This window comes from Uranotaenia lowii, chromosome 3 (genome assembly GCF_029784155.1).
Source record: "Uranotaenia lowii strain MFRU-FL chromosome 3, ASM2978415v1, whole genome shotgun sequence".
Taxonomy (NCBI): Eukaryota; Metazoa; Arthropoda; class Insecta; order Diptera; family Culicidae; genus Uranotaenia; species Uranotaenia lowii.
Genome location: NC_073693.1, coordinates 347,916,278 through 347,988,366, shown reverse-complemented (window position 1 = coordinate 347,988,366; position 72,089 = coordinate 347,916,278). Strand labels below are relative to the sequence as shown.

Below are 72,089 nucleotides of genomic sequence, written 5' to 3'. Positions count from 1 at the left end.
CCGGGGACTGTTGTTCTTCTCTGTTTTGATCTGCCTGCTTTAAAAGCGGCTATTGGATTTTCGAAACCTTCATTTCAGTAGGTACATACATCTAGTATTTCTTCTCAAATCCTGATAATCCTATTTCAATTCTTTCAATGTATTCCATGTGTGTTCAATGAAAGTTGGTCGAAACAGGTTGAAATAGGTCGAAACCAAAGGGCTGAAAGAGAAGCAAATTTCCGAACTGACATTTCAGTACCGCACTGACGTTTTGGTACCAAAATGCCATTGAAATCAAAGGGAACTTGACGTTCTGGTTCCAAAAAGTCAGTACGGTCCGTTTGTATGTGATTTGACAGTTGCTTCAGTCCTTTGGTCGAAACAAATAGGAATGGATTTTGACAGTTGGTAATCTGTCTCTTTACGCGTGTGTTTATTTTCTTACAAGTCAGAAGAAATTTTTATTAAACTTAGGCCAGAACAGTTAGAAATGGATCCATATTCTCAACTGCATTCCGGTCAGTTGTTGAGATGTACTTTCCGGTAAGTTCTTTAGAATAATTTCTCGTTTAACAATAACGTAATTACAGCTACAGCTGCGGTAAATCGATTCAATTTTTGCATTTTTTGTTGGCAGGAACAATTTCGGAGACTTTGGTTACATATCAAGCCAAGTGAACCAACTTCCTCCAATACCGAAGACTTCCAGAAATCTGGCAGTCCCTGTGGGAACGGGAAAAATAGCATCAGAAAAGCTGGAAAAACCTTTTGAGGCAGAAGGTTTCAGAGATGCTGATTTTACGGAACGGGAGCCCGAAAATCTTTGGAGCTATCGGAATCTGCTGTAAGAAGTGCAGTTTTTAATAATAATTCATTATTGTATTCAAAATTTAAATTTAAATTACTTTTTTTTAAAGCATTTTTAATTTCCAGAAATATGATAAAAAAAGAAATCTCTATCTGATTTATTTGAATCTCTGCATAGTCGAACGGACGAATTTATTTCAACAACAGAATAGTGAAATGCCGCCTGAAAAGTTATTTTTAGTGTCCTGGAAAATGTGAGGTGAAAAATTTAAATAAATTAGAGAAAACCAGAAAAAGGGGATTTTTTTTTCATTTACTGGAAAATTGTACTACCACAATGTTAACACTAGTAATACTAGCTAACATCAGAAGTACCACTAGAGTTGAAGGCAACAGTTTATTACAAACGAGCAGCTGGTGAAGCCACCAAAGCAGTTGTACTGAAAACCGTTACCACTGCCACGGCTGGTGCTAAACCGATGTTGATGTTGGATCAGACCATGGATACGACGTTGGCAGTCATTGAAGTTCCCGTCAATTCGGTTCCGAAAAAAGGAGAGGATGAGCACGCTCCAACAGAAAAGGAACCGGTAGTATATTAAGTATTGATGATATGATTAACTCTTTGCCAATATAGGAGAAAATCCTCAGATGAATAAGTCAAAATATCTATTCAAAAGGTAAAATTCCTAAAATATTGCTGATTTTTTTAAAAAATTATTTCAATAGTGAGTCTATTGAAATAATTTTTAAAAAAAATTTAAGTAAAACATGCTGAGTATCTTGGTAGCCAGATAACGCCTGATGGTGGTACCAGGAAAGACATCGAAACCCGGATCAGAAAGGCCCGATTTGCGTTTTCGAGTCTCCGAAACAACTGGCGGTCACGCCAGATCTCTCTACGAACAAAAATCCGAATCTTCAACTCAAACATCAAATCCGTATTGCTGTACGGGTGTGAAACTTGGTGCACATATGCGGTAACGACGCGAAAACTGCAAGTATTTGTAAACCGCTGCCTGCGGAATATCATCCGCGCTTGGTGGCCTGGCAACTGGATCTCGAATGAGGAACTACATCGCCGGTGTCATCAAAAGGCGCTAGAAATCGAGATTCGGGAACGTAAGTGGAAATGGATTGGGCACACGCTGCAAAAAGATGAAAACGAGATTTGCAGAGAGGCGCTAGATTGGAACCCAGAAGGTCATCGAAGAAGAGGCAGACCCAGAAACTCGTGGCGGCAAAGCCTAGCCGCTGAAATCCGAACTGTCGACGAGAATCTTGACTGGGACCAAGTGAAGACGCTGGCCTACGTGGTCTTTGCTGGATCGGTTTCGACTAGTTTCGATCGATTTCAACTTGCTCCGTTGAACAACGACCAGACCTGTTTCGACCAAAACATTCGAACAAAGACCACTTGACAGAAACTAGTCGAAACCAATCGCTACTTACGATTGAACGAAGCTTCCATTCATCTGAACGACACTCGAAGTCGACTGCCTGCCCGTCCGCACGCATCCCTTTTAAAATTCCAATAGTCCGATTCAAATTCTTCAAGTAAACGTTTAGAAATTCCCATTGTCCTGTTTGAATCCACACAAACGACTGCCTGATTCCTGTGCGCACGATTTTTTTTTGAGAATTCTAACTGTCCGATCCCGATCGAGCCGATCCATCAAAATTCCAATTCATCAGGTGCACTTAGAGCAAGTCCAATGGTGTTGGGAAAAAGTGGTAGGAATTTTGACGTCTGTAGCACAGATGGGAATTTTTCTATCGTGAAATATAGACCAAAAAGGTTGGCCGTCCACCGGTGTGATAGAATACGAAGGTATAAAATTGAAAGCAACCAGCGATGCCAAGAGAATTTGCTTTTCAGTAATTTTACTGACTTTTTGTATTTTGAATTCACCGTTTGAAATTTGAAATCAAATTTATTTTACTTGATCATTAACTTGAAATAGTAGTGCCAATATGAAAATCTTATAATTTAGATGTATGAATAAGTATTGTTTAAGTTATAATGCATCCCAATATTAAACTGTATTCTGCAGAATTAGGAGTTTTGTATTGGAGGGCATTTGATTACACGAGTTGATAAAGTTTTTGAACTCTTTCTAAAACTTTCATTTTCAAAGTGATTATTAAGTAAGTGACAAATAAAAAGTATAGATATTTCAGACACAAGCTGAATTTTACTCCCGATACGACGCCTTACGTTTGATATGATTGACACTTGTCGAATCAACAGCGAGGGTTCCGTTTTCTAAAGATGATGGATCCATTAAAGACGGCGTTCCGAACTTGTTACCGGACATTCCGACGGAATATTTTTTTCAAATAAAAAAGCGAAACAATTTCCTACTCCCGAAAACCGCTCAAACAAAACATACAAGTAGAATTCATTTATTCACCCAGCTATCTGGCATCTCTGCGCCTCAAAATGTATTCGATTGGCAAGGACATGAAAAAAAATGGCTGTAAGTTTTAAAGAGTTGATTAACTTCATTGCAATTCGTATCAATTTAAGTGATAAAAGATTAAAAAAAAAAGAAAATATCACTTTATGTTTAAATCCTGAAATTGCTCAATTTCCTTTATTTTCCTCTCAACTGAGGTTTTGAGCATAAGATAGATGGCAGCACCTAAGCGTTTCATGCACGAATACTGTATTGCAACGCCGACTCTATCACTCGGTTCGGTGTTGCAAAATATCGTGTTTTTCTATCACCCTCAGCCAAAAAGTGTTATACGATACAAATTTTGCAGCGCGAAACTGTTCGAATATCAGATTTTCCCAACACCGGTGTACGGCAAATGTGTTGTGATGTGTTGTAAACCTTCGAAATTTCCAACTCCATCTCAACCAGTGAACTTGCTCTTATATGAATTCCTATTGGCCAATTTTATGCAACCAAACGGCTGCCTGTCTAAAAAAGCAGCCAGGATCGATCTATGCAGAATCAGTATGAAAATAAACAACCATCTTCTATGAAGCTCAGGTAGAGTAGTAAGCAAGGACACTCAACTGGTAGGATGGGATGGGATTAGAAAATTGTTGAGTTCGATTCCCATTTTTTATGGCTATCTCTTTTTGCATACAAATCCAATAACATTTTTACTTTATCTATCCTATCTGGATAAGTTATAATTTTGTTGAGGTAGATAGATGGCGAAATATGTGGATTGCAACTGTAGTGCTCGGACCAACCATTGACCTGTTGGTGTGGATCGGGTTTTCACGCCACTTGCACTAACTTGCAAAGGTCGGGTTCGAAGCTGGTCAATCATAACGTTAATTTTCAATTTAAATGTGATGTTGTATTTCGGATAAGAAAAAGGTTCCAAATATCGGTTCGATCGGAAGCGATGTAGATGCGTTAGCAAACACATCGTTATTGAATGAAAAGATTCAGAACGACATTCCTAACCAAATTAATCCTAAGATGGATATTGTTGTAACACAGATAAGAAACGACATGCAAAAAATGTTGGAACAAAAAGTCGATGATTTATTTTTTTTTCCTTTTTTATTTATGTTATTGATGACCAAATAAAATCTTGGTTTGAAAAAAGCGATAATTTGGGGCCAGGAAACAGAAAAAGAGTTTTCTACCAGGAATACTAATTCCGAATCGGGTCTCAATCCAAAAAAGAAAACATTTGTATTGAATGATAAAAATGATGAACCTTTGCAAATTGATGCTGATAATAATGAGTTGGATGATGAAGTTTTCAGTAAAAATTCAACTTTATCGTACGCGGCAGTAGTTAAAAGAAAATTATCCTATAGGAATAAATCAAGAACAAGTAATCGTAAAGCTCGTCCGATTATTGTGATAAAACCTACGCAATCTTCTCAGCAGTGTGAGGATACACGTGAGTTTTTTAAACAAAAGTTGAACCCCAAAATTCACAAAGTTAAAAATTTCAGAAATGGGAAAGATGGCTCTATTATTGTAGAGTGTACAACAAATGAAAATATTGAATCAGTTAAAGATGGAACAGACAAGGATCTTGGAAATGAATACAGCGCTTTTAATTCCCCCTCCAGCAAGACCAAGGGTTAAAATTATGAGAATGAGTGAAAAATATTCGCCCGAAAAGTTCATTGAGATACTTAAGGATCAAAATGATCTAACAATTGACTTTGTGACACCGGCGATGTAGTTCCTCATTCGAGATCCAGTTGCCAGGTCATCAAGCGCGGATGATATTCCGCAGGCAGCGGTTTACAAATACTTGCAGTTTTCGCGTCGTCACCGCATATGTGCACCAAGTTTCACACCCGTACAGCAATACGGATTTGACGTTTGAATTGAAGATTCGGATCTTTGTTCGTAGAGAGATCTGACATGAGCGCCAGCTGTTTCGGAGACTCGCAAACGCCAATCGGGCTTTTCTGATCCGGGTTTCGATGTCTTTCTTGGTACCACCATCAGGCGTTATCTGGCTACCAAAATACTGAAAGCACTCCATTGTCTCAACCTGTTGTCCAGCTACCACGAAATTAGAACGATTTTCTGTGTTGACCTCCATCAACATGGTCTTTCCGACATTGATTTTTAGACCAGGTGCCTTGGAGCTTTCGGTGAGGTCGTCGAGTTTGCTCTGCAAGTCCGGTTGTGTTTGGGCGAGCAAAACAATATCGTCAACCAGATCAAGGTCGTTCAGTTGCTCCATTGTTAAAGGATTCCACGGCAATCCTCGGTTCAGTGCACAGTCAATCGATCCAGTCAGGATCTCATCCATTACGATTACGATACGCTACATCCAAAAAGTAGCGGTGACAAGATACATCCTTGTCTCACTCCAGCAGTTACCGGGATTGGTTCGGACAGGAAACCGTCGTGCAAGACCTTGCACGAAAATGCCTCGTACTGGGCTTCGATGAGATGGCCTAGTTTCTCTGGGACCCCTCGTCGTCTAAGAGCAGCCCAGATGTTTTCGTGGTTCAGTCGGTCAAATGTTTTTTCGAAATCAACGAACACCAGCAGAAGAGAGTCCTGGAATCCGTTGATTTGTTCCAGTATGATTCGTAGCGTTGTGATGTGGTCCACACATGATCGTCCGGATCGGAATCCAGTTTGTTGCCGTCGGAGTGTAGCGTCGATTTTCTCCTGGATCCTGTTCAGGATCACTTTGCAGAGTACTTTGAGGGTTGTACAGATCAACGTTATGCCTCGCCAGTTACCGCACTCTGTCAGGTCTCCTTTCTTCCAGTCGGCCGGGAATGTTGCAGTATCCCAGATGTCAGCGAAAAGACGGTGCAACATTTGTGCTGACAGGGCAGGGTCGGCTTTCAGCATTTCAGCAGGGATGCAATCGATCCCAGGTGCTTTGTTGGATTTCATGTTTTTGATTGCCGCTTCTATTTCAGCCAGCGAGGGCGCTTCCGAGTTGACGCCATTTATGCGACTTACTGTTCGCGCTTCAAGCTGCGGGTTCTGTTGGCCATTGCTATTCGTGACTCGGAAGAGTTCTTCGAAGTGCTCAGTCCATCGTTTGAGCTGATCTGTTCGATCGGACAATAACTGACCTGCTCGGTCTTTTAGCGGCATTCTTGCCTTGCACCACTGAGGCGGCGAGAAATGTCATAAAGTAATCGGATATTTCCATTGGCGGCGGCTCTTTCTCCCTCTTCGGCTAGGGAGTTTGTCCAGGCTCTCTTGTCTCGTCTACAAGCTCGTTTAACTGCCTTTTCCAGCTCCGCATATCGTAAGCGGGCGGCTGCTTTGGCTGACCCGGTACATGCCTGCTCAATTCCGACTTTCGCCTTTCTCCGATCATCGATCATCCTCCAGGTTTCATCCGACATCCATTCACTTCGTCTTCCACAAACTTTACCGAGAGTACCATGGCTCGTCGTGATAAAGGCATTCTTGATTCCACACCACTGTTCTTCGACCGTTCCGTCTGTCGGCAGCTCCGAGGCTCGGGATTCTAGCTGTTCAACGTATACTCTTTTCACTTCTGGATTCTCCAACCGGCGGACGTCGTATCGACACCCGACTTTCTCCTCGCGCCGTAGGGGGCACGCGCAACTCTCAGTCGTATCTCCCCAAGGACGAGGTGATGGTCAGATGCAATGTCTGCGCATCGTTTGTTGCGGACATCAAGAAGGCTCCTTCTCCACTTTCGGCTGATTTAGATGTGGTCAATTTGATTGTCTGTTCGGCCATCTCGGGATACCCAGGTGACCTTATGTGCTGGTCGATGCAGGAAGAGCGATCCACCGATCACCATGTTGTTGTTGCCACCAAATTCTCTCTGTTTTCGCTCATCTCATCGCTTTGCGTTGAAGTTGCCCAAATAGATTTGAATGTCACCCTTCGGAATTCTCTCTACCACGCTGTTCAGTTGACTGTAAAACTGCTCTTTCTCCCGCAAGTCGGCAACGTCAGTTGGCGCATAACACTGGACCATTGTAAGGTTTCTAACCCGTGTTCTGAATCAGGCTATGTTAATTCTTTCTGTTGTCGATACCGTTGGAGGAAAACACTGTTTTCTGATAGCAGATGCTTCAAACTGCAATTAATTTCGTTTTTATTAAATAGGTAGGAATGAATGAATATCGAAAAGGGAGCTTACAATTCAAGTGTATATAGGTGATTATACGGATTTCCAAACACTGACTTCAAAATACTTTGCTGATTTTCCAGTTCCTGTCTACATTGTAAATATGAAACTACTGTTGTATATAAAGATAAGTCTGTGTTCTTACCGAGAAGATGAGGATACAATATAAGGGTTTCCTACTGATGATAACTCTCACTGAGGAACTGTGTAACATAGGCGTAGAATAATTGGTAAATAATTAATCGGATGGATCACTTCTATCAACGGAGGGCGAGCACGTTTTATTTAGCCTTATCTCCAATTGACGTTTATCACTTGTTATCATTCTGCTCTTCTCCGTGAGTGATAAGATCACAGATGTCGCCGGGACTCACTTCTCAGCAGACGTTGGCACAGTGGGCTCGTCAACATCCCCCCCTCCGTGTAGTCTCGGAGAAATCCGGTCTTTTTCGGCAGTTGATGTCTGAATGTCGAGCAAAGCTAAAACGGTTGCTGGGCGTCGAACGATTCCGTTGTTTGTACGCACTAACGCCTGCCGTACTTGGCCATCGGTACCCTTGAAGACCTCCAAAATACGTCCACGTTCCTATCCATTGCGATTGCTTTTGTTGACCAAGATTACCAAATCTCCGGCTTCCAGTGGTTTAACTGTTTCAAACCATTTTGTTCTGCGCGCTATCGTTGGCAAGTATTCTTTGATCCATCTGGTCCAGAATAGATCGGTTAATGTCCGTGTCAAGCGCCAACTGTCGCGTAGCACACGTGGATTAGATTCGATGATGCTGGAAGGCTGGGTGATGCCTTTTTCCCCATATAATAGAAAGTGGTTGGGTGTCAGGGCTTCCGCATCAGTGTGGTCTAGTGGAACATAAGTCAAGGGACGAGAATTAACGATTGCCTCTGCCTCCAGTGCAACTGTTTCTAAGACTTCGTCATTCGGGTGTTGCGGATGATTACCTATCGCTTCCATTGCTGTCTTTATAGACCGGACCATCCGCTCCCACACACCTCCCATGTGAGGAGAGAGCGGTGGATTAAAATGCCATTGGGTGTCGGTGTTCGTGAAGGTTGCTGCGCATTCTTCGTTGATGTTTTGGATTGTTTCCCGCAGGACGTTACAGGCACCCCGAAAGTTAGTTCCGTTGTCGGAATGGAAGGAAGCAGGTGAGCCACGGCGTGCTATGAACCTTCGTATCGCTAGTATGCAAGAACTTGTGGAGTGGCTATAGACAATTTCAACGTACACGGCTCGGATCGTTAAACACGTGAAGAGACACACCCATCGTTTTACTAGGCTTCGTCCCTGCTTGACCATAAGCGGTCCAAAATAGTCAACTCCTGTGTGGGAGACCGATTTGATGTGGGGAGTCAAGCGTACTGCTGGTAAAGGAGCCATTCTAGGCGGTTGTGGGCGGGCCTTGCGGATCCTACAAAGCATACAATTTTTTGCAACTCTTCTAACTACTACACGCAGGTTTGGGATGCGAAACCTTTGATGGATTTCATTACAAACCGTTTCATTATTTTGATGCAAGAGTTGATGATGGTATTTTAGAATCAACAGCTCAGTGAGGGGATGGTTTTTTGGTAAAATGATTGGGTACTTTGTTTCGAATGAAGTGTTCGGAGCTGCTCCTAATCGACTGTCCATCCTAATAATTCCCGCACTATCCATGAAGGGGGATAGGTGATAAAGCGAACTAGATTTAGGAACTGTTTCGCATTCTGTTCGATTCAAGTTACTTGCCAACAGATAGTACTCGTCCGGATAGACTTCGATTTGAGTTTGTCTCCAAAGAAATGTCTCGGCTTCTGAAAGCTCGACTGAACTTAGTGGGCCGGAAACAAATTCTTTCCTAAACTTTTTAACCGCTCGAAGGAAATACGTTGTAGCTCGTAATAATTTGGTCCAGCGAGGGAATCGTGTTACGTCGATGAGGGTCGGCTGATATTCATGATGATGCAGGAATGCGGACCTGAGTTCTTCTTCAGGTAAGGATCCAATTTTTCGAGCTGCAGGCCAAAATTCTTCTGACTTTTTAAGGAAATCAGGTCCAGTAAACCAACGACTAGACGAATCCAGACTAGGTCCATTTCCCCATTTAGTAGCATCGTCAGCCACGTTCAGTTTAGAGGGCACATAGTGCCATTCAGAAATCGATGTTTTTGATAAAATTTCTCCGATACGGTAAGTGACAAACTGATGGTAACGTCGACTGTCTGACCGCAGCCATGAGAGAACCGTAAGAGAGTCCGTCCACAGATATTTTCGTTCAATAGAGAGTTCTAATATTTCCGACAGTGTCTCTACCAAACGAGCCCCCATCAAAGCAGCTTGCAATTCAGACCTGGGCATCGATATTGGCTTCAAGGGTGCTACCTTGATCTTCGCAGAAAGCAAGGCACAGTGTGCATTTTCACGGTACACCATGCGTAAATAGGCTACGCAGGCAAAGGCAGATTCGCTTGCGTCAACGAACACATGTAGTTGAAGACCGCTGAGATTAGAACTAGGAATTCCAGGGAAAAAATAACGAGGAACAGTAACTTGATTTAACTGAGCTAACAGTCGACTCCAGCGGTGCCAATCAGCTCGCAAATCTTCGGGTAGGATATCATCCCAACCCGAGCCGTATTTCCACACCTCTTGCATTAACACTTTACCGTGCACTACGTAGTGTGCTATTAAGCCGAGTGGATCAAAAATGATAATAACCGTACGGAGCACTTCTCGTTTGGTTGGTGTGCGTTCACTGTTCAGGATCCGCTCGATAGCTGGCTGCATATTTGCGCTAAAAGTGAACAGATCTGGACGGGGCTTCCACATCATTCCCAAAACTCTTTCAGCTTTTTCCGGATACTCCAAACCTGGTTCCAAATTGAGATGCTTATCACTATCCAGGCAAGTGACTCCTATTCTCTTCAGCACTTCTGAAGAGTTCGAAAGAAAGTTTCGTATTTCAAAGCCTCCCAGTGAATGTACGTGTCTGACTTCCAGGATCTGTTGTACCGCTTCGTAGCTTGTGTCCACACTCGCCAGGTAGTCGTCGACATAGTGCCCGTTCACAATAGCATCAACAGCCTGAGGGAATTGTGCAGCATGTTCTTGGGCGTTTCTGTTTTTGATGTATTGGGCGATACACGGAGAGCAAGAGGCTCCAAATGTGGCAACATCCATTACGTAGATCTGGGGCGTTTCTTCGGGTGAGCTGCGAAATAGGAACCGCTGCGCCTATCGGTTCCCATCTAATGAGGGCCGCGTAGGCCTGCGGGCTTAACAGGAAACCAACTCCTCGTTCCCGAGTAGCATGTTCTCCTCCTATGCCAGAGTAAAGCAGTACTTGCCCGGACTGTGTCTTGTGTTCTCCAGTGTTAGGCCAACGGACTTCGCTCAGTCCCAGAATTTCAAGCTTGAGGCGGCTAGCTTCTCTAGCAAGTTGAGCCAGCTTGCCTTGTTGGGCAAGGGTTAAAACATTCCAAGTTCCAATTCGTGTCCGTGTTTTCATGCTAAAAGTCGTCGCCAAAGTTCCAGGTCGGTAATTTCTTTCGGATTCCGTAACAATTTTATGAATCGGGAGCAGTAGGTTGTTAGCCTAAAGTCCCTATCCCGCGATGGGGCTGCCATCTTGGACTTAGCTGGCGGGAGCCGCATTTCATAAATTCAGCCGTTCGCTGCAAGACAGACGCTGTTTGAGCCGCCCCTGACCTGGGGAACAGACGCGTGCGGCCACCTTCTCAGTCTGCATGCGATCAAAGCATCCACCGGGGTTGGGTACCCGATCTCCGCTTAGGTTACTAGCATCCCAGTCGGCACCGCGGGGAGGTAGAGATAGGAGTCATTAATTAATTAATTACGAACACACACATATAGGATCTCAGTGAAACTTCATGTTTCTTTGAAGAGATCTAATTTACTTAACTCTAAGGCGTACATCTTTCAAGGATATTATGGCTAGCATCTTACAAATGCTAAAACCACCAGTCCATAGAAAGAGTACTATGTGTGCCGTGATCGGGATTCGATCTCATGGACTCTGGCTTAGAAGACTGGAACGCTATCCTCTAGGCCACGGCCGGCGGCTAAATTAATTAATTAATTAATTAATTGATTAATTAATAGGTAGAGATAGATTGTCATTAATTTTTTGTACTAAATGTGCATTGCAAGCATAAAACAGAAATCAGTCCGTCTTATTTGCATACTGATTCTGGAACAACAATACCTAAATTATCTTAAAGTTAAACTCGACCAGCTCAAACCTGTGTAGGGGAATGAGGTGGGACCATCATCATCATCATCATCATCATCATCATAACAACGGTTTATATGATTTAGTTATGGTTGCAAAGACATTTTGATATAATATGAAATATTTTAACATCCTACGAGTACCTACTAAATTATAACTCGTCCAGATAGGAAAAAATTGAATATCAAAATATCTCATTTAGATATAATTTAGTTTTTCTCTTCTGATCGGGAGTGGTATTCACAATGCTGGCCACAATTTTGTGTGGTCACTCTGGTTCCCCGCCTATAAATTACACCATCATTGAGGTCGGTTATATTTTCCGCTTAACTAGTTTATTTGCCGTTCAAGAGGAAATTTGTTTTACAGAATCGATAGATAAAAGTGCTCTGAATTTCGAAGCGGCCAAACTTATTCTAGCATGTATTCTGTTCTGATCCCGCTCGCACTGGAACAAGCCTTCCGCTAACCAGGCTCACGACAATCAAGTTGTAAAATCATCATAAGTTCGCTGGCACCTCTCACTTGCATAGCCAAATTCCATTTTTGTGTATGAGAACAACACTGCGCTCGCTAGAAATTGGAAAAATCCCGTGTGTGCAGAGGAAAAAGCATTTCTAAAAATAAACACCGAACTGAACTTCAGACCGGATGTTGTTCGTAATTTAAATCCATCTATCGCTAGCAGCCGATAAAAGTGAAACGCAAAACACCGACTGAACCGAACGTCAACGTGAGTTACCAAAACGCATAAATATCATCGCGCAACATAGAAGATCGTCGCCCCGCAACCCACCACTCTAGCTTCACCAATTGTCTTAGCCTCTTAGACTCTTAGGTGAAGAGAAGATGACCAACAACCAAAGAAAAAAAACGAAACGTTTATCAATTCCAAAATAGGCCTTCCCGTCACACACAAAACCCGTTCCGATCCTTCGCTTCATTATAAAAAAATGTAACCGCAGAAAAAAAAAATAATCCAAATGAGTCATCTCATGTGCCGAAATTGACATGATGCGAATGATGTTGACCGATATTTAATTGATCTGTAGGTATTTTTTTCCATTGAGGCCAGATGCACCTATGACGAAATTTCTTTCACCACATTGAGGTTTAGCTGCGGATCAAGGAGCGAGTAGACATGGCTTCGGGGTAGAGTGCTTAGACGGCACTACGAAGATCGAGGTTCTAGGCTTGTAGCGAGCTTCAAATCTTTTTACTAAGAGAGAATTCGATAGCTTGAATTCCTTGAACTTGAGTGCGAGTTTTCAAACTGTTGTGGGGTGTGTTGTACTTGTTGTTTACACATAGTGAAGTGTGTTTGCATAGAAAACTGATTTGAGAAGGACAACAACTTTCGTGGAAGTTGTTAAATTGAAACATAACACACACACAGATGTAGAAATTTACATATTCAGAATACATTCTACTTCAATACCATAATTGTAGCTAGCCCAATAAAGTAGTTTCGAGACGTGTTAAAAATAGCACCGGCGACTAATGGTATTAAGAAAAAGAAGCCAAAATGGGCAAATACGTAGTACACGGGAGATGTACCAAAGTACATGTTTTCGTGAAGTCTAATTTCCCAATTTATCATCAAAAAGAGGTTCAGTTACAGCCTCACTCATAAGCATACGTGACTTAGTGTCAACATGCTTGGTTGTTACCATTAGAGGGTTGAAGTTCAGATCTCGTTTATCTAATTAACCCTTCCGATGAAAAAAAATGCGTGTTTAAACTTTACACTCTTATGGTGACAATCAAGCATGTGGGGTACGTCTGCTTATTGCACTGCATAACATTTTTAAGATTTCTTGTTTTGAAAAAACACTCAAGAATCTATAAGACCAAGTTTTTCTACGCGCTGATGTCGGAGTGAAAATAAAACACGTCCGTTGCCAACGAATCATGGAATCAATCTCCTCCCTGTTTCTCTCGACTTTCGCCTATTTACGAAAACCACCGGGTACAAAGTAGGACAACTAGCTCTATACTAATTTCTGTAAGTTTGATATATTTATTCACTTTAGTGATTTTTGAATTTTTTTTATTTTCGCCATTCCTGTCATTCTTATCATTTTTGTAATTTTGGTAATTTTTGTAATTTTTGTGATTTTTGTCATTTTTGTCTTTTTTGTCATTTTTGTCATTTTTGTCATTTTTGTCATTTTTGTCATTTTTGTCATTTTTGTCATTTTTGTCATTTTTTGTCATTTTTGTCATTTTTGTCATTTTTGTCATTTTTGTCATTTTTGTCATTTTTGTCATTTTTGTCATTTTTGTCATTTTTGTCATTTTTGTCATTTTTGTCATTTTTGTCATTTTTGTCATTTTTGTCATTTTTGTCATTTTTGTCATTTTTGTCATTTTTGTCATTTTTCTCATTTTTGTCATTTTTGTCAATTTTGTCAATTTTGCAAATTTTGTCAATTTGGCAAATTTTGTCAATTTTGTCAATTTTGACAATTTTGACAATTTTGTCAATTTTGTCAATTTTGTCAATTTTGTCAATTTTGTCAATTTTGTCAATTTTGTCAATTTTGTCAATTTTGTCAATTTTGTCAATTTTGTCAATTATGTCAATTTTGTCAATTTTGAAAATTTTGTCAATTATGTCAATTATGTCAATTTTGTCAATTTTGTCAATTTTGTCAATCCTGTCAATTTTGTCAATTATGTCAATTTTGTCAATTTTGTCAATTTTGTCAATTTTGTCAATTTTGTCAATTTTGTCAATTTTGTCAATTTTGTAAATTTTGTCAATTTTGTCAATTTTGTCAATTTTGTCAATTTTGTCAATTTTGTCAATTTCGTCAATTTTGTCAATTTTGTCAATTTTGTCAATTTTGTCAATTTTGTCAATTTTGTCAATTTTGTCAATTTTGAAAATTTTGTCAATTATGTCAATTATGTCAATTTTGTCAATTTTGTCAATTTTGTCAATTTTGTCAATTTTGTCAATCCTGTCAATTTTGTCAATTATGTCAATTTTGTCAATTTTGTCAATTTTGTCAATTTTGTCAATTTTGTCAATTTTGTAAATTTTGTCAATTTTGTCAATTTTGTCAATTTTGTCAATTTTGTCAATTTTGTCAATTTCATCAATTTTGTCAATTTTGTCAATTTTGTCAATTTTGTCAATTTTGTCAATTTTGTCAATTTTGTCAATTTTGTCAATTTTGTCAATTTTGTCAATTTTGTCAATTTTGTCAATTTTGTCAATTTTGTAAATTTTGTAAATTTTGTAAATTTTGTAAATTTTGTAAATTTTGTAAATTTTGTAAATTTTGTAAATTTTGTAAATTTTGTCAATTTTGTCAATTTTGTTAATTTTGTCAATTTTGTCAATTTTGTCAATTTTGTCAATTTTGTCAATTTTGTCAATTGTGTCAATTGGGGATTTTTTTTATTATCTGACAATTTGCGCCGGGGGTCTTCAGATTTTCCCCAAAATTGAAAATTTGGTTCATTTTTGCGACTTAAAAACACATGTATTTTTTTAGATTTCTAACATTTTTATTTTTTGAGTTAGCTTCGGTTAGATTTTTTTGTCAATAAAAAATAACCATTTTTCAAAGCCACATAACTCTGTTATTTTTCAACGGAAATTATAAAATAGCACATCAAAATGTATTGAAATTTTATCAGCTTTCCAAATAAAATAGTTGAAAAAAGATAAATAAAAACCTTCAACATGAAAAGTTGTAAATAAACTTTAAATGGCGTCTAAAAGTACCGTCTGCACCACCGAATATTTTGCAAAAAATACCATTGAATAGCTCAATTTATGATGCAACTTTCATCTGAAGACACCAAAGTGGGCCATCAACTTCTTGAAGAGCTATGAAAGAAATAATGACGATAAATCTCTTTTTTTGCGACGAAAACAAACAATGGTCGAACAACTGCACTCACATATGGAGGGAGCGCGCACTTCTAACAACATGGAAACAAAAGAACTTACCAAAGCAGGTAAAAAACACTACATTTTCGTGCTTTGTAGAGTGTTTGCAGCATAACTGACTTTAAATTTTAACTAAAATTCTTAGTATCGTATTGTTAATGTGATATAACAAATAATGGAAATGTTGGTTTTTCAACCTGGTCATATGCTATATAATTTATTATCTTTTCGATCAAAGATCATTGTGAAGCATAATCAATGCCAATAGTAGAAGGTTCAGTCCCTGTGTTCGGGATCACAAAAATGTGATTAAAAAATGAAATATAGACGTGCTTTACATAGTTTTTATATCGGGAGCTAAGCACTGGTCACCAAAATCCTTTCCCATTGATCAAAAACAAAGAGTGTGGCACAAATGTGGAAATAATCGAAGAGCTCAGTGTGGCCAGCCCAGGCTGTAAAAAGCATCATTCCCATTGTAGGTAATATGTCATTGAAAATATGATACTTTTACCGTATTCGTTTTCTCCATTCGCCCAGTTTTGAGGTTTATCATACTAGAACGAACATAATTCGTCGTCAGTGTTTTGCTACCTCGATCGCTCACAAACGAATCTTCAGTGTTCCACCGTCCATTTTAAATCAAATATGGGAAATTACGGAAGTTCTGGCCGTCCAGGCGTTCTTGGAGGACCTGTAGTATACTGGCAGCTCTTTAATGTTTTTCAACGCTCGTGGTTTCGCGGATTTCCCTTTCGTCATCAATGGAAGTTTGAAACTACCGTCCATATTGTTACATGGAATGAAAGTAATCCTCTCCTTACTTACTTTCCGACCAGGTGCTGATCTGGCATCCTGCTCAACTAATGTTTGCGTTGGTGTGCTCTTAAAAAACAATCCACTTTCCTCAGCATTCCAGATTTGAGCTGGAGATAGATTTTTATCTTGGACTTCTTTTGTCAATTTGGAGATATATTCGTCTATAATTGCTATATTACTGGAAAATTTTTCTCCGCTTAGTTCAAGAAGGCGGATACCTGCTCTAGGCTGGATTTTCAAAAGTACAAAAGTTATATCGACGTTGCTTTACAAAGAGAATGCTTTATATCGAGGTATTACTGTAATATGAAGTCAGTTTAGCTGCAACACTCTACCGCCCCTACTTTCATAACAGTCCCATGTGCAAAAACAAGCAAGCGAAAAAATCAGCTTTTCCTGTTTTGGAATACATTCTTAAATTGTGATCACCACTTTCAGCATAAACGAAAGACGTTTCTAGGTTGTCATAATAAAACGTAAGACCTAAAATTTTAAAAACTGGGTTATTGGTAAGGTCGAGAGCACTATTTTTATTCATTATGGGACTGTTAATCGACCATATTTGAAAACCTTTTTCAAAAATTCTCGCATAACGTTCCCATACAGAATATTTTTTTCTCACCAAGCTACTTTCTAAGACTTAAATTTGATCATTTTTGAACTTCTAAATGCAATTTTCAAAAAAGAAACATACTTTTGGAAAAATATCGTAAATTCCACATTGTAAGTTTAATCCTTTTACGATTTTTGATTGCACCTGATAGTTTTTCGCTCAGGAAAACATTCCTAAGGAAGTCAGACTTGCCTTCGAAAACTCGTGGGCATCATTCGACATCAAGTGAGTAAATTTTTTTTTAAATGATTCAAAGCAATAAATCAAAGACTATTTCGCCGGAAGGAGCATTGAAAAGTAACCAAATCCGTGATATTTCACATATGGAACTGTTATTCGGGTATATTTCATATAGGGCAGCTACAAATTTATATTTTTTTCGAAATTTGTGGAACAAAACCTCTTTTTTAGTGTTTTATTTTGAATCCCTATGTTTACCTAAAATGACGAAAATTCATATGGGACTGTTATGCGAGTAGGGGCAGTCTACAAAGCACAAAAAATAGTGTTTTTTACCTGCTTTGATAAGTTCTTTTATTTCCATGTTGTTTGAAGTGTGCGCTATCTCCATTTGTGAGTACAGTTGTTCGACCATTGTTTGTTTTCGTCGCAAAAAAAGAGATTTATCGTCATTATTTCTTTCATAGCTCTTCAAGAAGTTGATGGCCCACTTTGGTGTCTTCAGATGAAAGTTGCATCATAAATTGAGCTATTCAATGGTATTTTTTGCAAAATATTCGGTGGTGCAGACGGTACTTTTAGACGCCATTTAAAGTTTATTTACAACTTTTCATGTTGAAGGTTTTTATTTATCTTTTTTCAACTATTTTATTTGGAAAGCTGATAAAATTTCAATACATTTTGATGTGCTATTTTATAATTTCCGTTGAAAAATAACAGAGTTATGTGACTTTGAAAAATGGTTATTTTTTATTGGCAAAAAAATCTAACCGAAGCTAACTCAAAAAATTAAAATGTTAGAAATCTGAAAAAATACATGTGTTTTTAAGTCGCAAAAATGAACCAAATTTTCAATTTTGGGGAAAATCTGAAGAACCCCGGCGCAAACCCGTCAGATAATAAAAAAAAATCCCCAATTTTGTCAATTTTGTCAATTTTGTCAATTTGGTCAATTTTGTCAATTTTGTCAATTTTGTCAATTTTGTCAATTTTGTCAATTTTGTTAATTTTGTTAATTTTGTTAATTTTGTAAATTTTGTCAATTTTGTCAATTTTGTCAATTTTGTCAATTTTGTCAATTTTGTCAATTTTGTCAATTTTGTCAATTTTGTCAATTTTGTCAATTTTGTCAATTTTGTCAATTTTGTCAATTTTGTCAATTTTGTCAATTTTGTCAATTTTGTCAATTTTGTCAATTTTGTCAATTTTGTCAATTTTGTCAATTTTGTCAATTTTGTCAATTTTGTCAATTTTGTCAATTTTGTCAATTTTGTCAATTTTGTCAATTTTGTCAATTTTGTCAATTTTGTCAATTTTGTCAATTTTGTCAATTTTGTCAATTTTGTCAATTTTGTCAATTTTGTCAATTTTGTCAATTTTGTCAATTTTGTCAATTTTGTCAATTTTGTCAATTTTGTCAATTTTGTCAATTTTGTCAATTTTGTCAATTTTGTCAATTTTGTCAATTTTGTCAATTTTGTCAATTTTGTCAATTTTGTCAATTTTGTCAATTTTGTCAATTTTGTCAATTTTGTCAATTGTGTCAATTTCGTCAATTTTGTCAATTTTGTCAATTTTGTCAATTTTGTCAATTTTGTCAATTTTGTCAATTTTGTCAATTTTGTCAATTTTGTCAATTTTGTCAATTTTGTCAATTTTGTCAATTTTGTCAATTTTGTCAATTTTGTCAATTTTGTCAATTTTGTCAATTTTGTCAATTTTGTCAATTTTGTCAATTTTGTCAATTTTGTCAATTTTGTCAATTTTGTCAATTTTGTCAATTTTGTCAATTTTGTCAATTTTGTCAATTTTGTCAATTTTGTCAATTTTGTCAATTTTGTCAATTTTGTCAATTTTGTCAATTTTGTCAATTTTGTCAATTTTGTCAATTTTGTCAATTTTGTCAATTTTGTCAATTTTGTCAATTTTGTCAATTTTGTCAATTTTGTCAATTTTGTCAATTTTGTCAATTTTGTCAATTTTGTCAATTTTGTCAATTTTGTCAATTTTGTCAATTTTGTCAATTTTGTCAATTTTGTCAATTTTGTCAATTTTGTCAATTTTGTCAATTTTGTCAATTTTGTCAATTTTGTCAATTTTGTCAATTTTGTCAATTTTGTCAATTTTGTCAATTTTGTCAATTTTGTCAATTTTGTCAATTTTGTCAATTTTGTCAATTTTGTCAATTTTGTCAATTTTGTCAATTTTGTCAATTTTGTCAATTTTGTCAATTTTGTCAATTTTGTCAATTTTGTCAATTTTGTCAATTTTGTCAATTTTGTCAATTTTGTCAATTTTGTCAATTTTGTCAATTTTGTCAATTGTGTCAATTTCGTCAATTTTGTCAATTTTGTCAATTTTGTCAATTTTGTCAATTTTGTCAATTTTGTCAATTTTGTCAATTTTGTCAATTTTGTCAATTTTGTCAATTTTGTCAATTTTGTCAATTTTGTCAATTTTGTCAATTTTGTCAATTTTGTCAATTTTGTCAATTTTGTCAATTTTGTCAATTTTGTCAATTTTGTCAATTTTGTCAATTTTGTCAATTTTGTCAATTTTGTCAATTTTGTCAATTTTGTCAATTTTGTCAATTTTGTCAATTTTGTCAATTTTGTCAATTTTGTCAATTTTGTCAATTTTGTCAATTTTGTCAATTTTGTCAATTTTGTCAATTTTGTCAATTTTGTCAATTTTGTCAATTTTGTCAATTTTGTCAATTTTGTCAATTTTGTCAATTTTGTCAATTTTGTCAATTTTGTCAATTTTGTCAATTTTGTCAATTTTGTCAATTTTGTCAATTTTGTCAATTTTGTCAATTTTGTCAATTTTGTCAATTTTGTCAATTTTGTCAATTTTGTCAATTTTGTCAATTTTGTCAATTTTGTCAATTTTGTCAATTTTGTCAATTTTGTCAATTTTGTCAATTTTGTCAATTTTGTCAATTTTGTCAATTTTGTCAATTTTGTCAATTTTGTCAATTTTGTCAATTTTGTCAATTTTGTCAATTTTGTCAATTTTGTCAATTTTGTCAATTTTGTCAATTTTGTCAATTTTGTCAATTTTGTCAATTTTGTCAATTTTGTCAATTTTGTCAATTTTGTCAATTTTGTCAATTTTGTCAATTTTGTCAATTTTGTCAATTTTGTCAATTTTGTCAATTTTGTCAATTTTGTCAATTTTGTCAATTTTGTCAATTTTGTCAATTTTGTCAATTTTGTCAATTTTGTCAATTTTGTCAATTTTGTCAATTTTGTCAATTTTGTCAATTTTGTCAATTTTGTCAATTTTGTCAATTTTGTCAATTTTGTCAATTTTGTCAATTTTGTCAATTTTGTCAATTTTGTCAACTTTGTCAATTTTGTCAATTTTGTCAATTTTGTCAATTTTGTCAATTTTGTCAATTTTGTCAATTTTGTTAATATATTTAATATTGTCAAGTTTCTCGATTATTATTTTCAATTTTGTTAATTTTGTTGATTCGGTCAAGATGTTCAATTTGGACAATTTTGTCAGTTTCATAAATTTTTTAAATATATTCTATAAATTTTGTCAATATATTTTTCAATTTTTTTTAATTTGTAAGTTTTGTAATTTTTGTCATTCTTTTTTTATTTTGTAATTTTTGTGATTTTTGTGACTTTTGTCTTGTCGTTTTTGGAATTTCTTTTATTTTTGTCATTTTATAATTTTTGTAATTTTTGTAATTTATATAACTTTTGTCATTTTGTTTTTGGTGTCATTTTAAAATTTTTGTCATTTTTTTCATTTTTATCATTTTTTTCATTTTTATCTTTTTTGGAATTTTTGACGTTTTTATCATATTTGTTTTTTTTTTTCATTTTTTTTAGTTTTTGTTAGCAGATAGGCACTTCTATCGTGTCATTGACGCCATGTAAAATTTGACGTCCTGTTTTTGATCATCTTGATTAGTGATTGCTGGATTTTCCTAGCAAGCGATCATTTCATGATATTTACTGTGATTTTTTTTCAAATAACTTTGTTTTTTTCCTTTAGATTATAGAGGAAAAAAAATCATTTTTTAGAGATAAACTTCATTTTAATTGCGCAGTCCAGTTTCGCAAAAATGACGAGACCAAAGGTACAAAAATTTACACTAATACACACAAATACACATACATCGTCAGAACTTGTCGAGCTGATTAGATGGGTTCCTATGAAGGTAAGACCCATGATTCCCCAAATCGACCAATAACTATACCTTTCTGAAAAAAAGCTAAAAACCGTTGGACAAGTGTTGGCCAGGAAACGGCAGACCGACTGATTGGCAGTTTTAAGCCAGAATAAAAGAGTTTTCAAAAGGTATGAAGAGATTGTGAATAAATTTGAATATTCGTAGTGAATAATAACGTTTTCACAGTTAGACGGAGAATCGCTTGATGATTTTGCAATCGAGCTCTAGAAAATGTTGGAGCACAGTGATGTGTCCTCGGGAACAGTGTAAAGTTAGTGAAATCGGCTATTTAATGTTGTTTTTAATAACCATATACACACATATGTCAATAATGTATTAACCAATTTCTCTTCTTTCAAAACCTATCATTCCAGGGGAGAAATCGAGGAGCTGTTCGAAAACGTAACACGCGAAGAACTGGCCAAATCCCTTCGTGAAGGTGACCACGCCCGTGCCCAGCACATGCGCGCCCTGATGCTGGTGCTCCCGTATCACACCAACAACCTGGCCCAGGAGAACCTCCAGAGCATCTACACGCTTCCACCGGTGACCCGAGTCGTTCCGGGTGGTGAAGCCACGACTACCACCGAACTTCCACCGGTGACAACAATGCGACCCGCTCCATTGTTCCGACCGAATCCAACGAGTTCCGTTCCGATAACCACCATAAGGTTTACGACCCCGAAGGCCACAACGTTTCATCCAGCACTGCCGAATGCGATAAGGGAGGAAACCAAGCCTTCGTCAGGTTTGTTAGAAGAATCCACGGAAGCGACGGAAGATCCGGTTCCGTTTACTGATCCGGTGCCGACGACGACGATGGCCTCGACTTCTTCGGGCAGTTCTCCAGGAGTCAATGAGGCGGTCAATGAGATACTGTCTTCGCTGGGTTTCGTTGGGGACATTCCTACCTTTAAGCCGCTCCCGGTTGAGACGACCACCTTGACCACGACGACTACGGAGCGAAAGCCGAGCGAGGATCCAGGTCAGGGTGATCCGAAGGTTAGCGAGGAATTGAGGTCGTTGCTGAGGTCTTTCGGTTTGTTGGGTGAGAACGAAGATTCCTTGGGAATTTCTCCTCTTCCTCCCTTGGAGTTGCCGGAGAATTTGGATCAGACTCAGCAGTCTCAGTTAGTTGTTGATGAAAAAGAACCGGACGTTCCGACGATGGCCAAACCGGATATCAAGCCGGATGATTTTGTGGCCTTTAAACCTCTTCCGAGTGATACGGTTCCGAAATTGAGTGGGGATTTGAGTGAGCTGCTGAAGTCGTTTGGCTTGTTGGACGTAACGGGTAGAGATAAGAAATCGATGAAGAATTCGGAGTCAAGTGTTCAAAGCGTCGAAGACATGGACGGAATGCCGATGATCGACAAAGATTTGGTCATTCCTCAAATGATGCCCATCCTGGATACTTTAGGTATTCCGATGATGAAGAAAGAACGCAATGGAAGAAAGTTTAGTGATTCCAAGAAAGATTCCAACGGCATCGACGAGAAGCCCAAGAGCTCTGGCAATCCGAAGAAAAAAGAGGACAACGAGGACTACCGAAAGCTGGAACAGCTTTGGGAAACCATCAGGGAGTTGGAGAAACTGAACACAAATCTAACCGAAGATAAATTGGAAGCTCTAGATCTACGAAACTTCAACCTCAGTGAGTCACTGCTATCTCAAGGACCTAACCCGCTTGAAAATTTGGAAGTTACTCGAATCAACGAGATTAAAAAGCGACAGGAACCCAGTGGAGACGCCAAAAAAGAGGACTCACCCATAAGAATCTCGCTGGACATAAACGAGACTCCAACAAACTCCTCCGACACGAAAAATGATCAACCTCGATCGGTGGACATCGTAGACGTGGCTTCAGACGCCGATCCCACAACAACAACTCCGTCTTCAAGTACAACAGAAACCTCCAGTAGCAGTAGCAGCAGTAGTGGCAGCAGTACCGATGACGATTCGGCGGCCCGCTTCACGGCTCTGGAGGAATCTTTCGGTGGAGGATCGGTTGATCCGGTCGCCCAGGAACCGTTGCCGCAGCCTCGGAGAAATGGGTTCTACTTCCTGGCCGATTGGAACTCGTTCCTGGAGGTCGGTGAAGATCCGAACAAAGTGGTTATCAACTTCCGGCCGCAGGCCGGCGATCCAAGCCGGTTTTTGCCCGTGAATGTGCCGTAAGCCGTTTGAAACATTGGAGACACACTTTGAAAAGTCGTTGGAGTGTAGAAACATTTGAAGAGGTAAATATTCGTGAAAATTTTTTCATGTTAAAATAACCCTAAATCATGTTATGTTTTTTTCAGTGTAATCGGGGAAAGGTGGAAGGTTCATTGAAAAAATCGAGTTGGTGTGTGAGGAATATTTTAAATGACAAGTGACAACTATAAAGTAGGCGGTCCTAGTTTGAAGAAGATCCTTTAGCAGTAATCCAAACTCTGTTGAGAGGAATCATTTGTTTTAAATTATATCTTTAAAAGATTCTAAATTTTCAATCATGTAAAACAAACTCTACATAACTTTTTTCGTCGTCCAGACCTATCACGAATTCAAAAAATGGTAAAAATAAATCCAAATTTTATTCTTTACCAGGTTTAACAAGGTTAAAAAAAGGAATCTGATGATCTTAAGGTGGGTTTAGGGAAACTCTATCACTGTAAACTTTTTAATTGAACACATATCCTAGTAAAATGTAAGAATCAAGCATTTTGTCCTGTTAGAAATCAAGTTAGTTTGTGTGCCGTTTCCATCTGTTAGAAATCAGAACAAGTTTAGTTAAAAAAAAACAAGAAAAAAAAAACGCAAAAAAACGAATCATTAATTGCTCAAATGTTAGAAATAAAACAACCGTGGATAGGAACAACACACCAATTGATGGTGCTAGAAACTTGTTGCGTAATCCTGTTGAACAATTCACAGCAACTACAACAAAAGAAAAAACCTTTCTGTACATAGACACGTAACTTATCTGTAGGAGAGACACATATTTATTTGTACATTTTGTGCTAGGCGAATTAGGGTGATGCAATATCAACAATGTGGAGTCAGTAAATAAAAAGTGAAACGAATAAATAGAGATGAATGTTTTAATACAGGAAAAAAGATGAGAAAGCCGATTGAAAACTATAACTTCTTGAGAATGCCATTTGGTCTCAAAAATGCTCCCTCTATATTCCAAGTAATTTCTTTAATCCTTCTTTTGGCATAAAAACATCAAGTCATGGTTAATATAAATAATCGACTTCATAAGTGTATATTATTTACAACAAAAACTGACATTCCAGTACAAACGTTTTAAGTGGCACAAAAATAATCAAGTTTGGTTGATTTCGGTAAAGGTAACAGCTGAATCCACCAAATTGACCTCAGTCTCTTTCAAAAGTGAATTATTGGGCCAAAAATTAGCATAAATTGAAGTAGTAGGATGCAGCCACCCAAAATATAGAAACTAAGAACAAAAAACGATATCTTTTTTTCAAACTTGTTCCTGATTAATCATAATATTTCCATAATTTTCTTCATAGAAATCGATGGTTTTTGAGATACACGCGTTCGTAACTGCCCCATTGCTAAAAATTGGAGCTTTATGTTCTTGATTTGTCCAAATCAGATATTAGGGCTAATTATGGGATAATTATGAACATGGGGTAGTTCCGAACAAGTGCCATACGCATTGGGGGATGAATGAACAAAAAATATCCTAAAGTGGTACTGGGGCAACATGCAACACTTTTCAACTTCAATGGCTTCTAAAAAACTTACGCCCACAGATAATCATACCCCATATGCATCAAAAGTTTCAAGGTTACTGGGACATCAAACTGACGTAGTCAGGAAAATCATTGGTTTCTTCAGTTATTTTTATTTTTTTAAAACATGCGATTCTCACTATACATATTTAGAAAAAGGGGTAGCTTGAAACAAAATTTGATTTTAATGAAAAATCTAATGAAAACGTATATAATTGCATGATTTTTGATAAATTGTGTTTACCATAAATGTTATTACGCATAAAAATATCAATGGCAGTAATTTCTGGTTCTGTTGAAACTAATTTTTACATTTTTTTTTCTGAACATAAGGATATTGCAAACATTCAGGGGTAAAAAATACTACAAAAAAATGCACTAGCTGAAATCATAAAAACAAATGTTTGGATGAATGAAATTTCAATGTTGACAAATGCGTGATGTAAAACAATCATATTCGAGCATCCCGGGTAACGTGGAGTATAAAGGACGTGTTCGGATAATTAAAACGAATCCTCAGAGCAGCCTTTCTTGTATAGCAGCTTGAAGCTAAAAGATATTTTTTATTGTTAGTTAAGCGATTATGAATAACCAATTTCTTCAAACTTACATTAAGTTTTCTTTTATCGGACAGTAACGTCGGTGTACCGGGATCAAGAAATTAAATCGCTGCTTTTTTGCTATCAGCTCGAAACCCTGATTTACAAATCATTGTAAGTTATGCTAGTTTTAACATGTTAAGGTATTTACTTACAATTCAAATGGTTTTATCTTGTTTCACGAACTAACTGTATCAATCGGAACTGTTTTTGTAGGTTAGATTCTGTTGCTGTTACCTATGTGAGTTCAAATACAACTTTAGTAATAAGTATTTTAGCAAATGTCTTTCACTTACGGTTTTTAAATGTACAACGTCCTCCAGTAAATGTTAATCCGTACTACTCAGCACTAACCGTACTATTTTAGCTTAATAAGATAATTTTACAAATCACTCCTGCACTATGCACGCAATGACGAGCCAAATTTTAGTTTGTTTCTTTGATTTTTGTTTATCCTACTCCCCATCACCAATCACCGGTCTCCGTCTCACTTTCCGACAGGGCTGCCGAGTCGCGCAGTTACACGCTCAACAGGACGTGTAGCATGCACAGCTGAGGAAGCAACCAATCTGTTTGCAGACTTCTTCAAAAGTGTACTCCGAACCGCCTCTCCTTCATCACATCCTGAAAGATTTCACTTCGTGCCAACGTACGACGTGACCGTTCCGAACTTTCGTTTCTCAACCGTAGATGTATTCACAGTACTTAATAGTTTAGACACTACCAAAGGTCCTGGAGTTGATGGACTAACACCATTTTTCGTGAAAGGTTGTTCGGAAGCGCTGGCTGCACCAATTACACTGATTTTCAACCGTTCGCTAGCTGAGGGTACGTTCCCGTCAGCATGGAAGACTGCTAAGATGGTACCAATTCACAAGGCAGGAAGTATCCAACTTGTTGAGAACTATCGTGGAATTTCGATACTTTCTGTTTTCGGAAAAGTATTTGAAACGCTCGTCCATCGGTTTTTGAGCAACGCTGGAAAACCATTGTTCAGCGAATTTCAACATGTCTTCGTTGAGCGACGTTCAACAACGACAAATCTAATGGACTATACTAACACGCTGATTCTTGCAGTTGAATCTCGTCGACAGATATGTAGATTTTTCAAAAACGTTCGATCTAATTCCACATAGCACACATTCAACAGAATGGTTGAATTCGTACCTGTCAGACCGCAAAGCAGCCTCAGCGCTATTCAACGTCACCTCAGGGGTTCCTTAAGGGAGCGTGCTCGGTCTGCTAATTTTCAACCTGTACATCAACGACCTCGCATACCGATTAAAGTCTGGGAAATTATTCTCCGCGGACGATCTCAAAATTTTCCGAATAATAGCTTCCATCGCAGATTGTACTGCCTTGCAAAATGATATCGATCAGCTCCTGACGTGGTGTGATGAAAACGGAATGGCCGTTAACATCAAGAAATGGAAAGTAGGTAGTTTCATTAGTAGGTGTCTGACTACTATCAAATTCAGCTACGCGATTGATTCGACTGTCTTTGAGCGGGTTAGTTCTATTCGTGACTTAGGTGTGGTAGTTGATAGCAAACTAAGATTTGCCAAACATGTTTCGCTAACTGCAGCCAAAGCATTTTCTGTCCTGGGCTTCATTCGCTGCAACGCAGCATTTATCTGACGTTTATGCTCTCAAATCGTTATACTGCTCATTGGTGCGTAGTGTACTTGAGTACGCAGCGCCAGTTTGGGCACCGTATCACGTCACACATGCCCTCAAACTAGAACGAGTCCAAAAATACTTTACCCGATTCGCCCTTCGTCAGCTTCCTTGGACTAATCCTGCTGAGCTGTCGCCGTATCCTTCACGATGCTTGTTAATTGGCTTAGAAATGCTTTCGGTTAGACGCTTTAAATTACAGCGAATATTTATATTTGACCTTCTTACAAATTGTATCGATTTCTCAGCTTTGCTATCAAATATCAATATTAACACCCCTTCCCGTAATCTCCGAAACCATGTTGGGCTTGTGTTACCATTTGACAGGACAAGCTATGGATACAACAATCCACTCAGTATTTGTATTCGAGCTTTTAATGTTGTTTTTGAATTGTATGACTTTAATATAAGTAAGGATGTCTTCGTGAATAGAATTAAAAATTTAGGTTAAAACTCAATTTCGAAGACGAAGAACAAAATAAAAAAAAAGTTTGTAGGTGATATCATTAAGCCAATCCGCCATTAAGCCAAATTGTATCAGTGCTGTGGTATACAAATTTTGCATCTAACCCCGCTGTTGCATGATGCCCCGTTTGACGGTAGTTTGACATCCGATTAAATAATATCTGATCATAGGAAATCCAGCCGAAATGTTGTTATCAACTTGATATTAGTAATTCTAAAAATATTTTTTTTATTTCAGTGTTTTTGATTGCTTATTTAAAAGCTGTGTAAGCTTAGAATGAGAATAAAAAATCTCAACAATCTGCTTTGCATAGCCAGAGAAGTTTTTGATTTATATAACCTTTGCAAAAACCATTTCATGAAATTATTAAAAGCTCTGGCAAGCAAAGTCTGCCATTTTAAATACTTTTGAATGGATTCAAATTTTTTATTTTGGTTAATGGTTATAACTTTTTCCATTCAATTCTTATAGGATGTCCACGAATAAATAGCCTCACACAAAATTGATTCGCAAAATTCGAGTTTTCATCCGATTGCCATCAAGTTTTCAGAGATTGGCCATAAGATTCTGCATATTTATTTAAATATTTACTCCATAGTTTTCAACCGTTTTTTGCATGTAAACCCATACTTTCTTCAGTTCCTCGAGTGTCTTCACTACCTTATGTCGTTTAAGAAGGTGCTGCTTCATAATCACCCAGTACTTCTCGATGGAGCGGATCTCCGGAGTGTTGGTAGGGTTGAACATTTTCGGCACGAAATTAACCTTATTGTTCGCATACCCCTTCAGCACGTCCTTGGAGTAATGGCATGAGGCAAATCCGGCCAGAAGGCACGGGTTTTGGCAGACGTGTTCTGTTTCTCGTCGCGATAAGAGGCCTTTTGTACCTTGAACGTTCGAAGCCCAGCCTTAGTTTTGGGCTTCTGGACAAAACTTCAGCTTAAGTGCAGCTTCTCAGCCACATCCCGAAAGGAGGCGTTCGGGTTTTGATTGAAAACCCCAAGTACGCGGTTGTGATTTTTTATGTTATACGGAATACTTTTTCCTTCACTTGTGGGTTTCCGATCGTTGGTTCATCGTTCCTCGAACCGCTTAATCACTCGCGATACCATGGAATTTGCGATTCCCAACGTTTTAGCGATGGATCGATGCGAGAGATCCTTGTTCTCGTGATGAATGCGCAAGATTTTATCAGGCACGAGCCGTTCTTTCGACTCCATTTCCGCGAGTTTTGATCACAGGACTTTAAAACTTGCAAAATGTTAACAATGCACTACGAACTAAATCCACCCAAATTTTCATTGAATTTTATCCATCGGGTGAAAAGTTAGAGCAATTTCTTAGTGTGGTAATTTCATCGTGTACACTCTTTAGCTGCTTGTCATGTTAGCAAAAAATCAAGCTTAAGAATAGTCAAAATCAAAAACCAAAGACCAGCTTCATTTCGAGAATATTTGAATTTTCTGGATGCTTTACTGTGCCAAAATTTCTTCTTCCATGCGAAATTGAAACGTGTTGCGCTAACTCAGGAATCAACCAAATCATCTCAAATTTTACACTGGTGCTTGGTGGCCCAGAAAGCTTCGAAAAGGATTAGGGATTCACTAATTACTCAAGCATTTCAGGACCACTTTCTCTCTCCCCCTTGTAAGAAATGGTGAGATTTCTTTCAAAACTCCCTTCCTCCCTGTACATTATAATCTTGAAGATTAATAATCCTAATTTCAGGTTTAGTGAACCGTAACTACAACTTCTTTTCCACGCGGATTCCTGATTAAAAAAAATCATCGGTCAAAATTTGGTCAATATCAACTTGACGTATTTTTTCAATTTTGCATTTAAAAAACCTGAACACCCCTCATTTTGAAGGTGTGTGTGTGTAGAATGTTGCTCCTATTTTGATTTTGGAATTCACTCTTCAGTTGTCAAAATGCCGTCCACGGAAGAAGAGCAGCTTTTACTCGCACGCAAAGCTGGCAAAATCGCTAAAATGTTGCCAAATCAACCGTTACAAATGTAATTAAAGTGTTTGGCGAACGTTTGTCGACAGTCAGGAAGTCTGGATCAGGGGGAAAACGAAAACCGGAAGCCGCTGAGCCGACAAAGAGAGTTGCCGGTAGTTTCAAGCGAAACCCTAATCTCTCTCTCCGAGATGCCCCAAATAAGCTGGGTGTATCGTCTTCAACCGTGCATCGAGCCAAAAAACAAGCCGGCCTATCGACTTACAAGAAGGATGTGACTCCAAATCGCGATGATAAACAAAATACGACGGCCAAAGCGCAATCCCGGAGGCGGTACACGACGATGCTGACGAAGTTTGACTGCCTGGTAATGGACGAAGAAAACTACGTCAAAGCCGACTACAAGCAGCTTCCGGGACAGGAGGAGTTTTATACGACAAAAGGAAGGGGACTGTCAACCAAGAAATACGTGGAAGAGTGTTTGAATAAACGTCTGCTGCCTTTCCTGAAGAAACACGGTTGTTCCGTACTGTTTTGGCCGGATTTGGCATCTTGCCATTACGGTAAAAAGGCCATGGAGTGGTACGCCGCCAACAACGTACAGGTGGTTCGAAAGACAAGAACCCTCCCAACACGCCAGAGCTCCGCCCAATTGAGAAATACTGGGCTATTGTCAAGCGGAACCTAAAGAAGACCAAAAAACTGTTAAGGACGAGCAGCAGTTCAAGGCAAACTGGCTTTCTGCGACGGAGAAGGTGGGCAAGGTGGCTGTACAAAATCTGATGGCAGGGGTTAAGCGTAAGGCCCGGCTATTCGGATTTGGAAAAGCGGAAGCCTAACTGAATATTTTTCCTGAATTTTATTCTAATTAAACTTGAAAAAGAAATTTAATTCGATTTTTTAAATAAATGATTTCACCGATTTACACGCGTTTTCCCTTGACCAAATTTTGACCGTATCACGCTTTAGAGTTAGAGTAACGCTCAAGGTAAGCCTTTTTTTGACAGTGGCCTTTGAATGAACCTTTGAAATGAATGAATAAATTTCATAAAACAAATGTTCTAGACACCCCGTTCTTTATCTTCATGGAATTAATAATCGTCACTTCATGAATAGTGAAAATGAGAATTAATTAGCACACTTTTAGATCGTTTAGGACTCATTAAACGATTTACCATTTGAAGTTTCGTCGAAAAGTTTATTTCCAGCTGTTTTTGTGACTCTCACTGGGATTTTTCCTGAATTTTTCGTGATCCTGCCCAAAAAATTTATTTAATGACCTTCTGTATTGAACGATATCTCAAAACCACTTGACAGAACGCCAAAAACGCCATTTTATCAATTTTCATGCATGCATTCAGTAGTTAGAAAGAAAACAAAGGGTTGCGTTTTTTTCCGAATACACACCTTATGTATAGGTTTCAATTTCATGGTACCACGCACGTGTGTGAAATAAAGCCTAACACACGATATTCTGGTGAATACGTGACCACAGTTGTTGAAATCACAGAAAAATTTTGAGCAATCAGTCACAGAACACAGAACATAGAATTTTTGAAAAAATCACAGATTTTCCAGATTTTACAGATTATTTAAATTTTGTTTGTCAAAATTTTGTATATTAACATCAATTTTGAATTTCTTTCTTTGTTTCGATAAACATAACAGGATCGGTAATGTTATTTGATTTTTCTCAAGTAAAATGTAAAAAAGATTCAATTGTTCATGACTGGAAACCATCACAGAATTTTTGGGTGAAATCACAGAAAGTCAGAATTCATTTTTCGGCAACCTTTAATGTGATGGTAGCTGCGCAGGACATTTTAAAAGGATGTAAAAAGTTTTTGTGAAGGCCTTTAAGCATCAAATATATAATAACCTTGACCTAGGACCTAAGTTAACAATTTTAAACTCACAAAACGAGGATCCTTAAAGCCTCAAAGTATGAGCTGTTTCAAATAAAGGAATTACAGAAAAGCTTCAAATACATCTACGATCCAAAGAGTAAAGGAAATTGCTTCAAGTAACATTTTGTCAAAACTGGCCACCAGGACAGGAAGAATTTTTATAAGTATTCACCCCATTTTATGGAGGGTTCAAAAACTTAATAAAAGAAAATATTTGAAATACTATGTAACAGATGGCAAACTAAGAATTGAGTTCCACTCAATCGAAGTGTATGCTCACGAAATTCTCACAAAGGCTGTTGCGGAAATCGTAGAAAGTATGAATTTTTACAAACGCCGTTTGGATAAAAAAATGCACCATCTACGTTCCAAAAGATCAACAAGTTTCCTTTGTGCTCAAAGAAAAAAAAGTATTCTTCCCAATATGTCTAAAATTACATTTAATAACATGGTTTTTGATTTGAAATTTAGTATTGACAATCGAATAGTTTGTCCGGCAGTTTTATGTTTTCAAATGTTAATCTTAATTGTCCACACATGCATGCATACTTTTTAAAATCCTGTTGAATTTTGTGATCGATATAGTCCAACTGATGGAGAGCAAATGAGAAAGAGAAACTTTAATTAACATTTGAGAGATACCTATTTTCTTTCAAGACTAAATGAAATTTTCGGATGAATGCAATTCAGTCAAAAGTAACGATTCAAAAGATTTTATTCCATCATCATCATCTACTTCCTAATAAAAAAATACACAAATTTTAACAAATCATTTTGTTATTGTTTTAAATTTTGTTTTTTTCTTCCCTTCAACTTCCAATTATTGCTACTACTACATAAATTGATGTCTAAAAATTTAGTTTAAAAATTTTGCTTGCACTATTTGTTTGTTTTCATTTTGTTTGTCGCTTTTTTTCACAATTGGCATTTGTTTGTGTTTAATACATGATAATATGTTTTTTTTTTTAATATATTTGTGCATCCTCGATTTACACACATTGTTTTTTTTCAAATTTGTTTTTCGTGTGACAATATATACATAACTCAAAAACTCTCACCTCTTTTTGTGGTGGTTAATTACATTGTTTGTTTCTCTTTTCATTTTCGGTCACATTTATCAGTTTCACTTTTTTTCTATTTTATTATGTTAGATAAACTCTATTATTAGAACGAGAGTTTACACGGTTCGGCTAAGAAACTAGTTTAGTTTAGTTTTTGTAAATAATTTAACACTCAACGTTGTTCTATTATCATTAATTCGTTTTCTACAATTATATTCTCAACTTTTTTGATTCCGGTTTTCTTTTAAGCTCGGTTTAGTTCGATTTAAGTCTAGTTTACGCATCATGAATTATTACTCTGAATTACTAACATCTAGTAAACTTAGAAGGAAAGCAAGCTTAGAGAAGAAATGTAAAAGGGGGGTTGATCAGTCAAATTCTATCTCGATTGTCATAAAATAAGCATTTTGTTAAAATAAATGGTATTATTTTACTCGAAAATTCTTCCTAAATCGAGATGGAAATTATGTTAAAATTGATTTAAAACCTATATTTACACTTTCACATCCTAAAAAAAACATTCGATTGAGATTTAAAACGAAAAATCCATTCAGTAGGAAAATGATTTGAGTAAGTACAAAGACAGTTGGTTTATCTACTTAGATCTGTATCGAGTTCTCGGAAGGTTTTATAAGCGTGTTTCTTCTAAGTCAATACTCCAAAACCTTTTCTTATATGTCTAGTTTTATTTTGTCCGAAATAATTTTACAAGAACTGACTGAATGTTAGATTGTTTTTTTTTTATCTTTCCACCTCTCGGTGATATATTTTTTCCATTGACTCATCTCGTTCAAAGGACGGATCGCTAGTTTAAAATCTATAATCTTATCATTAAACTCTAATTTTCGTATTTTTTTCTATTCATTCTAAGATTTATTCTAGAAAAAACTGATTCGTTCAGCAATGTTCTATTTACCGATACATATTCGATAATATTTTTGATAAATTGATAGCTATTTCGGTTGCAACATTTGTAAAATTTTTCACTAACGATAAAACTTTTCTGGAAATCTAGAGCTGATTTCTATTTTGTTCGAGGCGTTTGTCTTTTGTTCCTAATTTCTTTTTTTGTTTTAATATTCTATACAATCTTGGTGGAATTTTCCGGGTTTTTCCCTGTACTTTTTCGAAACTTTCTTCATTCTCGAGATATTTTTTAAAACAATTTTAAGTAAAGCTTATCACATTCCAGTTCAAATTTGTAAGTTAGAAATTTTGTACGCTTTTGTCTTCTTAAAAAAATAGTATTGCTCGTGGGAAATTCCAAAAAATCTAAACTATTAATTCTCATTCAGAATTCTGAATCCTCATAAGTATTTAACAATTTAAAACTCAAACTCTCATGTCCAAATTGCAAATTCGAATATCTGAATAATTTTGAAGCTGAATTCAGAATCCGAATTCTGAATCTGAATTCTGAATCTGAATTCTGAATCTGAATTCTGAATCTGAATTCTGAATCTGAATTCTGAATCTGAATTCTGAATCTGAATTCTGAATCTGAATTCTGAATCTGAATTCTGAATCTGAATTCTGAATCTGAATTCTGAATCTGAATTCTGAATCTGAATTCTGAATCTGAATTCTGAATCTGAATTCTGAATCTGAATTCTGAATCTGAATTCTGAATCTGAATTCTGAATCTGAATTCTGAATCTGAATTCTGAATCTGAATTCTGAATCTGAATTCTGAATCTGAATTCTGAATCTGAATTCTGAATCTGAATTCTGAATCTGAATTCTGAATCTGAATTCTGAATCTGAATTCTGAATCTGAATTCTGAATCTGAATTCTGAATCTGAATTCTGAATCTGAATTCTGAATCTGAATTCTGAATCTGAATTCTCAATCTGAATTCTGAATCTGAATTCTGAATCTGAATTCTGAATCTGAATTCTGAATCTGAATTCTGAATCTGAATTCTGAATCTGAATTCTGAATCTGAATTCTGAATCTGAATTCTGAATCTGAATTCTGAATCTGAATTCTGAATCTGAATTCTGAATCTGAATTCTGAATCTGAATTCTGAATCTGAATTCTGAATCTGAATTCTGAATCTGAATTCTGAATCTGAATTCTGAATCTGAATTCTGAATCTGAATTCTGAATCTGAATTCTGAATCTGAATTCTGAATCTGAATTCTCAATCTGAATTCTCAATCTGAATTCTGAATCTGAATTCTGAATCTGAATTCTGAATCTGAATTCTGAATCTGAATTCTGAATCTGAATTCTGAATTCTGAATCTGAATTCTGAATCTGAATTCTGAATCTGAATCTGAATTCTGAATCTGAATCTGAATTCTGAATTCTGAATCTGAATTCTGAATCTGAATTCTGAATCTGAATTCTGAATCTGAATTCTGAATCTGAATTCTGAATCTGAATTCTGAATCTGAATTCTGAATCTGAATTCTGAATCTGAATTCTGAATCTGAATTCTGAATCTGAATTCTGAATCTGAATTCTGAATCTGAATTCTGAATCTGAATTCTCAATTCCAAATTCTCAATTCCCAATTCTGAATTCTCAATTCCGAATGATCAATTCTGAATTCTCAATTCTGAATTCTCAATTCTGAATTCTCAATTCTGAATACTCAATTCTGAATTCTCAATTCCGAAATCTCAGTTCTGAATTTTCAATTCTAAATTCTAAATTCTGAATTATAAATTCTTAATTCCCAATTCTGAATTCTCAATTCTGAATTCCCAATTCTGAGTTCCCAGTTTTGAATTTGCAATTTTGAATTTCCAATTCTGAATTCTCAATTCTGAATTCTCAATTCTGAATGCTCAATTCTGAATTCTTAGTTCTGAATTCTCAATTCTGAATTCTCAATTCTGAATTCTCAATTCTGAATTTTCAATTCTGAATTCTCAATTCTGAATTCTCAATTCTGAATTCTCAATTCTGAATTCTCAATTCGGAATTTTCAATTCTTAATTCCTAATTCTAAATTCTCAATTTGGAGTTCTCAATTCCTAATTCTCAATCCTGAATTCTAAATTCTGAACTCTCAATTCTGAATTCCCAATTTTTAATTCTCAATTCTGAATTCCAAATTCTCAATTTTTGATCTCCATTCTGAAATTCTCTTTTATGAATTTTCTATTTGGAAATCTGAATTCTCAATTTTAAATCTCAATTCTGAAATCCCAATTCTGAATTCTTTATTTTGATTTTGCAGTTTTGAATTCTCAATTCCATGAGGGATTTATCACCGTAATTTATGTTTGTAGATTTAATTTATCGGCCTAGCGGTGAAAAGTGATGTCCTTTTTAGTAGGGACATCTAAAGATTAGGAAATTTTCAATTCTAAATTTATAATTCTGAATTCTCAACTCTGAATTCTCTACTCGAATTCTCAAATCGGAATTCTAAATTCTGAATTTCCATTCTGAATTTCTCAATTATGAAATCTCAACTCTGAATTCTCAATTCTCACTTTTGAATCCTCAATTCTGAATTTTCAATTCTGAATTTTCAATTTTTAACTCTTTTTTCCGAATTCTCAATCCTTAATTCTCTATCCTGAATTCTCAATTCTGTTTTTTAAAATCTGGATTTTTGATATCAAATTCTCAATTCAAAATTCCCAACTTTGAATTTTCAATTTTGAATTTTAAATTCTGAGTTCTCAACTATGAATTTTGAATTTTGATTATCAATTCTGAATCTCTGTTCTGAATTCTCAATTCTGAATTCTCAATTCTTAACTCTCAATTCTCAATTTTTGATTCTGAATTCTCAATTCTGAATTATCTATTCTGAATTCTCAATTCTGAATTCTCAATCCTGAATTCTCAATTCTGAAATCTTAATTCTGAATACTCAATGCTAAATTTTCAATTCTGAATTTTCATTTCTGAATTCTCAATTCTAAATTTTCAATTCTGAATTATAAATTCTGAATTATCAGTTCTGAATTCTCAATTCAAATTTCTCAATTCTGAATTTTCAATTCGTCTTGCTCCTTCCTGAATTCTTAACTTTGAATTCTCAATTTTGGTTCCTCACTTACAAATTCTCAGTTCTGAAGTTCAATTCTGAATTCTCAATTTTGAATTCTGAATTCTCAATTTTGAATTCTTAATTCTGAATTCCAATTTGGAATTTTCAATTTGGAATTCTCAACTTCGAGTTCTCAATTCTGAATTCTCAATTCTGAATTCTCGATTCTAAATTCTCTGGCCTGAATTCTCAGTTCTGAATCCTCAATTCAGAATTCTCAATTCTGAATTCTCAATTCTGAATTCTCAATTCTGAATTCTCCATTCTGAATTCTCAATTCTGAATCCTCAATTCTGAATTCTCAATTTTGAATCCTCGATTCTGATTTCTCAATTCTTAACTCTCAATTCTGCATTCTCAATTCTGTATTCTCAATTCCGAATTCTCAATTCTGAATTCTCAATTTTGAATCCTCGATTCTGAATTCTCAATTCTGAATTCTCAATTCTTATTCCTCAATTCTGAATTCTCAATTCTGAATTCTCAATTCTGTATCCTCAATTCTGAATTCTCAATTTTGAATTCTAAATTCTGAATTCCCAATTTGGAATTCTGAATTTTCGATTCTGAATTTTTTATCCTCAATTCTGGATTCTCTTAATACTGAATTCTTTCAATTCTGAGCTCTCAATTGAAAATTTTTGATTCTGAATTTTCAACTTGAGTTCACAAGTTTGAATTTTCAATTCTGTATCTTCTCAATTCTTAATTCTAAATTCTCAATCTGAATCTTAAATTTCAAATTTTCAATTTAATTCGCAATTTTGGATTACCAAATTTGACTTCTCGATTCTGAATTCTCAATTTTTAATCCTCAATATTAAATTCTCATTGAAAAATTCTCAATACTGAATCAAGTCTTAATTTGGAATTCTCAATTCTGTAAATTAAGCTCCGCATTCTTGATTTATACCTTCGGGTTGTTAGATCTTCTTTTTTACTCTGATTTCCTTTTTCAAACTTTCAATTCTGAATTAGCAATTCTGTGTTTGTATTTTTGATTCTTTAAATTGTCATTTTTCATATACGATTTTTTAAATTCTCATTTAAATGTAATTGATTTGTTTTTAATGATTTCTTAATATTGTATCCTCAGTTTAGAGTTTTTTTTATTTGAATTCTCACTTTTTTATTCTAAATTCTCAATTCTTGTTCCCTATTATTTTTTTTTCTTTTTTCGATGATTAATTAACATTGTCGATTAGAATCAAAGATAAAAGCGTACAAATTTCTTACCTCGATTGATAGCTACCTTCCGTCGTCCCTCTCCCATTTTCAAACTTCAATACTGTTCAAACTGCCCGAGGACATATTTTCGGCACGGCCTAGTCGAGCCGCCCGCTTGACACCGCTGGCCGCCGCCCGAATTGGCATCGGCGATCGATTGTGCTGCAGCAGTTCGGCACTGGGACCGCGACCTACCCGCGGACTTCCCGGAACCGATCCGGACCCTCGCCGAGTCCTTCGGATGGACGAGTTGTTTCGAGACGGCCCGAGGACGATTCCAACTCCGGCCCCTACTGTAGTGGTGACGCCGCAATCCCCCGCATCCAGCATCATCTTCTGCTGGTCCAGCGGAACGACCGAACCTCCCCCGTTCATGCCTACGCCATGCTGCCCGTGTCCATGCCCATGGTGTAGATTGCGCATGCTCCGCTCCAAAGTTCTCCGGTGGGGCATCGAGGCCAGCATCAGATGTTCCGGACCGGCCACTCCAACCACTCCAACTGCCATCGGCCCATTCCCATTGATCACCGTCTGATTCGTCAGCTGATGATGCTGGATCTGATGCTGTTGATGATGGTTGTAATGATGCGGATGATGGTGATGTGCGGGATGATGCGGAGAGTTGTTGTGATGGTGATTGTTGTTATTAGTATTAGGGTAAGATCCGTTGTTGTTGTTGTTGTTGGTCATGGTCATTGTACCGCCACCGCCGCTGCCACAGGAGGATGTGGAAAAGCTACCCCCACCAACACCAATACCACCACCACCACCACCAACACCAATTGGACCACCGGGGAGACTCCCGACGGATGAGGACAGGCTGCCACAATCGGCGGGTGGACCTGCCGACGACGTCACCATCATCATCGAGGAGGGAGGCAGGAAGCGCAGCTCCATCACATTGCGATTCTAGAACAGTCACGCTGATTTCTGAGCTAGGATGGCTTAAGAATTTTGGGTTGGCTCTGAACTCGAAAAGACGAGATCAGAGTCCGGCAACGAAAACTAGGCTTTGGAAAGCGGGAGGAGGGGTCTAGAGCCTGAACTACTTTAAACTACTACTACTACTAGGTGGGTTGTAACCAAAAGTTCTACGGCTGGAGATTCATGGTGAGGGAAAAAAATTATACAATTTGAGGATGAAATTGTCTACAGTGTAAATTTTAGTTAAACTCAATTTTTCATTTGGCGAATTATCCACTGACTAATTAAATATAATGGATTGATTTCGAATCATAAGCCTTGACAACATGGCTCAATAAGACCAAGAATTCTACATATCCCGTGTGAGCTTTCATTTCGTCGCATTAAACATTTCAAAAATTCACAGAAAACTGGTGCAAAAATTATCATAACAACTTTAAAATTTGCATTTCACATATAGAATGTGTTGTCCAGGTTATAAATATTTTAAATGGAAGGAAGTTGCGACTAGTTTATGACTGTTTGTTTACATTTTGTTTCATAAGACGTAATGAAAGCTCACGCGAGATATGTGCTTTCAGGTTCTATCTGTTTTAGGAAATGAGCTAGAGTGAGGACCCTCTTTCAATAACATTCTTGGACAGCTATCTGACTTTTGGGTCGATAATGGAGTAAGATGGCTATCCTTCGAATCTATTAAAATTGACGTTAGAGACCATAGATGAAGTTCAAAAGAGATAAATTACAAATGTCAAAGTCTATGAGTGTCTATGATTTGGACTTCTACCTGGTCAATAATGTAACCGTGAAAAGATTTCTAGCCAAGAACAGCGGTGAATCCGTGCACCCATGGTGAATTGCTCTACTTATAGAAAAAGAACGCTTCAAAAACTACAATATCAGGTATAACTTATAGGCAACGTGTTGAAAAATTTCAGAGCGGTGGATGCTAGAAAATATCTACTAAAACAAAACTGAAGTGAAACCGTGCACCCATGGTCAATATCTATAGCCATCTGACATGATTTTATAATTCAATTGATAATGTGTTTTAATTTTTGGATAATATTTAGAAATATTCATTTTATGACATACACGCATTCGTCAACTATGCGAAAATGAGGTGATTCCGTGCACCCATGGTGAAAAAATATTTCCATTTTATAACAAAAATGATATCGAATAAATAACAAAATAATTTCAAAAGAAAAAAGTTAAAAATATTGTGATATAAAAAATTTTCCCTTTACCAGTCATTTTGACTGGTCGCGGTCTGAATAGGTATATTCAATTTGCCGGTCCTTCTAGTGTTAAGATTCGTCACGTAAATGTAAATGTCAAGGAAGTCCTGGTCTGGTGATTGAGTGTAGACTGGAGCGGACCTGCCTTCAACCCGAAAAAAAGGCACACATCATCAGATGGCCGCACCTGACAAGCCTAAGTAGTCAGGGTTGAACACGCCAGCAGATCATGGAGGCCGAGTTGCGGAGAAAGGGATAGATGGGCAAGAAGGGTCGGCCATCGACCTTCAACAAAATGGTCATTTTTAAGTTGCATTTCTGAGCGCGTACTATGGCATACTATGGAGCGAAATTCGTTCCGCATTGCAGAAACAGTGTAAAACCCGTGAGAAAAGCCCGACGTAAACTACGGTCAACTACGGGAAAAAGTGCAACAAGTTCGTTTGTTTGTGTGAAGGGATCTACCAGGTAACCCAAGATCCGGAACACCATTCGTGGCCCGACCTAATGCCTTGCTGCCATTTTGTTCCCTCTATCAGTTAAGTTCCGGTAACGGTTCCCGAGACAGCTCACCTGAACGCCGATTTCAGCTTCTATCCATAACGTGGACGACCCGCTGACTCCTACACGAGGGCGTATTAATTTATCACCACGAAGTTACTGACTTGCCGCGTACCACTCATCAGCACCGTATGACACCGCTGAAAGCTACCTAAGTGCAGGAGACACGGATTTGCGACCTAAGGCCACAAACTATTCCAGGCTAACCGAACCCACCCTAGCAAATCGGTCGTGATATTTCCGATTCCTAACGGAAGCAGGCACATGAGGTAGCCGTCTGGAGACCCGACACGACAGTAGACAACTTGGTGCAGAGGATTTGAACGGACTCCAACACTTGGCATGTGGTCAGCGATGGGTTCACCCAGATCATTACTGCCCTGCAGAGGAGCTGGAGTCAATGGCAGTCCGCGAACGATGTTGGATGACTCCATCGCCGGGGAGCATCTGTTAAGTGCCGGTCCCTATTGCTTGCAGGGATAAGACAATAACTTTCTGACCTCGTAGGAAGGGGTTAAACCACTGTAGGGAGAAAACCACGAGTGAGGGGTTCTCGATGCTTGGCGAGCCTCTCGAGTCGTTATAGGATGTCGTCACTGTCGGGAAACATCCGAGTCGTAACGTTCAAAGCCTCGAATGTGTGCCGTGACAGGAGCGAGTCTAGGATAAGCTGCTCTCGATCGGCACACGACGGGTACGAGGTCAGGGTTTGAGGCCTCGGGCCTTCAGGAGGAGAGGTTTGTGTGGTCATCTGCGAGTCTTTACGGTAAAAGGTCGGGTTTCGAGTCGCAAGAGAAACGAACAGGCCTTAAATCAACAAGAAAAGGGGCGTAAGTGGTTACCTCGAGTCATTACGAGGAGATGTCAGATCTCGAGTCGCTAGAGGAGAGATCGGGCCTTGAGTCCTGCAGAGTTCTCCAAGTTAACTTGGTCTGCTCATATTGAATTCAGAATTAAAAAAATCCTGCATGGCTTTCAGACAGTGTCGACGCGCAATTGGAAACAATTAGGGACTCAAACCCAAACATATTCATTGGATATATTCTACAACAGTACGACCAATTTTGGCTTACGAATGTTTAGTATAAGGTTGCCAGATTGCCCGGTTTTATCCGGGTTTGCCCGGATATTTAATACAAAATTTGACAAAAGTCCGGCCCGGCCCGGTTGCCTGGATTTAGGCAACTTTAGTTTAGTATGGTGGCAAAAATGTGATGTTGCAACAGTTCGGACAAAACTAAACCATATTCAAAGCATGTGCCTCTTAGGGATGTCCGTATCGTTCACAACAACCCCTATTGCAGCAAGCCCTCTTTTCAATAAAACCTTTACACGTGTTCCATAAGCAAGAAGCCCTTTCATGTGCTTTTCGTTTACAGGCGGTTGGTTTTTGGCAGCCAGATCATGCTGCGCAACTTTCAAGCCACACGATTGTGTGCCCCGAATTTCTCCAAACTCATATGTTATGTATTGCACCCAATGATTTAACACTTGCAAATTGCTGTTGATACAAAAACTTTAGCATAAGTTTTCCTCTATTTCAAGAATGGACATCAGGCTTCATGGAGGAACAAATGTCCTCTCATATAGTATTCTACAACGACGGTTCGCTATTAAACGGCCGTTCAGGTGCAGGAATCTTCTATCCCGAGTTGAACATAGAACATTCTCAACCTCTAAGTAGATACTGTACTGTTTTCCAGACTGAATTGTATGCAATCAAGTATGGTGTTGCTCTGCAAAAGAAAATTGTGTTCAAAACAATTTATTTTTGTTCAGGCAGCCAAGTTGCAATAAAAACACTTAACGCCTCAAACTCCATATCAAAATTGGTAACCGCGTGCCGAAATGCAGTCGTAGAACTTGCTGAAAGTAACGGATTAACCTTGTATGGGTACTCGGACATACGGGAATTTTTGAGAACAAATGACGAATTCGCCAGAGCAGGATCGGAAAAAGCTTTTTGCGGACCAGAACCGGCTGTCCTACTCGCGACATGCTGGGTCAGAAACCAAATTAATTCTTTGTCTTCTGTCCAATATGAACAATATTGGAAGAAGTGGATAACTTGTCGTCAAACCAAACTATTTTTAGAAAAACCCTCTCATGTGGTATCAAAATACTTGTTAACTCTGTGTAGATAAATCTCATTTTAATATGCTGGTCAGAGCATTCTCTGGTCATTGTAAGCTCCATTATCACATCCACAATATTCAGCCTGTTGAATCTGCTGTTTGTGGTAGCTGTGAATCAGATGTGGAAAATTCATTCCACCTGATATGTAATTGCCCCTCGTTTGCTCAATTACGTTTTCGTATTTTAGGACAACACGTTTTAATCCGATTTTAAGAAATTAAACCTCAAAGACATACTGCCTTTCCTCATACTTTGTGGAAAAAAGCTTTAAAGCTTCAAGAATTTAAATCCTCCTCATGGGATCTAGGTTTCCTCAGGTAAATGATAAAATCTATATCCAAAAAAGGCCAGGCACAATTTTCCCGTATGTTTGGATAACATTCCGCTATTTAGAAAAACCCTCTTCTGATAGCTGATACCTGTAGTGGTTACCTCGAGTCATTACGAGGAGAGGTCAGATCTCGAGTCGCTAGAGGAGAGATCGGGCCTTGAGTTCTGCAGAGGAGTGGTATGTGTACGTCCATCTCGAGTCGATGCGAGGAGAGATCGGATCGCGAGTCGTAAGAGGAGAGTTTTGTATGAGAATCTCGAATCATTGCGAGAAGATGTCGGCTCTCAAGTCGCTAAAGGAGAGTTCTGACGTCGAGTCGTAAGGATGAGAGGTTTTGCTGAAAGTGGTCTCGTATATAAGTATTGCTATGGAGCGCACTATCGCGAATAGACCTCTCACTATTGAATCATAATGTGTTTAGGGAGCCTGAGTAGCCAGTGCCTGAGGGCTAGAGAGGCCAAAGTCAATGTTTGTCAGAAGTTCTAAAAAGGTGATGCTATCGATCCATTGCATCAGGGGTTATCCTGGACTGGCAGCTGGCGATGGATGAACATAAATATATTCCTGAAGCGGCAATAACTTTGAATATTTGTATTTAGAAGGAGACATTGTTTTTACGTTAGATCCATATCCTAGGCTAGGGTTTTAATTGCTACCAGGGAAAGATGTACTCAAGCTACACCATAACATAGCTGATTTGGAATACGTTGAAAACATACCCAAGCGAAGGTATGGTCGTTCATAGCTGTTCTTTTAGATCAACTAGGTTTTATCGGAGCTGTAGTGATGTCCGCTAAGATATTCATGTAGAAGATTTGGAGTCTTAAGGTGGCCGACGATAAGAGCAGAGATGGGGATCAACTTTTGTCACACCACTGCTTGTCCAGTAATAACAAGGTCACGGTCGACGGCGACGAGCTGGAGATAGTAGTAGACTTTGTCTATCTCGGCTCACTGGTGCCCGCAGTCAATGATACCAGCTATAGGATTTGGCGGCCAATGATCAGCGGAAGCCGTACCTAAATACTATGGACTCCACAAGCAACTGCGGTCGAGAGAACTTAGCCCTCGCACAAAGTGTAACCTGCACATGACGCTCGTTGGACCGGTTGTCCTCAACGGTCACGAGACGTGGCGATTGCTCGAGAAGGACCTGTGTACCTGCAAAGTATTCGAGATAACATAGGCACTTGCTCAGCGAAGTAGTTCCACCTTCCCGTGGTGCAGAGTGGAAACGTATTTACAAACTTGTCACCTGTAGGCGTACGGCCGAGAGAACTACACGTCACACTTGGTGCCGAGCTGCGTGCCGAGTGTGGCAAAAGCGTGGTGCGACTGGGCACCTTGGTACCAGTGCTCAGTTGCAAGAGGGAGGGTCGAAACGTGTATCGGGTAGTCGCGACCCTGATATGCGGGACGACCAAATGTTCGAGCGGGTTTCGGTCTCCCATGTCGGGTATAGCCATCGTTGCAGGTCCGGATGGGAATTATGGCCAGAGGCCCCAGGTGGGCTTTATGGCGTAGGGGTACATAGTATCATGAGTCATCCAATTGCACCCATGGACCCAGAGTAGCAAACTGTGGGGAGGCGGTGGCTCGCCGTGCCTTGGAATGCAATCCGTAAAAAGGATTTACCACCTGGGTGATCAACTAATAAAAAAAGATAACATAGGCGGCGTGCATGAGAAAGGAGTGTGGAGAAAACTAGACGGATAATTTGGACAAGACGTGTTGGGAGAATGCCAGACGACTGTCTTGCGAATCCGGTAGGACTGAGACGAGCATGGACGCAACGAGCAATGTGATAAGATCAAGTGGAGCTTGATCTGGTGCATGTGGGATGCCCGAGAAATTGGAAAACGGTTGCCATGGGCCAAGTTTATTGGAGAACATGGTTCATTAGGTTATGTCGTGAGTTGGGAAACCAGGTAAATAAACAAAATTAATAATTTTGTCACACCAGATGGCAGGTGACCTGCACAATGTTTACGAAAAGCTTCCACTTCCTAATAATCACAGATGCCTAAGAACGCGCGTATGGTGCCTGCGCGTACTTTAGGAGAGTCAAGTTTGAACCCATGGTATTCATCTGATCTGTTTCATCGTGGATCGTTTTTAACAACGAGCTGTGCTGTGGTGGGAAGGTCCACAACGGTTGAATCACGAAAAAGCGCTTGGCGCCTAATCCACCGGTAACATTTGATGAAGACGAGGTAACTAAAGAGTTGTGACGCGATGCGGTACAGTATTCAGTGCTGAAAAAAACGTTTGGAAGGCGGTACGTTAAGCAGTTTTCAGCGTTCAGCGACATTGTAAAGATAGCTGCGTTTTTGCCAAGACATATGAAACCAATTCAGAAGCAAAAGCTAAGAGAAGCAGAATTCATCATCTCTCGGCACTCACAAAGGGAAGACCATGGCGAAGTAGGGAACCTCATGCGAGTTGGTGGTCATCTCAGACGTTCTTGCGAACAACGAGAAAACGGCGCGTGAATACGCTGGAGAAGGAATTGAGTAATAAGGATACCTTAACGACCTGGTTGCTCTGACTTTCGGAAACGTCAGGATTTCCCCTTGAAAACTGTTGCCAGACACGAAGAGAAACATAAAGATCTAGGGCCCAGGAGGATTAACAGGCGTAGCTTAGGTGGTAAATTTTTTCTACGAATTGCACTCAGGGCACGTCTCTCCAGTTGGCATATCTGGATATCTATAGGATGATAGATCAACTCTCGTATAATTACCGTTGGGAAGGCATCTTCGTAGAAGTGAATTTCAAAAAATCTTTGTATATAGAGATATATCACTATCGTAGACCATATTCCTTTGTAAGCTTACAGCAAACCAGCTTACGATCATATCATGTATGTGAAAATGGTCTCAGGGTGGATGATCTTTCCTCCAAGTTAAAAAGGATTCATGTCAGAGAACCTAGGCAAAATTTATCATCGTGTGCTCAGAATTCAAAAATTTGTTTTAAATATCCTGCCCTTTGTACGTTAAACACCTTGGTGACTTCTACACGAGTAACTCAACCATTAACTTGTTCGGCATCACGTGAAACAATGAGTTCGTCCTTAGCTTCAGAGGTGTACCTGGCTCCAACTATAGGTTTCCGTCAAATTAACGAAATGTTTTACTCAACTGGTCAACTTTTGATCAAAGTTATTTTAATAAAGCATTTGTCGACCTGTAATGAGTTATTTCATTCCAATTCTGGGATGTCCCACTATTTTATCAAAGTTGAATGTTTTTCTGAGTGCTTCCAGTTAACCGGGATCACTTTATCGTTGAAACGCCGCGGGAGCGTTTCTCATTCCAAAAGGTATTCGAATGAATTCAAATTTATCTCCATTGGCGTGAAATGTAAATTCCGAATCGAAATAACGGTCCTAACAATGGTCTCAAAACCCTGTTTCAGCCAACATACAAATTTGAGTTCATTCGAATGACTTTTGGTTCAACAAACGCTCCGGCGTCATTTCAAGAAATGATGAATGTGGATTTTTTGTTGAAGTTAGATCTTTTCCGCGATATTTCTTTTTACTATGTGCCTCTAAATACACTGTCACTGCCCGGTGATCACTGTTTGAGCATTTGTTGAGCACATACAAATGTTAGAACCTAAGTGTAACGTTACCTTAGTTCACACATAAGAGATCCTAAGTTCTCTTGAAAGCTTCATCCACATCAGCAATGTATTCAAGCGTACAAACTACCAGAAGTGGCTGTTAGCCAGACTATTGAACCCTTGTGGAGCACATCTCACAGATTTAAGCTTTTTTTTTCTTAGATTTAAGCTTTTTTTTCTCAGGCTTAAGCTTTCATCTCCAATGATCTCAAAGCAAAAAAAGCTTAAATCTGTGAAAAAAATAAAAACTTTAAAGAGAGATTCACAAATACTTTGCAAATATACGTTGGTCACACGTTTTCTTGAGTAAACGTGTAACGTTACATGGGACGGTTGCTAGCATGCTACAATGCTAAAACTGCCAATCTCCAGAAGATGTACTATGTATACCATAACCGAGATTCGATATCATGACCTCTGGCTTAGAAGACGAAGACTAACGCGCTAACTCTCAAATCAAGGACGCTGGCTACTAATGTGAACTGCGTTCGTAAAAAAAAATCACGCTGATAACTGATAAAAACATTTAAACTCAAAGTAGGTTTCTTTTAACTTATTAAGTTTTAGTAAAAAGAATCTCTGCCGTAGAACTTTCAGTTTTCTGGACAAAGGGAGGCCGAAAAACAAATTTACCTATTAACAACAACAAAATAGAACTACACTATACAACGGTTAAGCCAAACGAAAACAATTTCTGTACTTAGGTGGGTATGTTTGTTGATAGGGATTATACAATTTTGTACATAAAGTTTAAAGGAGAAAAAAACCCTTAATTTAGTCTAACAGTGTTCTACCACTAGTAGCAGTGAGTGTGATGGTCTAGCTAAACAAGGGATTATCAGAGGGTTATCGAACAACCAAATATGTAAAACCAACAAAAGTTTTAAATGTTTTCAGGGGGAAAATTTAGAATAAAGATTTTAGAAATGTAGGGAATTGAGGGATAGTGTCAGAAGTGAAGTTAAGTTGAGTAAAAAAATATAGTGAGATAAATAAATCAGCCACAGAAGGATAAAAGTGTGTATGAAAGAAAAGAAAAAATAAACAAAGAAAAGAATAACGTTTGGGGCTAGAGGACAGTGTGTGATTCGGTTTCGGTACAACTACTTGCTAGTTTGTTTATTTTAAATTGATGTCTTCATTTTTTTGGGTATCTGGTTTGCTGGCAGTTCAGTTTAGAGGGAGGTAACTTACAAGAGTTTGGGGTGGTCTGTTGCTATTCAATATTTTGTTTTTTGAAGGACCAGCGATGGCGGTACAATTCCACGAATATAAATTTAAATCGTTTAGCTTTATTTAGAGAAAGAAAATTTTAACATTGGACATCACAGCATTTATGGAAAAATTGCAAATTTTAATCAACATGTAAAATGACTTGTTTTTTTTTCAAATGAAGCTGACGATGCGACATGATTTCATATTTTAATTGATAGAGCAAATATATTGAAAAGTTTTAAAATTTCAACCAAATTTTGCAATGAAAGTATACCGTTCGGTTTGAATATTGCTCCAAACATTTTTCAAAGTGTTATGATAAATAATCATACGTTGGAAGGTATCTGGGACAACATTCCAACCAAATGGTACGCTTTTATACACGTCAATGTTCAATCAAAAATTTAAATATTTGCTCGACCAAAGCTATGACAGCAAATGATTTGGCATTCCGCATTCAAATGTGTATGTATGTTTGCGAGAAACTCTTATAAGATATCCACGATCGCTTGTCCTGGCCAGCATTCCTACATTGAAATGACGCGTGTGTTTCTGTTATTTTATGTAAACGGGATAAGCTACTTCTATTCTGACCATCTACTGGCTAAACGATAAACGGTTAGTTTTTTTTCTAAATACTTCCCTTGTATCCGAGAGCTGACTAGAACTTACACTAAACTAGTTTCCGAAATTCAAGCTTGATCAAAACCTACAACTACAATTTTTCTGCTGCTAGGCTTAGCAAAGAGGGATCTGAACGTACAATCGTAAATACAAAAATAGATAGAGAAAGGAAAGGGTGTTAGTAAGGTGAATTTCAGACAAAAAAAAAAAACAAATCCTAACGACTACCATTTTGTTTCATTGGCTCAAAGTATGATAAGGTACGAAAGCTCAAGTATTCACACTATGGAGACGTTACAGAACTAACTATGGTTAGGCTTAGCTTTAGCACTGATTTTTTTTTTGCTTAGTTGAATTCTTTGCGGGATGAAATGATTCAATAATGGTACAGCCTGCGGCTTACCTTATCACCATCCTGGGCCAACGGGTTGGGCGTGATGTTCATCCGGGTTGTGATTCCGTTTCGGGCCTTGTGGTGGTGCGATCGGGGTCCACCGTTCGTCATTCCGGATCCCGGATAGCCGTTCTGTTCGACCTGGATGTGCGATTTGGTGTCCGGTTCGTCTAAAAAGATGATTGATTCGTAAATTAGAATGTTTGAATTGATGAACCTCCTAAAAAAATTGTATCATTATTTTTTTAGGAGGTTCATGTGGATTAAAAGTCGTAGTCTTTGAGAAGTCCTTTGATCTTTAGAACACTCTCGTTTTAGGCGGAGAGCTCCAGGCTTTAGCACAAAACATCGGTCATCAAAGGACCTTCCGTTTTAAAAAGATCTACTTTCTTAAGAAGTTCCTCGTCAATTGAAAGATCCTTAACCTTCAGAAAATCCTTGATCTTGTGGAGACTGTTGGACCTTTGACCCAAAAATTACTTTCATTCTTCAGAGGAGCCTCGTCCCTCAGAAAACATTTTCTTATAGTTGAACATGTTTTGACATTGGTCTCAAAATGAGCCTTGCCTTTAGGAAGACCCTATATGCTTGAAAAATTATTGACTTTTATAAGACTCCCGGTTTGGGTCTAAGGATCATCGGCTTAGGGAAACCTCCTCCTCTAATATAACTCTCAAAACTGCTGTGTAGTGATTATTCTCTTTAATTCGTTGGTTTGGCCTGAATACCCTCGGTCTAGCAATCAATTTGCCATGAAGACCAGAATTGAAATAAAAACTCTTACCGGCTTTAACCATCCTCTCCAGGCTCTTAGCCTAAACTAAAAACATTCAGCCTACAAGACCCTCGGACACACAAAGTGATCTTCCGGAAGACTCTCGGCCTGACCTGACCTGACCTATTTAGAGACCCTCGATCTTAACCAATGTGTCTCGGCTCAGAAAACCTTAAAATTTAGAGACAAAGGAATTTTTGGAGTTTGAGAATACTCGCGGCCTAGAAAACTGTCTAGAAGACTCTCGACCTGAAAGCTTTGATCTAGCTAGAAAGACTTGCCTTTGCACTCCGAATGTGATCCCTGGTACCTTCACAGGTAAAGGCTCAGCACTAGTGGAAAGGGGGACAAGCGGAATCAACAGTGGCAAGAAGTCCTCGAGACAGAAACCAGAGCCACTGGAAGATCGTCCGTGCAGAGCCATTTGGAGGTCGTTGAGCTGGGACCACTGAAAGGTTGGTGAGCCGGGAATCGTTGAAAGTTGCCGGACCAGAAGTCAACTGGAAGGTCGTCGGCCCAAGAAGCCAGAGGAAGGTCAACAAGACAGGAAACACGGGAAGTCGTCGGCGGACCGGATTCCATTGGAAGGTTGGCGAGCTGGAAGCCAGAGGAAGGTCGTCGTGCCATTGGTGAGGCGTCGGGCCAAAAGAGGCGAGTCGAGCTGGAACCAAACAAGATCGTCGGACCAGAACCACTGAAAGGTCGTCGAACCGGGAAACTAATTGGAGGTCGTCGGACTGGAACCACTGGGAGGCGCAGCTAGCCGCAAAAGAGAGACGAGACCAGAAGTCAGCTGGGAGTTCGTCAGATCGGAGCCAGATGGAGATCGTCGAATCAGAGATCATGGAAGGTCATAGGACCAGTAGCCAATTGAAAGGTCATCATACCTGGGAGGTAGCTTCGAACCGCAGCAAGAGAGTCGAGACCAGTAGTCAGCTGGAAAGTCGTTGGATCGGAGTCAGATGGAGGTGGTAGAATCAGGGATCATGGGAGGTCATCGGACCAGTAGCGAATTAAAAAGTCGTCGTACCTGGGAGGCGCAGGGCTCAGGAAAGGCGTCGAGACGCAAGAAATAGCTTCGAGCACCAGTAGTCAGCCGGAAGATCGTAGGATCAGAGTCTGATGTAGGTCGTCGAATCATGAATCATGGAAGGTCTTCGGACCAGGAGCCAATTGGAAGGTCTTCCTACCTGGGAGGCGCAAGGCTAAGGAAAGGCATCGAGACGCAGGAGAAAGCTTCGAGCCGCATCAAGGGAGTCAAAACTAAAATTCAACTGGAAAGTCGTCATACCTGGGGGCCAGTTGGAAGTCGCCGAGCCAGGAATCATGGAAGATCGACAGGCTGGAGCCACTGGTAGATCGTCGAGGCGGAAGTCAGAAGTAAGATCGTCGAGCTGCAGTAGGGGCAAGACTCGAGAGCGTCGTGCAATGAATGCGACGAAAGAGGTCCCGTGTGTGCGTTGGAGAAGACAACTCCCATCTTCAGGGGGAGCCGCCGGAGGTCGTTAGAAGATTGCGGATGTGTATGTTGAGGAGGAGTGTTGATTAACAATAGAAACTGTTTAGTATATAAGGTAGTGAATTATTAGAAATAAAGCATTCCAAGTTATACCTACAAATAGTAAAGTCTCTCCATTCATCTGCATAAAGTGCTGCACAACAGAATAACTTAAAGACCGGGCTAAAGACAGCGTCATTTGTTTCGAATACTTCTTGCCTGTTCAAAAGACCATCAACGTGGTCTCAAACCTCATACCCGTGTAAAGCCTCTGGCTTGGCCTGAAGTCACGTTTTGGCCTGACGATCTGTGCCATGATCGGAAAATCCATAAACTGGTGGTATAAATGACAACGAATTACCAATCTGGACTGAAATAAGCCAATCTTCAATTAACACTCTTGGTCTGTCTAGAAACCCTTGAGTCGACTTGAAAATGGAACGGTTTGATGTGAAAGGTCTTGGTTCTAGCCCTTCGTTTTTTTCATTATTTTTCTTTATAAACATAACTTATAACTGATTAAATTGATTTTAAATAAAATATTAAAGGTCATGAAACGAAGAGTTCAGGACCTTTGTCCTGTCCTGGAGATCCTCAGCTGGGCCGAGAAGTTCCCGTTTTAGTTTAGACACCTTCGACCTGATCTAATGTCTGGCATTAGAAACAGCCGTCAAAAATTTTATTAAAAGAAATCATTTTTAATTATGTCCTTCAAACTAACCAGTTGGTTAGAAAACTCTTAACCTCTCCCTTGATTTTATCTGAGTGTCTCGACTTGATATGAGTGCTCCCGAATTTAAGATCCCCATAGCCCTTGACTTGACTCTTTACACCTTTTTTGGTTTGATCTAAACTCTCGGCTCTACCGGGGACCATATGACCTGATAAAAACTACACATGGACTATGATAAACCTCACGCCCTGAAGACCTTCGGCCTTTATCGAAAACCTTCAATCAGGGTGAAAAAATGATCGGCTTACCTGAGGTGCTCAGGTCTCAGCTTCATCTTCAGACCCGCAACCGGATTCAAAGATCTTCGTATGAATCCTCGGCATGATCTAGAAGCATTTACCTGGCTACATAATATGTGAAACGAGGAATAATATTGCTACTTTGATCAATGAATCCGTTGAATCGGAAGAGATTGTGCTTCAGAGATGATTCGCCCAAAATAATTTAGAAATTTTGTTATGGGATTCTTCACGTAAACTGAAATTTTGCATCATATCGATTCTACATAAGTGAATCTTGTAGTAACCAAAGTTTTTCAAATGCGCTCTGGTAGTAACTACTTTACTTCCACATAATTGCCTCTTGAATTTCACTTAAAATCTAAGTGGATGCTTTAAATCGGTTTCGATTATTTTTGTTTTTTCAAATTCTTATAAGAAAAGGCAGTCCGCTGGCTTTGTTCGTTCTAGGGAAAAATGTTTGAGAGAGTTAGGTTTTTTTCTCGCTCGGAACAATACCAAAATCGTGAAATCTGTCAATCGCATTAGGATTATTTGGAAAGTGAATTGTCACAATATTCGGGATTCGTAGCCGAATAGATTTACTGTTGATTTGGGCATTGAAATCTCAAGCAACCAAAAGTCCCATAAAACAGGTACAAAAACGCTTACTCAGCCCCATCATTGATATGAAGTACGTTCTATGCAGCTCAAAATTTAAGTTCTTATTGATGCTTTCAAGTTCCAAAACAAGTCTTAATGATCTTCTATTCAGCTTCCAGCGGCCTTTACATTCAGCTTCCAAAAAATCGTAAAAAGAGCAAAAAATCTCTTTCTATCTCAACCTTTGGTTCATATAACTTTCTCTTGATTATTTACTATGTTCTGTACATGGAGCCGCCATGATGCCACGCGCCGGATTCCAAACTCGACAAATTGCTCAATTGCTTCTTTCTTACATTTCCTACATATATCGCATCAGAATGGTCACTCAATTACCAAATTACTTATTGAAAAAAACTTGCCCGGAATGGAGATCGAACCCCGACCTTTGTGATGAGAATCGAACACGCTACCACTAGACCACGCCTAGATGTTTTTCTAACTGAAACTAAAACTCGAAGTGGTGATTTGATTTTGAGAGCACCTCAATGTACTTTTTGTGACTTACGAAATTCCGTTTTGCGCACTTTTGTGCCCTTTATGTGACTTACCAAATCCCGTTTTGAGCACTTTTGTGCCCTTTATGTGACTTAAGTCCCGTAAAACGTACGTATCAGTCACTTTTGCAACTTTCAGGTTCATTAATGAGTATATATTGTTCACTCATGGGAATTGGGCAAAATAAGTCACATACAACGTACATATTGATCACTTTTGCAACTTTTAAGTTCATTAATGAGTACATAAAGTTCACTAAAGGGAATTAGGCAGTTGATTCTCTTTGTCAGCCAATATGCAGCTTCCAATGGCTTCATTCAAGTAAATATGTGACTTTTGGTGGCTTGGGATTGAAATTCCTAACCAAATAAACTGTTTTTTTTTTGGTCACGGAACATTCTCTTGCGAAAGGTTGATGTTAGGTCTCGGACATTCTGACGGAAATTTTACTCACCAACACGGGGTTTTCTTTCTGCATGCCACACAGCATGGTGTATAAATCCAGCTTGGGCTTAAACTTTTAGCTTGGGCGTAGTCTGAACTTGACATCACCTCTATGCCGACTCGTCATTTTCGTCCCAAACCCCATTAATTTCCCCTCTTCGCGACTCGAGGCCTTATCTGTCCTCTTCCGATTCGAGATCCGACCGCTCCTCGCATCGACTTGAGGTTCACGTACACAAATCTCTCCTTTGTACGACTGAAGGCCCGATCTCTCCTCTTGCGACTCGAGATCCGACCTCATATCCTAAAGACTCAGTGTTGACCACACAAACCTCTTTTCATGAAGACTCGAGGCGTGACCTGAAATACAGCGGTCTACCATATAGGCTCTTAACTTGTTCCGTAGAAACTCGAGCTGACTTCAAAACCCTTTTCCTAGTTTCAGCATCCTCGGCCAGGTCATGGTTTTGATCTTAACATCTTTCAATCGGTTAGCAACCCTTTGACTTTATGATGGGCTTTACCCTCAATTAAAAAAAATTCAACTTCATTTTAAGACCATCGTTTTGACCTGAAGACCATTAACTGGGCTGTAAGGTGTAAAAGTCCCCTTGAATACCCTTAGCCTGACATAAAAATCATTGCAGGGATTGGGTTTAATACTTTAGGCCAGATGAAAATCCTGATCATAAGTTATTTGACTTCAAATAAAAGACAAATTAGTACCAACGCAGGATGAAAATTGACCAACCGAGAGAGCCAAACTCTCTTTGACAGGTAATCATCTTCTGCACGAAGAAGCTGTTCTGCTTCACTTTTTTCCCTGGGAAAGTTTTGGCTCGTGTAACAGTATAGAGATTGCCAAAACTATTTTGCTTGTGTACCCCTAAAAGATATTTTAGAATGCCACTTCTCAGACCATTCGCTGGCATCAAACCCATAGCCAATCAGGGGTATTACTCCCATACTCTCATACTGACGTCGAAACTGCCCAGGAGCACTCTAAATATGACGCCACGAAGAGATTTAAATGAGATATGATTGCAACTGCAGCTCAGCGTTTGGTTTACATGAAGTTTATCGTCACCAACTGGTTGATATGCATCCGGTTTTTAACCCCATCATTAGACTAGTAGAAATGTAATGGTAACCGGGTTGCTGATTTCGCTCCACCCAAACATAGACCTAAAATCGGGCATCAAACCCTCGGATGAGATAAAAAATCTCGGAGAAGAAATTTTCTTCGCGATACTTCGTGATCAGTTCGCTTATAATTACGAAATTCCGGTAACGAAAACCAATAACTTTTTTATTTTGAGGGCTAATGCTTTTTCTCGTTCACTTTTTTTTTTAACTGTGAAGTAGGCCAGATCGGTAAAAATTTGTATTTCGCACGTTAAATAGTACACAAAGGTAATACAAAAAAGTGAACGAGTTCTTGAAAGATTTTATGAAAGTTGCAATTTTCCCCAGTCTTCCCTCCGAGTGCAAGTCAGAATACAAATTACTTTACGAGTGCGATTATACCTAGTTCCGAAAAACGGTAGTTGATATTTTTTATTAAAACATAAAAGTGCGTTTGGTTGGGGTTCGGACATTCAGCCGAAGGCCGAAAGGCGGAAAGATTAGGCCGAAGGTCGCTAGCCCGAATGGGTTACAGGCCGAAGGAAGTTCGGCCGAATATTTAGGACAAAAGGCCGAATGGAAAGGTTATTTGGCCGAGTGAATGTTAGGCCGAATGGTCGTAAGTCCGAATGGTTTTAAGGCTGAATGGTCGTAAGGTCGAATAGTCGTATGGCCGAACTGAATATATGCTAGGCCGATAAAAAATAGTACGCTTGTCTGCATGTTAGGGCGATCATTAGGCCGAATGGTCGTTAGGCCGAATAGTCGTTAGATCGAATGATTATTTTTGTAGTTTTTATAATGGATGCTAGGTCGGCTTGACGTCCACACGGCCTAACATCCATTCGGCTTTACGATCATTCAGCCTATCGTCCACACGGCCTTATGCCCATTCGGCCTGATGAACATTCAACCTTACGAACAATTGGCTTAACAGCCATTCGGCCTATTGTCTATTCGACTTACCGACCATTCGGCTTGATGGCCATTTGATCTAACATGCAGACAAGTTAAAAGATGTCTTATCGGCCTAGTAACTATTCATTACGATCTTTCGGCCTATCGACCATTCGGCCTAACATCCTTTCAGCTTTGCGTCCTTTTGGCCTAACAGCCTTCGGTTGGATAACCGTTTTTATTTTTCGATTTCTGCCTTTACTGGAAGTCTGGGTTGATTTCCATATTTTGACTCTTTGATTTCAGCCCCCTTTCTAATATCCTAAGCAAATCTGGAGAATTTTGGTCGGGGTAAGTGGACTCTGTGACGGTTTTTATAAGAGAATCTTTTTTCTTAGTAAGTTCGTGTTCAGGTTATTTTCCTGCAAGTTTGTTCGGGGATTTGGTTTGAGGGTAAACAGGTCGAGGAACGGTGGGGTGAATAATGATCTCTTCGGAGTGCCGCATATCTGCTTAGCATCCAGATAACTTCCACGCCCCAACTGCCTCTCTTTGCACTCGTGTGAAGATGATATGGTCATCAAAGATCGAAGTCCAAATCCTGAAAGTGAAATACTAACAAGTTTCGCGTAGTGTCATATTGTGAAATTACTCAAAGCCCTTATGGTTCAATTTTTCCTCTCCAGAGCAGTAGGTTTTATCTTAGCCTTAGTTTTTGTTACCCTTAAGCTTATCCTTCTTCAACCTCGCTAAATACTCCAAGCTTGATCATGGTTTGCTCATAAACCTTTGGCACTTGTTTCACCCTGAGACTTAAACTAGTAGTAAACACCTAAATACTATAAACTTGCATGCTAAATCCTCTTCGTAGCCTCAAAACCCTCGGTCTGAATTGATTTTTCGGTCTAGCCTATAGATATTTGACCTGTTCTCAAGACTCTCTAACTGGCTTCAATATATCTCCCCCATTCTCAGAACCGTCGACCTCATCAAGGTATCTGTCTAATTCACACCGTTGAGAAACCCTTAACTTTACATCCGGCTCTGCCTAAGCCTATAGTTTTGGTCAAAATTCCTCAGTTCAACTTTGAGACCTGAAAAACTTCAACCGACCAGTTTACATTTTTTTTTTAAAAAAAAAGGTGTATCCTAACAATAATTTGCCTAGTCTATCATCCTTGATTTAGGTCTTATAACCTTCAATCTGGTATGAAGTCTATTCGATCGGATATAAGAACCCACTTCCATAAGACATTTTCTTATGCACATTGATCATGATGATATGATCACCACGGTCGAAGCCCAATTATGATTCCGAGGACTTTAACACATGGTTCTCGAAGATCTCGTTCTACCTCTGTGAAATAGCGGTGATAAGTTTTGTTAAAATACACGATTGGGCAAATAGCAATCGCTAGTGTAGGGTGTAGCTGTGTAAGGACCTTGCAGAAGCAATGAATGAAGAATTGACTCAATTCTGTGGTGCTCTTCCATTTTTGTATTTGTGAAAAGTAATTTTGAAATAAATTAGTGAAGAAAAATGGAAGAGCACCACAAATTCCACCACCGAAACCTGAGTTTTCCAATAAGTTCACTGACCGCAAGTTACATAACGAGCTAGAAACCAAAATACTGGGTCTGGTGATCACCCCAAACGAGGAGGGCATTCTATAAGAATCTTATTCTGAAGTTATTTCCGAACAAGATGATCTTTAGATTTGTATCAATGATATTACATAGATATTACAGTCATCATCGAAGTGGAGGTTATTGTATAAAGTAATCCCCACTCATACTCCCAAGAACAACGTCAACTGGAAGCCCTGACAGAATAATGTTCATAGTAGAAATTAAAGAAGGAGTACCTGAAAAATGGCCCAATAAATTGATGAAGTTTCCCAAGGATCTTTTTTTGCGATCTTGAAGCTTCAGGAATACTTCAGAATCCTTTTCTTAAACTATAGCTCAAGATGATGTAGGCATAGCTAGAGTACCAAAAGGGTTCACTTTGGACTTGTTTGTTGTTCGAGAGACCCAAAACGTCCCGGTTAAAGATGTCCAAATTCAAGCTAACTTACCAACACCGGGTCCCCGCTTTTTCTTGCATGCCACACAGCAGCAGCAGCACAGAATAATTCCGCCAAGCACCAACACAAAACCTCCGACACCCATGTAAACGTAGTTCGGAACCTCACTAGTCCCGTCTCCAACTTCCGACGGAGAAAGAACCGTCGGGGCCAGCGTAGCCGGTGTCGGTGGCTTAAGCGTTTTCCCGGTAAGGATGGCACTAAAATCAGAAGCCGCTGCCGCCGTGAATGACTGCAGCTTGAACTCGTACGCCGTTCCCGGTTCCAGATGATCGATCTTGAAATGGCGAGAGGTTGCTGAATCCACGGTAGCCTTCGAGTACTCCCCGGCCGTGGTAGCGGGTCGGTAGTACGCGTAGAACCCATCGATGGGATGTGGCAGATGTTGCGGAAACTGCCAATGGAGGACGATCGCATGTTGAGAGACCGGTTCAATCCGAGTGAGCGTTGGAGCGAGGAGATGGTTCTTGGGGTGACCCAGCTGAGATTCCTTTTGGAGGTGGAACTTTCCGGAGGCGGCACCTTCCTTGTTGTCGTTGTTCGAGTAGACGGCCACTATCCGGAACCGATAGAAGTGGTCCGATTTGAGTCCGTTGACCTCGTAGGATCGGGTGTACGGTGGGATGTCTTCGTTTTCGGTCATCCACTGGGTCCGGGCGATGTTTTTCGAGGGGTCTCCCAGCATCCGGTACTGAACCTTGAAGAACTGAATCGGAAGGCCGTCACTCGAAGGGACCAGCCACCGCACCATCACCGATTCGTCCGAGAGCCGGGTGATATTTGGCCTCGAAGGTGGAATCATCACCACTGTAAAGAGAAAAGAAAAAGTTTAAGTTGAAGTAGGCTTACTGTTTATTTGTTTCCGGGTGACAAAATTTAAGGTGTTATGCCGAAAAATAAGGGGAAAGATAAAAAGAAAGGTAAAAATGGTGATGCAAAGTCAGAAGATAAACCGAAAAAACCTAAAGGAGGTGGCAAGAAGGGCAAAAAGAAGGTCGACAAGAACTTGATCTACTGTGACGATAAGCATTTCGATCCAAATTTGGTGGTGATTACGGTGGAGCATTGCATCAAGTGTTTCGTTTATCGGGAGCAGTCTGAGAAATTCTTCAAAAAAATTTGTGAGGCCTTCCCGGATCGGAAGTTCAAGCTGATTCAGAACGACTTCGATCGATTGGAAGCCCGGGAGGGTGCTTTTGAGCTATCGTTTTCCAAGAACTGTCGCTCTCCGGCTATCCCGTTGTGGAGTGGAATCGACCTGGGGCCTCCGAGACGTGAAAAATTCCCGGTTGATTATACCCCGATGATAGAGAAAATTGACAAGGAGATTAACGTTCATGAAAAACCAATTATAAAATTCACGTAGCACTACTTACAATGTTTGTGTTTCTTTCCACCTTTTCCTCCTCGTTTTCCGCCATGCTCTCCTCCGGATTGTTTCCCAGAAGGTACCGATCCAAGAGGAGATGATTCGACACCCCCGGGGATCTGTTTGGGATTGACCTGCAGCAAATTCCCTTCGCTAGTCTCACCAACTTCATTCCTCGCGAAACATTGAACAATGCCGGCATGTTTCTTCTCAACAGACTTGATCAGCAGCTTCGATCCATTAGCCTTTATCAACGGATCCCACTTTGTATAATCCCCATTGATCATCCAATAAATGTCCGGAGCTGGTGAACCCTTAGCTATACACTCTAGCTCTAAACTATCGCTCTCATTCGTAAGCGTCGGCTTCGGAGGTTCAACGATCTTGGGAGGTTCCAGCACAGTCAACTTGATCACATGAACAAGTGCCGGTTCCACTCCGTTATCCATCCGGCACATGTACTCGCCCTGATCCGCAGGACTGACGTCATCAATCTGCAACCCAAAGGGAAGTATTTGGGAGTGATCGCTGATGGCCAATCCATCCCTCCTGAACCACGAAGGATGGGGAATCGGATTCGCAATGCCTGGACATTCAAGCAAAGCCACCGATCCCGGAGTTGCAGACACGTTCTGCGGCTTGTAGATCGCCATCGGTGGCGCTCGGGGTGTGTACTCGATCATGATGGTTGTCTTCTGGGGGAGTTTTAACTCGGTCCCGGTGATTGTGTTGACGGCAGAGCAACGGTAGGTTCCTGAATCCGATGGATTTAGCTGGGATAAGATAAGACCTCCGGAAGGTAGCTGAGGAGCATCAGCTGGGATGGCCTTTTCGTCTCTGAAAAACAAATAATTGAAAAAATAAAAATTTAATTTTAAGAAGAAACAAAAGCTCATAGATTTGGATTTCAGATTCAGATTTCAGATTCAGATTTCAGATTCAGATTTCAGATTCAGAATTCAGATTCAGATTTCAGATTCAGATTTCAGATTCAGATTTCAGATTCAGATTTCAGATTCAGATTTCAGATTCAGATTTCAGATTCAGATTTCAGATTCAGATTTCAGATTCAGATTTCAGATTCAGATTTCAGATTCAGATTTCAGATTCAGATTTCAGATTCAGATTTCAGATTCAGATTTCAGATTCAGATTTCAGATTCAGATTTCAGATTCAGATTTCAGATTCAGATTTCAGATTCATTCATCATTTTTGTCATTTTTGTCATTTTTGTCATTTTTGTCATTTTTGTCATTTTTGTCATTTTTGTCATTTTTGTCATTTTTGTCATTTTTGTCAATTTTGTCAATTTTGTCATTTTTGTCATTTTTGTCATTTTTGTCATTTTTGTCATATTTGTCATTTTTGTCATTTTTGTCATTTTTGTCATTTTTGTCATTTTTGTCATTTTTGTCATTTTGTCATTTTTGTCATTTTTGTCATTTTTGTCATTTTTGTCATTTTTGTCATTTTTGTCATTTTTGTCATTTTTGTCATTTTTGCCATTTTTGTCATTTTTGTTATTTATTAGCTTGTTTTTCTTAATTTAAGATTGTTGTTTTTTTAAGTGTTTTCATTTTTAGTCTGCTTCCAGGCGTTTTGTGCGCCGGATTTCTCGAAAAAATATGTTCATAACGATACTTACTTGTAATAGCTCCAGATGGCCGGTGGATTAGACGCCACTTCACCACATTTGATGATAATACTATTTCCTGGAGAGATTCGTAGTCGCTGCTGAGGCTGGGAGAAGACCCTGCGCATCATGGTCGGCACTTGATCCGGTCGTCTTCCATAATCGCTAATACTGCTTGTGCTGGTGCTTCGTTGTGGCCCATAGGGATTGCTGTAGCCACTGTTAATACTATTACTGTCTAGGCTGATCGAGGCTAGGGTTAGCCGGGCTGGAATTGAAGCGATTGCTGAGGCCCCAAACCACGCCACGCACTGATACTCGCCGATCGTTTTCGAGTTGACGTAAACGTGAAGTTTGTAGGTGCCTTCGCTTGTACTCACGTTGTGTTCCTGTGTTGAAGAAAAAGTCGATTAGTTCTAGGAAAAGATTGTTTGAAAAAAACCTTAGAGACTCACATGTTTATTGAGATAGCTGTAGTCCTCCCGGTTCCCGGGTCGATCTTGAGGCCGAAACCTCCACTCCAGCCGCTCCGGTATTAGATTTAGTTCACACTCAAACAGAACCTCATCACCGGCCGGAGCCGTCGTGGATTCTGGTGATCGGATCATGTAGACCCCTAAACTTTTTGTACTACTACTGCTGCTACCACTCGAAGATCTGCTATTACTACTACTGCTACTACTTCCGGACGATCCAAACGTCGTCGACGAAGAATGATGCGAAGAATGTGGCAGGGCCATCGAACAACTTAACACTAGCGAAGTCGCTACGAGAGCTATGAGCAAGGAACACCGATTGGCTAAGCTGCTGCTGCTTGAACAGTGCCATCGTTGCCGCCTGAGGAAATTGTGTCGACTACAGCTGCAGCGACAGCTACTTGATCTACAGCAGCTACAACAGGTAATACTCTGATGGCAGGATGTCGAATCCATAGCGGTCGACGATCGGTGGGCAGGTGAGGTTGTTGTTGTAAGTCTTGAGCGGTTGGAGTTATCCTCGGTGGAGGAGTTGTATTCGTACTGTTGAAGGTCTTCACCGCTGCCTAGGCGGTTATCAATTTCACTGTTGATCATTTTGTTTGAGCCTGGAATTATAAAAAATAAGAAAAATCAAACGTTAGAAGGGGAGGAAAAAATTAGCTATGCAGAGTTTTTTATCAGCTTATTTTCAATCAAAAGTAAGGGTAAAACTTCTAATTGTTGAAGCACAGTGGTGTTTTCAATTCTAGTTTAAAAAGAGGGTCTGTTCCAGAATCAAAACCTTGGGGCTGGAACCGTTCCATGTCCTGCCAGCAGGACTCATTCTCATTTCGGATCATTTGGTAACTTTAAACTGAAAAGATTTAAGAAAGGGTTATGAGAGGAAAGCTTAAGAAATAAAAAAAAGATAAATTCAAGCGAATTGAGAGGACAGCTTCAACTGTTATCTCTGCGCGAGTTGAGAGGACAGCTTTGGGAAAATAAAGGAATATGTGCATTCAAGCGAGTTGAGAGGACTGCTTGAAATGATGACAGAGAGTTGAATGTGTTCACGTGTTAATATGTTCATTTGGAGCGGCTTCCAAGTCAAAATTGGTTTCAATATTTCTTCTTTAATGAGTGATCCATAAGGCAAACAGTCATTCTGCAATTCAAAATGGCGTTCAAATTTAGCGCATAAACAAAATGAGGAAGTGAAAGGGCTTTATAATATATTTTCTTATTTATTCTGCTAGCCACCTCATGCTCCAGCTACGATATTGTGGCTTTCACCGAAACCTGACTGAACGACAGAACCCTTACCTGACTGGTAAGGAGGTTTTTAGCTCCGACTACACAGTGTTCCGGCGTGACCGAGATCCTCACAACGTACTGTTGTAATCCACCGGCGGGGGAGTTCTGATTGCCATCCGGTCTTTCAGCCACTCCAATCGACGACGAATCATGGTACGATCAGGAATTAGTGTGGATACCTACATCCTGATCGTGCCAAAAGCGCGGCCTTCGCAGAGTCGTTTTCCCGCAGCCTTTCCCGGTTGTGTTCCCTTACTGTTCCATGAGTACGACATTCTTATTATTGGTGACTTCAACCTGCCCGGACTTAAATGGTGTTTCTCCCAGGGCGGTCTTTTGTTTGCTGATCCAGCGAGATCTTCATTTACTACGCCCTCCAGTTTGATCCTCGACTTACTCAGCACAGCAACTCTCCGACAAATTAACAGCGTCGAGAATGAAAATGGTCACTTGCTCGATCACTGTTTCGTTAACGACGGATCCCAATTGGCTACGGTTCAACTAGCTCCTGCGCCTCTGGTTAAGCTTGTTCCTCACCACCCGGCATTGCTGCTTTCGCTTGAAAACTCTGAAGTTGTGACTCCTATCAAGAAGCCGGCATCCTTTTTTCTCGATTTCAAGAACGCCGATTTTGTCGCTATTTCACAAACGCTTGACGCCATCGACTAGAATTCTGAACTCGAATCTTCCGATCCAAACGCTGCCTGCTGCTATGAAGTTCTCCGGTATCATTAACTACATCATCGATCGTCACGTACCAAAACGCTCAGCAGCCACTGACCTACGTGCTCCCTGGGTCACTAAAGAGTTGCGACAAATGAAAGCAATCAAGAACAAAGCCCTCCGCTACTACTTGAGACACAAGTCTCTCCACGCCAAAAACCAATATCGCAAACTTAACGCAGCTTATAAAAGAGTATGCACGCGTTGTTACCAGGGCTACCTTATCCGGATGCAGCGTGGTTTTAAAACTAGACCCAAGTCGTTTTGGCAGTACATTAAGGACCAACGGAAAGAATCCAGCTTACCATCCTACATGTTTTCGGAAGACAAGTAGCAACAACAAGACAAGCAACCTCGGACCTTGATATCTGAAACCTCTTCGCTGACAAATTCCGTAGTACTTTTGATTCTGGTTCAATATCCACGGACCAGTTGACTATTGCGGCTAGTAACGTCCCACGTCAGAGCACTTCCTTTCATCACATCGTAATCGATGACGATACCATCTTGAAGGTGACTGCTAAGCTGAAATCCAGTGTTTCTACAGGTCCGGATGGCATTCCAGCGACAGCGACATCGCTCACGGAATCCACGTTCCCTTCCATTTGGAAAGAGGCTTACATGTTTCCGGTCTACAAAAAAGGTGACAGGAAGAACGTTAACAATTATCGCGGTATTTCTGTCCTATGTGCGATCGCCAAACTGTTTGAGCTGGTTGTATTAGATCCATTTTTCTCGTATTGCAATTTCTATTTCTCTAACGAACAACATGGATTCATGCCCAAGCGCTCTACGACAACAAACTTGTTGACGTTCACATCTTCCGTGCAAGACAGTTTTGCTAAAGGATCTCAAACCGACGTAATCTACACCGACCTGACTGCAACTTTCGACAAGGTAAACCACAAATTAGCCATAGCCAAACTAGATCGTATCGGTATTTGCGGCTCTTTACTGGAATGGTTCTGTAGCTACCTGGTAGGACGGAAACTTATTGTATCATTTTCCAATCAATTTCTTGCCGCTTCTGAAGTACCTCAAGGGAGCCACCTAGGACGCATAATATTCCTGATCTGGCGTATGCCGACGACTTGAAATTGTTTCAACCCATCAACAGCCCCGAAGATGTCAACGTCTTGCAGAGCAAGTTTAACATCTTCGCCGCCTGGTGTGATGTCAATTGCCTTCCCTTGAATCGCAACAAATGTACGGTAATTTCGTTTTCACGCAAGCGTCAACCACTACCGGTTGATTATTTTTCGGGGCATGAGGCAGTTGCACGAGTTGAGCATGTGAAAGACCTTGGTGTGATCCTGGACAAACGGCTGGATTTCAAGATCCATACAAACTACATCGTCGATAAAGCTTCCAGATGCCTGGGTCTTTTATTCGGAATGACAAAAGACTTTAAGGATATTTATTGTCTCAAAAGTCTTTACTGCAGCTTGATTCGATCGTCTCTCGAATATGCCTCGGCTGTATGGTGCCCCTACTATCAAAATGGCTCGGAGCGTATCGAGGCCATCCAGAGGCGTTTTTTGCGCTTCGCTCTATAGTATAGGGTAAATTCCATGTAATTGTAGTTTGTCGATGTCGATTTGGAAGTATTTAGGTGACTTATTTAGGAAAATTATTGAATACAGTTAAACAGGAAATTAAAACTTTGAATGCGTTTTTCTCAAAACAAAGGTCTTGGCGTGTAGCTCCTTTTCAAAAATTGATACCGATTTGCACTCAAGCCTGTTGAAATGATAGAGAAAGCGCATAGAGAGGACAGATTGATTGATCAAAAAAAAAAACAAGCATGTTGAGAGGACAGCTTTCGGGAAAATAAAGGAACGTTCCAATTCAAGCAATTTGAGAAGACTGCTTGAAATTAAAAAAAAAAGCTGCATTGAGAGGAAAATCAAACTATCCGAAAAGAAAAATTCAAGCGCATTGGGAGGACAGCTGGAATCTTCATGTCAAAGTAACATTCGAATTCAAGCCAACGGAAATTATTACAGAAGCATGTTGAGAGGACGATTTAAGTAATAAGTTAAAAAGAGTAAACCAAGTGAGTTGAGAGGACAGCTACAGTTTTCATTTCAAATTGAATTGAGAGTATAGCTTCAGGAAAATAGAGAAATAGGTGATTTAAGTTTGTGGAGAAAACAACTAGAAATGATAAACAAAAAGCGTGAGAGCAAGTACATTAGAAATTCAAGTGAGTTGAGAGGACAGCTTGAATTCTCATTTCAAATGAAAATTTAAAATAAATCAATCTCAATTAGTATATAGAGGACAATTTGAAAAGATGAAAAAACTTGTTTGGGGCAGCTTAGGTTATGTTGAACACAAATTCAAGCGTGTTGGTAGCACAGCTCTCTTAACAAAGCAAGTTGAAAGAACAGCTTTTAGGATGAATAAATATAATAAGAGTTCAAGCAAGTAGAGAAGGAAAAATGATGAAAAATTTGTTCACAGAAACTTGTTTAAAAATTAAGCGAGTTGAGGGGTTCGAAATATTGGATAGCGAGTCAAACGTTCGAATAATAATTTATATGATATAGGAAAGAAAGATTTTTTTTAGTTCAGTCTTTATATAATTTTCAAAATGATTTTTAAAGGTTGTTTCTTATTGCCTTCATGGGATTTAGACCGGTCCAAATTCGCTAATGATTTTAAAAACACTATAAAATAACCGTCATTCCAAAAATCGTGTAGCGTTCAACCAAACTTTGACTGCGTACTGTTGTTTACATCCAAGTGAAATATGCTGTGCACACTTGAGCTTCGTGCTGTACCGGCTTAAGCTGCCACCCCAGAGCCGATGTTAGAATATTGAAAAAAAATATTGTGTTTATGGAAATAAATATATCCCTTATTGAAAAATGGGAGAATATAATGGATTTTCTTGCTAATGCACAGCCAATTTGAATTGAAATATATATTTGATACTTAGAATAAACAGTTATGTTGAAAGAAACAGCTGGTTTTCAGCAATATGGATTGCTGATTTTCCAGCAATTTGAATTGCTAGAAACCACTATTAACGTTTGCTGGTTTTTTTCTAGCAATTTAAATTGCTGGAAATTTTGTTGGAAAGTTAGCGGGATGAAAATCAGCTAAATTTTGCTGGTTTCCAGCAAAAAGAAAATGCTGGTTTCCAGCAAAAAAAATGCTGTGCAGTCTTTCAACGATTTCAAAATAATTTTAAAAAGTTTTTTCTCTGTGCCTTCATTGAATTTAGACCAGTCCTGATTCGCTAGTAAGCCAACATTTACTGTAGACTGTTCCGGTAATTATAAAAACACTATAAAATACCCGTAATTTCAAAATCATGTAGGGCTCAGCCAAATTTTGGCTGCATGCTGTTGTTTACATCCAAGTCAAATAAGCTGTGCACATTTGAGCTTCATGATGTACTGGCCGAACGGGCAAAAATTCATTGAGTGAACCTTCAGAACATTCTTCATGTAGTTCCCCCCGATTCAACATAAGGTCATAACATGAACCTTCAGAGATCTCTCCATGTTGATCCTCCCATTCCAAAGTAAATTCTTAAAGTGAACCTTCAGAACACTCTTCATGTTGGTCCTTCCGATCCAACGTAAATTATTAAAGTGAATCTTCAGAACTCTCTCCATATTGGTCCTCCCGATTCAACGTAAATACATCAAGTGAACCTTCAGAATACTCGTCATGTTGGTTCTCCTGATTCAACGCATATTCTTAAAGTGAACCTTCAGAATACTATTCAGGTTGGTCCTCCCGATCCAACGTAAATTATTAAAATGAATCTTCAGAACACTCTTCATGTTGGTCCTCTCGATCAAACGTAAAATTTTGAGGTAAACCTTCAGAACTCTCTTCATGTTCCCAAACCAACGTAAATTCTAAAAGTGAACCTTCAGAACATTCTTTATGTTAGTGCTTTCGATCAAACGTAAATTCTTTAAGTGAAACTTCAAGACTCTCTTCAAGTTGGTCCTCCCGATCCAACGTACATTTTCAAATGAACCTTCAAATCATTCTTCATGTTGGACCTCCCAATCCAACGTAAATACATAAAGTGCACCTTCAGAAAACTCTACATGTTGGTCCTCTTGATCCAACGTAAATTCTTAAAGTAAATCTTCAGAAAACTCTTCATGTTGGTCCTCTCGATCCAAAGTAAATACATAAAGTGACTCTTCAGAATAATCTTCAGGTTGGTCCTCCCGATCCAACGCAAATTCTTAAAGTGAGCCTTCAAAATACTCTCCATGGTGGTCCTTCCGATCCAACGTGAATTATCAAAGTGAACTTTCAGAACTCTCTCCATGTTGGTCCTCCTAGAGATGTACCGAATATTCGGTTGGCCGAATATTCGGCGCCAAATACTGCCGAAAAACCGTTAAGCCGAATATTCGGCTCACCGAATAGTTGAGCTAAGTATTCGGCCGAATGGGCCGAATAGGCCGAATATCTACTACAGACTTGTAAATTTTTCAAATAACTTTGGATAATTTATCAAATATCCAAAAGTAATGTTGAAAAGCTACACAATCATGAAAAACTTATGGTTTTATCAAAACATCTATGGTGTATACGCATATCTTCCACTGTTAATCGTTTAGGAGAATGCTGAACGGTATCGCTTTATACTTTGATAATCGTTTATTCCAGATTTTCTGGATATTATCAGGCTTGCCCATACATCCAGTAAAGAATCCAGATAAGTCGAATCTGGCCGGAAGGTTCAGATATGGTTATCAACTTCCCGAGTTTTGCTCGGGTTTATTCAGATTATTTGCTAAATCAAATGCTAAATCAATTGAAATAATACATAAACTTTGAACTTTTTTAATTTTTTTTTTCAAAAATCGCTCTGAATGCCTGATTGTGTGGATACGTGTGGTTGAAAGTATGGCATGATTAAGGTTAAAGATCATTTATCTTTTCAACAGCTATTTTGAAGATACCTTGCTAAAATTCGACCTTCATCTAATGCAATATCAGAGAAGCTTGGCACCTGTTTCGACATGTTTTATCCAGGATTTCATAGGAAAGCAATCTTTTTGCTGATAAACGCGACTAGTCATCTGATGTCTTTTCAGTTGTTGGTGGCATTTTAAAAATCAGGAAGACCCCTACCCCTACTTATACCCTCAAAGTTCAAGGCTGAAAACCCTCTTTAAATAAACGTACAACAACAACAAAGACCCCTATTTAAAAATATCTTGTAATATATCATCCGATAATATCATCTGTTTGAAAATAATTGACTAAAAAACATGAGGGGCATTAAAATAGAAGAAATAGAAAGCATTGAAATAATCGCTTAGGTTTTTTCATTACAAACAAATAGAATATTCGACCGAATATTCGTTTGGCCGAATAGTTGAAAAGGTCAATATTCGGTATTCGGTCGTTCGCCGAATACCACTATTCGGTACATCTCTAGTCCTCCCGATCCAAAGTATGTTAACAACAAAATTCAGCATGGGAGGACAAAAACAACTTTGTATATTACACAGATTATTTACAGACATGATAAAGTTGCGAATCTTCGAAAACTAGCATGACCATTAGCTATTGCTACACTTGCCAAACGATCAGCTAATTTTTTCATGTTAACATTTTTTACATTTCTTGGTTCGGTAAAAAAATAGAAGATTAAAAAAGAAATTCAATGTTAGAATTGATGTTATGATAATTGATATTTGTTAATCTCGATCTCGATTTAATCTCATTCATTTCGAACGAGCCTAAACGACGAGAAACAATCAAAGCAAGACAGTAACAAAAAAAAAATCGGTTTTTGCTACATGTTTGAGAATAAAATGTTGTTAAAAAAATTCATTGTTTCTTTTATTTAATTGAAAAAATTGTATTTATAATTTCGGAATAGTCAATAGCCGTTTTAAATACAGACATTTATCGACCTGGATGCAGTTTCAACACCAGTTGTATCTTGTATGTTTTGAATCCATAAACAAACAGCAACAACCATCACACCGCAAAAGATTACGTGTTCATAAAGATTCGAGTTAATTAGCCGAAGCTGTCAGCTATTCCAAAAGGAAGGAAAGACCTTAATCTCGCGCTTTCCGACAACGAGATCGAGTAAACAACAACATCAGGCAGGGGAGGGTGGTGAAAGAAAATCTTGAGAAAATATAAATACTGCCACCAAAGAAAACTTCCTTGGAGACTGGAAGTGTTATCTTAATTTGCTGTTTCACCTCATGAACACTAGTTAAACAGTCAGGGTTCCGATTTGTGTATTTGTTTGGAAGTTTTTTTTAAAATCTATTTGATTTGAGTGAGATTCATTAACGTCTCATTGATATTATCCGTGCAGTGCATTGAATCGATCAACAAATAATTTAAGATTTATTTAAACTCATCGCATGCTTACTTCTAGACAAACGTGAGAACTGTCAACTCTACACGATAAGATTGCATCGCTCAAAACTTGATTACAATTTTCCCTCAGAGCTCATGTATTTGATCAATTCATCACTCCGGAAAAGTATCGGCGATTCTCTCGGTTAGACATTATAAATATGGATATCTTTCACAACGAAAAGAAATTGCGAGGGAAAAAATGGGGGCCGAGGGACGACGATAATAGGCGAGCGCTCTCTCCCGGCTTATTGGGTAATTGAAGGGTGAAACACAAACCGCCGACAATTTCCTTTCGGGTCTCTTTCTTCGCTGTTTTTGTATTTTTTTTTGTTTCACCCTCTCATTCCCGGTAATCATACCCTCATAATAAACATATGTAGGTACGTGAATGAGTTAGGGCAGTATTGTAGTAAGTGGGATGGTGCTTTTCCTGCATTCATTGTTGCAATACTGGGTCCCTGCAAAGGACGGGCACAGCGCCGGAGGTTTCTGGTAGGGATTCCTCGAAAGAACAAAAAGAAAGAAAAAAGAAGAGTACGAAAACGTGCCCGGTTTGATAACGGGACTCAAATTACAAGATTGCACTCGGGTTTGTTTCAATATAATTTGAGGGTTTATCTTTCTCTGGTTGTTGTCCTAACGATGTTAATTGAGTTCGGAGCGTTAAATTTGGTTTTATAGGTTATTCGATTGAAATATAGCTGATTGTTCAGAAACACAAAAAAAAAAATATTTTAATTCATCTTGAAAAATATATGAAAATCTTAATTTATGACCTATGGAAACTCAACTGAGTTTCGAAGGGGACATAATCTAGTCCCTAAAGGAACTCAATTGAGTTCCCGAAGAGACTAAACTAAGTTTCTGAGAAAACTCAAAAAAATATGTGAGCAAACTTAAATCAGTCTCAGGAAGATTTCAATTGAATTCCTGGGGAAACTCCACTCATTTCCTAAGGAAACTCATTTAAAATCCTGAAAGGACTCAACTCAGATCTTGAGTGAACTTAACTGATCTACAGAGGAAACTCAACTGAGTTTTGAATGATACTTAACTGAATTCCTAAGGGAACTCGGCTGACTTTCTGAGAATAGTACCCTGAGTTTCCGATGGAAATCAGTTAAGTTTCAGAAGAAGCTCCACTGAGTTCCTGAGGGGACTCAAATTAGTTTCTAAAGAGACTTAACTGAACTTTTGAGGATGCTCAACTAAGTTTCCTGAGAGGACTATATTCAGTCCCTGAGTGAACATAATTGAATTACAGAGAAAACTTAAATGAGTTCCTGAGGAAGAGCAACTGAAGTCCTGGAAGAAGTTTATGCAGTTCCTGAGTGATCTTTAAACTGATTTACAGAGCAAACTCAACTGAGTTTTGACTGGGGTTTCGATTGAGTACTTAATTGAAATCCTGAGGGAACTCAACCAAATTCCAGAGGAAACTCAACTGAGTTCCTGAGGAAAAACAACTTAGATCCAGAAAGAAACGAACTCTGTTCCAGAGTGAACAACCGAGTTTGGGAGGGTACCTAACCGAATTTCTGAGGAGACTCAGTAGAGTTTCCTGAAGAGACTTAGTCGATTTTTCTGAAGAAACTCAGTAGAGTTTCATGAGGAGACTCAGTTGAGTTTCTTGAGGAGACTCAGTCGAGTTTCCTAAGTAGACTCGGTTGAGTTTCCTGAGAGAACACAACAAGCTTCCTGAAGAATTTCAGTCGATTTTCCTTTTGAGACTTAGTCAAGTTTCCTGAATTAACTCAAAGAGTTTCCTGAGGGAACTCAACAAGTTTCCTGGGGGAACTCAACGAGTTTCCTGAGGGAACTCAACGAGTTTCCTGAGGGAACTCAATGAGTTTCCTGAGTGAACTCAACGAGTTTCCTGAGGGAACTCAACGAGTTTCCTGAGGGAACTCAACGAGTTTCCTGAGGGAACTCAACGAGTTTCCTGAGGGAACTCAACGAGTTTCCTGAGGGAACTCAACGAGTTTCCTGAGGGAACTCAACGAGTTTCCTGAGGGAACTCAACGAGTTTCCTGAGGGAACTCAACGAGTTTCCTGAGGGAACTCAACGAGTTTCCTGAGGGAACTCAACGAGTTTCCTGAGGGAACTCAACGAGTTTCCTGAGGGAACTCAACGAGTTTCCTGAGGGAACTCAACGAGTTTCCTGAGGGAACTCAACGTGTTTCCTGAGGGAACTCAACGTGTTTCCTGAGGGAACTCAACGAGTTTCCTGAG

General features: G+C 38.9%; 2 protein-coding genes and 1 long non-coding RNA gene across 6 annotated transcripts in view; 1 reads left to right on the top strand and 2 right to left on the bottom strand.

Moving 5' to 3' along the window:
• The window catches only part of LOC129755470 (uncharacterized protein DDB_G0284459-like), a 131,037-nt gene extending 106,654 nt beyond the window's left edge, over nucleotides 1-24,383 (top strand). For all 4 annotated transcript variants that reach the window (XM_055751983.1, XM_055751981.1, XM_055751985.1 and 1 more), the window contains 2 exons: nucleotides 21,704-23,569; nucleotides 23,633-24,383. In XM_055751983.1, coding sequence (XP_055607958.1) covers nucleotides 21,704-23,507 — 1,804 coding nt within the window. In that variant the 3' untranslated portion in view covers nucleotides 23,508-23,569; nucleotides 23,633-24,383. The remainder of the gene's footprint in view (nucleotides 1-21,703; nucleotides 23,570-23,632) is intronic.
• Nucleotides 24,384-25,570: 1,187 nt separating this feature from the next.
• LOC129750920 (uncharacterized) lies at nucleotides 25,571-26,148 on the bottom strand. The gene is made up of 3 exons (XR_008738526.1): nucleotides 25,830-26,148; nucleotides 25,686-25,771; nucleotides 25,571-25,624 (listed from the first exon to the last, which is right to left on the bottom strand). It is a non-coding gene; the product is annotated as an uncharacterized LOC129750920 (long non-coding RNA).
• Nucleotides 26,149-35,352: 9,204 nt separating this feature from the next.
• On the bottom strand, nucleotides 35,353-62,067 carry LOC129755474 (interference hedgehog-like). The gene is made up of 6 exons (XM_055751988.1): nucleotides 61,442-62,067; nucleotides 60,999-61,375; nucleotides 59,361-60,190; nucleotides 57,976-58,791; nucleotides 49,056-49,216; nucleotides 35,353-38,899 (listed from the first exon to the last, which is right to left on the bottom strand). The coding sequence occupies exons 1-6, from the start codon at nucleotides 62,057-62,059 to the stop codon at nucleotides 38,039-38,041; spliced, it is 3,663 nt and encodes a 1,220-aa protein (XP_055607963.1). The 5' UTR covers nucleotides 62,060-62,067; the 3' UTR covers nucleotides 35,353-38,038.
• Nucleotides 62,068-72,089: the final 10,022 nt, after the last annotated feature.

Coding starts and splice junctions, on each gene's coding strand:
- LOC129755474 (XM_055751988.1), bottom strand. CDS start 62,059: ATGATCAACAGTGAAATTGATAACCGCCTAGGCAGCGGTGAAGACCTT. Junction 61,376..61,441: donor ACAGCTATCTCAATAAACAT/GTGAGTCTCTAA, acceptor TCTTCAACACAG/GAACACAACGTGAGTACAAG. Junction 60,191..60,998: donor GCCATCTGGAGCTATTACAA/GTAAGTATCGTT, acceptor TTTGTTTTTCAG/AGACGAAAAGGCCATCCCAG.